Source organism: Setaria viridis, chromosome 7, assembly GCF_005286985.2.
Source record: "Setaria viridis chromosome 7, Setaria_viridis_v4.0, whole genome shotgun sequence".
Classification (NCBI taxonomy): domain Eukaryota; kingdom Viridiplantae; phylum Streptophyta; class Magnoliopsida; order Poales; family Poaceae; genus Setaria; species Setaria viridis.
The window spans coordinates 24,665,050-24,733,515 of record NC_048269.2 but is presented as its reverse complement, the minus strand read 5'-3'; the positions used below and the strand labels follow the sequence as shown (position 1 = coordinate 24,733,515).

At 46.7% G+C, this 68,466-nt stretch overlaps 9 protein-coding genes, 1 non-coding gene and 2 pseudogenes across 10 annotated transcripts; 7 read left to right on the top strand and 5 right to left on the bottom strand.

The window, feature by feature from the left end:
- The first annotated feature begins 3,293 nt into the window (after positions 1-3,293).
- LOC117863298 (uncharacterized) lies at positions 3,294-5,745 on the top strand. The gene has a single exon (XM_034746946.2). The coding sequence runs from the start codon at positions 3,676-3,678 to the stop codon at positions 5,035-5,037; it is 1,362 nt and encodes a 453-aa protein (XP_034602837.1). The 5' UTR covers positions 3,294-3,675; the 3' UTR covers positions 5,038-5,745.
- Positions 5,746-8,166: 2,421 nt separating this feature from the next.
- LOC117865995 (ferredoxin-thioredoxin reductase, variable chain) lies at positions 8,167-9,096 on the top strand. Its single transcript, XM_034750279.2, has one exon. It carries the CDS (start codon positions 8,309-8,311, stop codon positions 8,831-8,833), a length of 525 nt encoding a protein of 174 aa, XP_034606170.1. The 5' UTR covers positions 8,167-8,308; the 3' UTR covers positions 8,834-9,096.
- An 11,066-nt stretch (positions 9,097-20,162) lies between these two features.
- Positions 20,163-22,675, top strand: LOC117862544 (uncharacterized protein At1g65710). Its single transcript, XM_034746036.2, has 2 exons — positions 20,163-21,499; positions 21,592-22,675. The coding sequence occupies exons 1-2, from the start codon at positions 20,441-20,443 to the stop codon at positions 22,486-22,488; spliced, it is 1,956 nt and encodes a 651-aa protein (XP_034601927.1). The 5' UTR covers positions 20,163-20,440; the 3' UTR covers positions 22,489-22,675.
- A 2,366-nt stretch (positions 22,676-25,041) lies between these two features.
- TRNAT-AGU (transfer RNA threonine (anticodon AGU)) lies at positions 25,042-25,115 on the top strand. Its single transcript has one exon. It is a non-coding gene; the product is annotated as a tRNA-Thr (tRNA).
- Positions 25,116-25,504: 389 nt separating this feature from the next.
- Positions 25,505-28,006, top strand: LOC117863880 (uncharacterized). Its single transcript, XM_034747785.2, has 6 exons — positions 25,505-25,730; positions 25,834-26,315; positions 27,000-27,177; positions 27,276-27,358; positions 27,451-27,520; positions 27,603-28,006. Exons 1-6 carry the CDS (start codon positions 25,679-25,681, stop codon positions 27,716-27,718), a joined length of 981 nt encoding a protein of 326 aa, XP_034603676.1. The 5' UTR covers positions 25,505-25,678; the 3' UTR covers positions 27,719-28,006.
- Positions 28,007-34,234: 6,228 nt separating this feature from the next.
- Positions 34,235-38,976, bottom strand: LOC117863879 (ABC transporter G family member 11). Its single transcript, XM_034747784.2, has 10 exons — positions 38,387-38,976; positions 37,058-37,347; positions 36,801-36,972; positions 36,544-36,666; positions 36,311-36,439; positions 36,007-36,201; positions 35,794-35,880; positions 35,438-35,710; positions 34,865-34,972; positions 34,235-34,775 (listed from the first exon to the last, which is right to left on the bottom strand). Exons 1-10 carry the CDS (start codon positions 38,849-38,851, stop codon positions 34,443-34,445), a joined length of 2,175 nt encoding a protein of 724 aa, XP_034603675.1. The 5' UTR covers positions 38,852-38,976; the 3' UTR covers positions 34,235-34,442.
- Positions 38,977-43,040: 4,064 nt separating this feature from the next.
- On the bottom strand, positions 43,041-44,579 carry LOC117865080 (uncharacterized). Its single transcript, XM_034749163.2, has 2 exons — positions 43,823-44,579; positions 43,041-43,722 (listed from the first exon to the last, which is right to left on the bottom strand). Exon 2 carries the CDS (start codon positions 43,687-43,689, stop codon positions 43,249-43,251), a length of 441 nt encoding a protein of 146 aa, XP_034605054.1. The 5' UTR covers positions 43,690-43,722; positions 43,823-44,579; the 3' UTR covers positions 43,041-43,248.
- Positions 44,580-44,726: 147 nt separating this feature from the next.
- On the bottom strand, positions 44,727-49,115 carry LOC117865081 (UPF0426 protein At1g28150, chloroplastic). The gene is made up of 4 exons (XM_034749164.2): positions 48,956-49,115; positions 48,737-48,871; positions 47,905-48,088; positions 44,727-45,004 (listed from the first exon to the last, which is right to left on the bottom strand). Exons 1-3 carry the CDS (start codon positions 49,013-49,015, stop codon positions 47,906-47,908), a joined length of 378 nt encoding a protein of 125 aa, XP_034605055.1. The 5' UTR covers positions 49,016-49,115; the 3' UTR covers positions 44,727-45,004; position 47,905.
- Positions 49,116-50,585: 1,470 nt separating this feature from the next.
- On the top strand, positions 50,586-54,693 carry LOC117862380 (uncharacterized). Its single transcript, XM_072295327.1, has 6 exons — positions 50,586-50,735; positions 51,841-52,049; positions 52,180-52,354; positions 53,755-53,840; positions 53,953-54,038; positions 54,383-54,693. Exons 1-6 carry the CDS (start codon positions 50,586-50,588, stop codon positions 54,637-54,639), a joined length of 963 nt encoding a protein of 320 aa, XP_072151428.1. The 3' UTR covers positions 54,640-54,693.
- A 1,939-nt stretch (positions 54,694-56,632) lies between these two features.
- Positions 56,633-58,677, bottom strand: LOC117865906 (probable aquaporin TIP3-2; annotated as a pseudogene).
- An 868-nt stretch (positions 58,678-59,545) lies between these two features.
- LOC117865905 (uncharacterized) lies at positions 59,546-63,593 on the bottom strand. The gene is made up of 6 exons (XM_034750166.2): positions 63,071-63,593; positions 61,989-62,087; positions 61,130-61,307; positions 60,763-60,860; positions 60,029-60,090; positions 59,546-59,936 (listed from the first exon to the last, which is right to left on the bottom strand). Exons 1-6 carry the CDS (start codon positions 63,518-63,520, stop codon positions 59,822-59,824), a joined length of 1,002 nt encoding a protein of 333 aa, XP_034606057.1. The 5' UTR covers positions 63,521-63,593; the 3' UTR covers positions 59,546-59,821.
- LOC140223488 (uncharacterized) lies at positions 63,519-67,715 on the top strand (annotated as a pseudogene).
- Positions 67,716-68,466: the final 751 nt, after the last annotated feature.

Below are 68,466 nucleotides of genomic sequence, written 5' to 3'. Positions count from 1 at the left end.
CCGGCGTTGTCGTCAACATGTTCAAGGGGATCGAGCGCCGGAGCTCATCAAGATCCAGTGCGAGCTCTCACTCCCGGGCTTCGCGGTTGGGCCGCTACACCTTGGCGCCGGAGCAAACAACCCTGTGCGCGCCTGACGTGGAGGAGCAGCCGGGCTGGGGACGCGCCGGCGGCGAACGGAGGTGGCCCGACGGGAAAAAAACGAGCAGCCACGGGATGAGGTCGGGCGGGCGGATTGGGGAGGCTACGCGTCGCGAATATTTGCGGGATGACGGGGTATTTTTTCGCGTCGCTAAAAAATTAGGGAAGGTTTGGGAGGACTGTTAGAGTACTTTTTTTTTCAATTTTCCCCTAAAGAAGGTATTAGGGGTGAGATAGAGGTACTCTTGAAGTTGCTCTAATATGCTTACATCCACATGTATAACAACTGAACCAGCAGCCTGTGTGACCAACCGAAGCACATGTAAATAACAAGGGGATGATCACGACAAGGCAACGGGCATGCTCACACCTCACGGTTAGTTCCGAAAAGGAAACGGCAAAACCGAGCAGCGTGCGGCATGCCACCTCGAGCAATTCGTGGCGATCCCCAGGACAAATCACGTGGGGAGGGGGCCCTAAACTGCCCTAACAGCAAAGCAGGGCTTTAGGTTAGCACGCTAGTTTATTCGGCAAAGCCTACCACTAGCCTAACCAATTCGGGGGGATAAGCTATAATACAGTTTTTAACAAGGAAGATGATCTAGTTAATTCATTCTCCTTCTGGCAGTTCGTACGAACTTGCCAAGGGGGGAAGCACGCAGGGACGAAATCCGATTGGAGCCGTCTGGCGTGCGATTAAGAAAACTAATCTTTTCTCTATAGCAATTAAGAAAACTAATTGCTTCTGTAGGCTCTCTTACCTAATGCATTAGGGCGGACGTTAGTAAGGTACGATCGGCTAGCTATATATGATGATCCATGTCAGCATTAATTTGTCCCACTGATGAGAAAAAACTAGCAAATAGAAGACTGCATATACCTACATTATTGATTGACTACTAGTTAGCCTTTTTTTTTCTGTTAAAAAAAAAGAGAAGATTGCTAGCCGCTAACTAAGTAGTCAATAACATACTTCAAGGTTTATGTAGATTTAATACCCTATTAACGCGGATATATTAAATTGGAGTGTGCTATAGCTAGTCCTTAAATTTTTTTAGTTGTTATCTATTGTTGTACCTATAGATAACGGACAATATTTTCAGTGGACAGTTCACTACTGACGTGCATTTTGATTTAAGAAATGCTGAAAAACTTTACAAGTTTTGCGAAATTTCATAATCACGCTGATTTTAATTACACTATCTAAAGAAATTTTAGGATGATATTAATTGATAGCAACTGACAACATATACTGCAAAATAAATTAAGGCTAAAATCAACTCCCTCCGTTTGAAATTATAAGTCATTCCAACTTTCTTGGAGAGTCAAATAATTATTTTATGTTTGACCAAAATTATAGAGAAAATCACAAAAGTTTATGGCACCGAATAGATATACTATGAAAATATATTTAACGAAGAAATTAATGGTACCTATTTGATATCATGAATGTTAGCACTTTATTGTATAAATTTGGTGAAACTTGAGATGCTTTGACTTTCCAAAAAAGTTGGAATGACTTATAATTTGGAACGGAGGGAGTACTTTTGAATACTTTCTCTAATAAAACACTCCTTGGATTGATCTTTCGATGAAGAAGTTATAAGTTTCAGCCAATGCACTGACACCTCCAATGCACTGACACCTTGAATTGATGGAGTGATTGTATATCGTTAGAGGCACCTAATCATACATCATTACATCTTATTGTTAGGAGTATTTCAGTATGCCATCGTACCTAATCTGAATGGTAATACTGAGGGCTCGTTTGGTGGGGCTCCAGCTCCGGCTCCAATCGCGGCTTCTGCTAGAGCCCTACCAAAGGGTAGCATCACAAACGGCTCCGCGAGTGGAGCACCCACGGAGCCGGAGCCCTTTTTGTACTGCCGAGGAGGAACCAAAAATAGTGGCTCCTCCGGCTCCTCCTTCTCTTCCTTGTGGAGGGCCCACAGGAAGAGCCGTTTTGCTAAACGTTTTTTCAAAAGGAGGAGCCAGAGCCGGAGAAGCCACTCCACTAGAGGCGTCAGAGCCGGAGCCGTTTTCAGAGGAGCCGGAGCCCTACCAAACTGGCCCTAACAACTTTGCCAAACGGTCTACTGGAACTTGGAAGCATCATGGCAATTATTGCGGGCGTGATGGGATTGGTTTGAAACTGCCGAAACTCAAATTTATAATCGAGTCACGCTACTACCTTTCCGGGGAATATAAGCACCAAAGTGGCTGGGGAAGATTTGAGTACAAGGAAAGCAACCGAGGGGGGTCAATCTAGCACACGATCAGTGCCGTCCACGCCGCGGTGACAGCAACAGAAAACACCATGTCGCGATCCCGACCGTCGCGTCAAGATCCGTGCGGCCGTGACGTGTCGGCATCGGAGGGTCCGCGACAAGTCAACGTGAGGTGGAGCCCGACCACCGACCTTGAGATCATTTTCCTTCCTGGCTCGCGGCAAAGTCGGTTCTGGCCGAGGTGAGGGATGAATCCCCTCGACTAAGCCAAACGTCTCGCACCGTGTTTTTACTCTGGATATTTTTAACCCGAGATTAAAGAAGCTTTAGTCCCAAGTTTAAAAACCAGCTCTGACGGCTGGGGCTTCTAATTTCGGTCGGTAATATCAACCGGGACTGAAGACTAACGAGACTAAAGACTAAAGAGCCCCCTTTAATCCCGATTGTAATGGTTGGGAACAACGAGGAAATTTGGTGGGGCATTTAGTCCCGGTTAATAACAAACCACTCATTTAGTCTCAATTGGTGTTTCCAACCGGGACTAAAGATTTAGTCCTGGTTGAAACCAACAATCGGGACTATATCCACTCTTTTTTCACATGGCCCTCCCTCTCTCTCCACCTTATTTTCTTTCCTCTCCCTTTTTCCCTTGTCTCGCGCAGGTAGCGCTCTTTCTCTTCTTTCTTATCTTCTCTTCTCCTCCTCTCCCTTTCTTCCAGGCGGAGCGGCGGGGGGCACGAGCGGCGCGGGCCGGCCTCCGGCGGGCGAGCCGGCACGAGGAGACGGTGGTCGAGATGGAGCTGCAAGGGGTAGCGGCGGGAGTAGGCAAGACGGCATGGGTGGCCTATTTTTTTAATTATTTTTTGGAACCTTTTTAGTCCCGGTAAAGTAGGTCTTTAGTCTGGGTAAAATACCCGGACTAAAGAGGAGGGTCTATAGTCTTGAAAGATCAGTTTCGGTTGGATTTTCAAGATATATGTGTCTCTCCAACTGGGACTAATGCTCACTTTTCCGGTTGGTCACCACTCGTCTGGAACCTCCGGAACCAAACGCCACCGCGCACGCCAGCTCGCCAGCCCGCACCGGTCGGTCGCGCCACCCCGCGAAGTGATCATTTCACCGGGAGTTCGTTGGTCCGTCTGGGCCGCAAGTTGGTCTCAGGATCAGTTTGTTTACGAGGTTCTTGTCGTCTATATATCGCTGTAGCGCCGCCGGGGCGCGCTGCACTTGCTGGGGCTTTCGTTCGGTCGCGCGCGCACGTCTTCGCATCGGCGCGCTAGCTACCTGCTTCATCGAGGTCCCTCGGCATGGATGCGTCGAGCGCTAGCGGCGAGAGCGGCGGCGGCGGTGGCGCGGGGGGCGGTCGTGGGGGCAGGAGGTGGAAGGGCAAAGGCGGCGTCACGCCCATACAGCCGCGGCGGCAGCTGGCGCCGGTCATGGAGGACGCGTCGGCGGCGTCGCTGCGCCCGCACAAGAAGATCGGGCGGGCGCCGGACCGCTTCCAGCGGTCCGCGTCGTCGCTCTCGACGACGGCTTCGTCGTCGGCCCCGCCTTCCCCTCGCGCCAGCGCCGCCTCGCCGACGCCGGCGGAGTCGTCGCCGCCCTCCGCACGGCGCATCTTCCCGTTCGCGTACGAGCCCTCGGCGCCGCCGGTGGGCGGGGCCCCGCGGCTGCAGCTCCCGCCGTGGCAGCACTCCAGCGCGTCGCAACCGGCGTCGCCGCAGCAGGCGCCGTTGCAGCGTCAGCAGATGATATCGTTCGGCGCGCCGCCGCAGTTCCAGGCGCAGTTCTTTTTGCCGGATGGCTCGCCGCAGCACCAGCAGCAGCATCTGCTGCGGTACTGGAGCGAGGCGCTGAACCTGAGCCCGCGCGGCGGCCAGGCCGCGGCCGTGCTGCCGTCGCTGTACCAGCACCTGGTGCGGGCCCCGCCGCCGCCGCAGAAGCTGTACCGCGGCGTGCGGCAGCGGCACTGGGGGAAGTGGGTGGCCGAGATCCGGCTGCCGCGGAACCGCACGCGGCTCTGGCTCGGCACGTTCGACTCCGCCGAGGACGCCGCCATGGCGTACGACCGCGAGGCCTTCAAGCTCCGCGGCGAGAACGCGCGGCTCAACTTCCCGGACCGGTTCTTCGGCAAGGGCCACGCCGGGGGCAGCGGCCGCACCAGCGCCACCTCCGCAGCCGCCCCGACCACTGCCGCGGGGTCTGGCTCCTCCTCCTCGTCGTCGCCTCCACAGACTCCGGACGAGGCAAGCACACAACAAACGCCGCCGCCGCACGCAGAAGGATCGTCGGACAAGCAGCCACAGCCTCCGGTGGCGACATCGTGGCAGCAAGATGTCAGCTCTAAAACCATGCCAGTCTCGGGTGAAATGATTCACGCGCCGGTGGCTCATGGCAGCGAGTGGGGTCCGGCCGACGAGGCTTGGTTCAACGCGTGGGGGCCAGGAAGTTCCTTCTGGGACTACGACATGGACAGCAACCCAGGCCTCTTTCTCCATGGTCGCTTCGCCGGCGATGAGGCCACCATGGAGCACTCCACCGCACAAGAAACCACAGCGGCAGCGGCAGCCGGGACGGACATGTCATGCGATCACGTCCCGGTAACACCTGCTTCTTCTTCTTCCCCACTTCACTCGCAGTCTCCCCATTCTCCTTCCTTCATGGACTAAACAGCACACCCTGATATCTTGCTGATCCCATTGTTTCATCTGCACGGCAGTAATAACACTAGCTAGGATAGAGATGCACGCAGGTTCAGGTTTTAAAGACAACTTGCGGCATCACACAGATTCATTTCACAGCAGCATTCATGAACCATTCACCCATGCCTTTTCTTCCTCAAACACTTCTTCTGAAACCCACCAGGAAACCCTGCTCTAGGCTGCAATTTTTAGGTCAGCTGCTAGGGCTACCTGTCAATTTCTCTCTCCCATGATGTGCAACAGCATGCATCCTCTACAGATGACTCATGTGTTTTAGATATTTCTTAGACTCTTGGAAGTGTTCTTCAGTTTGTTTGCAACATTATGTTACTGTTTCATGCGAGATGGGTTCGGTCACTGATTCATCAGCTGCGGATTCTTAGTGTTAGTAAAAATGGGTTTAGCAGCTTAATATGTGTGTGTATGTTGTGCTCTGATTTATTTTCATGTACCTTGACCATGCATTGCTTTGGAAATGTCAGGCATCAAGTGTGTGCGTGCATGCACGTTTTGTGATTGCTGTAACGATGTTCATAGTTCTTAACCTTCTTACATGTAGAGGGGATATTCCGGCCTTCTTGAACTTAATTATCTCAATGCTCTTGTCCCATAAAGACGCGAATTATGATTGTAAAATTTTTATTAAGGCAATGTAAACGTCAAATTACCCTTTTATATGATCGAGCAGTTCGTTCCAGCATGAGCATGGACGCCTGTTTGACCTTTCTTCGGCCTCCACAGAACTCCATGAGACATCATAGCCGCGAAGCAAAAACTAGGGGGAAAGCTAAGTCTTGACCGGCATTTTTATCTCCCCTTCAGTGTCAGAATATTTTACCACACTCATTCTTTGTTGATTCATGCTTGGCTCTTCTTCTCCAACCCTGACGAAATCCTTGGCGGAAGGTCCGATGTGCGCAAGATTTTGGTTTAGGGTTCACCATTGTGTAACAGATAAATACTGAAGCTCGTGGCACTGGATCGACTTTCGGTGGTGAGGTGTGGTTTGATGATAACTCTTGATAAGCTAGACGAGCATGAATATAATTTTAGCGCATGCATAACATACAAGGCAAGGCATTTGGCAGCCCTTGCCGTTTTAACATCCAAAAGAAGCTTTTCTTTAGATCAAGCATCTTCAAACAATGGATATCTAGGCCAAAAGGCATCCACTTGGCCCTTTTCAATCTACCACATATTTTGGCTTCGAACAAACATGTGCAACCGTATTACAAGATCTAATAGTGGAAACGAATTTAAGCTCAGTGCTCAGCATCAGCAAACCTCCTGCATATTCTGGAGAGTCAAAAAGGGACATCAGAATCTCAGATTTTGTGAGAGAGAGAGAGAGAGGGAGAGGGAGAGAGAGAGAGAGAGAGAGAGAGAGAGACCTCAGTCGATGTTGTTTGTAGGCTAGGCGGCCCATTACGAATTTAAACTGGGTGTAGGCTTGACTGGAGACTGGAGTTCTTGCATCTCCCTGCCCGCCCGGCTGTGTGTGGCCGCTGGCGAGTTTGCCGAGTGAATCATGGGCTGTACCCAAACAAGTTTAAGATGGGAAGGACTGGGCTGTCAATAGATTCAGGCCCAAACAAATATCTGCTCCACAGGCCCTGTTTGGATTAGGAATTCATTTTCAAAAAGTAGGTTTTTTTAGTAGTCCATCATGTTTGGCTTGCGCTAAGCAAAAACAACATTCAGCTTATCCAATGTTTGGTTGAGCCAACATACAACGTTGTAACGTTGGCATCCGGCTTGTATAGTTTGCTAAGAAGAAGCCCCACGGAAAACTGATTTTTGTCAAAAGTCGAGTAGGAGCAGTTTTTCATAATACTCGTATTTTGACTATTAGCCGGTGTTCGCCTACACGATCGTGGTGCTGTTTGCACGCCGTGTAAACGTTACTCGATAGCCAACAGTGCAGTTTAGGACTTAATCGGTGATTACACAGTTCAACCGTTTACATGGTAAAAAAAAGTCATACACGTACACGAAACGGTGATTACACAGTTTTACACGGCGAGTAGACCATTTTAAACAACGTCTAGGCAATAGAAAAGTATGAACTACAACTAATTGTATATCAATATGGCATTTGTTGTTTGATTTTAGAACCGTCAATTAGTAACACCAACATATGATTAGATCTTTAGTCAATTTGACTTTTAAGCTTAGTAATTTTTTATATTTGGACGATGAAATATCAAAATTTCTAATTTTTATTTGGATAAGTATGAATTTTATTGCAATCTTAAAAGACGTGTAGCCTGTGTACACAACGCCCTACTCAAAGGGTGACCGAATGATTACCGTTTAGTGTTTAGGTGAATGTTGCTATTAGCAAAACTATTTTCTTGTTATGCTGGCTTTATCCTGTCGTAGACAAACAAGGATTTAGGTGTTAGGGTCTAAAACGTGTTTAGCGAATCCTGGTAGTGATAAAACGGTAGATCCAACCAAGTTTAAGAGAAAGACTGTGATGGTTTGTCTTGGGGGTTTAGTCTATCCCTAATAGCCTTAAGCCAACTATATTCGAACTAAACGTTTCTCAGATTTATATGGCACCCATTTGGAGATAGAACAGCCGGTCAAAGAGAAGAATGAAATTGCTCTTACTTCAAGAAATGATAATAAAAAAATGAAAAAAATCAGGTACTTGTGTTCTACTAAAATTCTCATTCGGTCATTTTGTTTACTGAAACAACAAAGAAGCTGAAATGCTCGAAGAAAATTTTATGGTCCATCAAGTTAAATTTAGCTATTAAAAGTTGTTGCCACAAAACATGTGTTTCAGTTTTCAATGGACTATCTCCGCTTTTAAATATATGACACTATTGGCTTTTTTTAGTTCATTTGGATTTTCATCTTTTTTTACAGATGATTATGCAAATAAATGGATCTACAAATTAAAATTAAAGCACTTTTGATGATATAGATGGTAATCATTTTAAATTATTTAACTAATTAATTAAATAAATATTATTAATCAAAATTTCAAAAGAAAAAGTCAACATGTCATGTATTTTAAGAAAGAGGAAGTACGTGATTGTGCATTGAAGGGAAAATATACGCAGACAGATCCCAAGTGCCAAAGTTGGCTGGTCTCGGCCCTTGGGATGCCCGTGGGTCGGCAGCCCTTCTTTCCGGGAGGAAACAGAAAGCCATTTCGCTGGGATTTCACGCCATTCGCTTTCCTCCCCCGCATCTCTGCTTCCATCACGTGCACACCGCCTGATCGATGAAATTCCCCACTCGCCTACCAACCTCCCCGTCCCCGATGCCAACCACGGCGGCCACCGCCAGCGCCGTGGCATCCCCCTCCACCTCCACATCGTCAGCTACCCTCCTCCCCCGCCGCCGCTTCCTCCCTCCGGCCTCCACGCCCGCCCGCTGCCGCCTCGTCCCCACGCCGCCGCGGTGGCGCGCGCGCCTCCACATCGCGCCCCGGGTGGCCGTCGGCAGCGACGTGTTCTCGTCGCCTGACGTGGCCGCCGAGCAGGCCGCGGCCGCGCCCAAGGTCGGGAAGCGCGTGCGCGTCACGGCGCCTGTCCGCGTCCACCACGTTGCCAAGGCGCCGGGACTGGACCTGCGCGGCATGGAGGGCGTAGTCAAGCAGTACGTCGGCGTGTGGAAGGGCAAGCGGGTCACGGCTAATCTCCCCTTCAAGGTGGAGTTCGAGCTCAATCTGGACGGCCAGGACAAGCCCGTACGGTTCATCGCCCACCTCCGCGAGCGAGAGTTCGAGATCGTCGGAGACGAGTAGAGCTCTTGGTTACAGAATAACGCGCTCCCAGCGGCGACTGAGGCATCTGTATACTATCTAGTCTTTGAGAGAGGAGGCCGTCGAGGGTGTAAGAGATTGCAACTTTACAAGTAAGTTGCTCTTTGTTTACTTGTATGCGGTGTGCTTCTCCCCTCTCCTCTACAGCATCGATTTTTTTTTCAGATGTGACGAATTGTTTGAATGTTGTACTTTGTGATCCAAAGTGATTAAAATGACATATCTGTTACTGATTGTGTTCAGAATTTTGTTCTATTGATGACTTTTAAGACAAAATGTTACTGCTAGGAGTGTGGTACTGTGGTATATGATGGAAAGTAGTTAAATCTGTTTGATGATCGAATAAGCTTGATCATGGCTCAGAGGGGCCTACTTTTTCAAAGTAAAGTAAGAAGCCAACATGTCTGCTGATAGTTATGCAAATTGAATAAGGATGGTCGAAAGTTATCAGCATAACAGCTCTGTTCTGAAATTTAGCTGCATCTACTTGTAAGTCTACTCTTCAGGTGTTTCTTGATTTCCTTCATTGCTGCTACGACATTGGTGGTGGGTATTCTTTCAAGATATACAACAACAGAAGGCAAGCCAGTAAATAAGAAAACTCTGCATATTTTTTATGTAACTGTTATTGGCATGCTGGTTTCTGTTAATTGGATAGGGGTCATTTATGTAATTGTCTTCTAAAATCATTTACTCAGCGCAGAGCAAAGTTGACATATCATGTCTTTATGATTTTACCTCTGTGTTTGCTATATGCCAAACTGATTATAGTTCTGTGCTATGGAGCTTCTAATGAACTGGTGGATACATCAACACTTATTATAGACGTTGGCAATTCCTCTTGGATTTATTTGCATGTGCTTCTTGATCCTTGGTCAGCCTATACGAGCATGGGTGTACTAGGCACATTAGATTGGTGAAGTTGGCACGGTTACTATTTTTGATATTAAATATCTTGGACCTATAACAATATTCTGTTCTAGATTGCAACTTTATCATGGAAGGCAAGGTTTTTCTTGATTTCTTATCTGACGCAAATGAATATTACATTATGTCGTGTCTCAAAATCTGCTCCTGTAGGCCATTCTTGGAATCATCTGAAAGTTCCTATGTACTTGATAATTACCAGCTAATTCCCTTATCATTTTCTAGCTCTGAGTTAGCTTATTGCTCTCTTCTATGATGTTGTGTTCTATTGGTCATTGAATATCTGGTATCTATGTGAAAGGGTCTCTAGCTGAATTAAGGCCCGGCCCAGGTCGTAGCTGTGGTTGGTTTGGGCCCTCCTACCTGGGGTAGTTGCAGTGATCGCCAGCCCAGTGGTAGTCTCACAAGGGTTACGGGCCCTTGTGTAAGGGTGGGGCAGAGGTTCGGGGGTTTTCTCGGCCTGCCTGAGAAGGCCTTCTTAGCAAAAAACCCAGGGGCTATCTTATCCCCCGCAGGTCGAGTTTTTTTTTATCTGGTATCTATTTATTTAGGTTTATATTGCACTGGAAGCTGCCAGCAATCAATTCTGTGATGCATAGTACTTGCCCAGATATGCTTTGGTTGATAGGTCGGAAATGAATTCATTTCTGAACCCTTTGGCTTTGCAAAAGGGAATTCCTGCTTGTGTAAAAATGACAAAATTCACTTGTTTCAATTATTCTAAAATATATTTAGGAACTTTTTGGTACCATGTGGTTGTGGTTTTTGAACCTTAGCATGGCGATCAGATTTGTTCTGTATTGTATGATGGATTCCATATCAATTTCATAGGTTTATCGGTCTCTGCTTATGTAACTGCTTAACACTCTAGTTGTAAGGCTGTGTTGGTGCCATCTATACTTTTAATTTCGGGTGCTCTTCTGTTATTCTGTATAGGCAACTTAACATGGATGATTGTGAGTATGACAGACAATGAGACAAATAGAGAACAAGGAATTATCTCTTTCTAAAAATTCTATTTGGTTCCTATGAGAACTAACTCAGGTGTCTAATCGTTTTCAGTCCTTCAACTGTGTCTGTCAGCAGCTTAAGACTTGTCCATGGATATGTGAACTTAACATGGTGTTTCACTCTATTCGAAGTGCATGCTGACATGATTACCATATTTATTTTCGGATGAGTTAAGTTAATCAGTCCAACTTGCACATTACTAGCCTATTGACATGGAGCCTGGTCATTTGTCAAATTCATTTCAGAATATCTGACCCAAACCTAGTTTTCTACTCTAATTTTACAGCGTGCTGCAAGCATCTATATGGCAACATTTGTTTTGCCCATTCTACTTTATAAGAACCATTCATATAATATGTCACGCTTTTGCTTTTTGTGGGTGGGTGGGTGTGGGCTGGGGGGCAAGGTAAAAAAAAAAAATTCTAACATGCAGGAGAGCTGCGTATCAATATATTAAGAAGGAAAAAGGTATAGAACCCAAGACAAACTTACACAGGTTTTAGAAAAAACCTGAAAGCTTTCAATCATTTGCCACAGATATTTCTGGGGGTAAATTCTTAATGTCATTGACATGGTGGTGGAGTCATGAACCATCCAGTGCTGGGAGTGAGAACAGATTGGTGACATGGTGATGAGGGTCTCAAATCAGCTTTGCTTTGTTTCTTTGATGGGAGAAGTACCAAGCCACGGTGAGGCTCTGCTGTGGCAGAACCATGAAGTATGAGTCATGCGGCCAGCTTTTGCTTTGTTTCTTTGATGAGAAAAGCAGTCCTTTTTTAGATGTGACGAATTAATTGAATGTTGGTACTCTATGATCCAAAGTAATTGAACTGACAAATCTATTACTGACTGTGTTCAGCATTTTTGTTATATTGATTGTTAAGAGAAAATGTTAATACTAGCAGGAGGGTGCTATACTGTGGTAAGTGGCATATAATGCTTTTATGATTTTACCTTTGTCTTTGCTGTATATCAAACTGATTTTAGTTTAGTGCTCTGGAGCTCCTAATGAACTGACGAATCGATCAACTCTTTTTTCTATAGATGTTGGTAGTTCCTCTTGGATTTGCTTTTGCTTCTTGATCCTTGCTCATGCTATACTGAGCATGAGTGTGCTAGGCACATTAGCTTGATGGAGAGGGTGTTCCAGTTGGCACAGTTGCTATGCTTGATATTACATGTTTAAGAGCTATAACAATTTCTTCTTGTAGATATTGCGCCATTGTCATGCGAGGCAAGAATTTTTCTAGATTTAGGATCCAATCACTAATGAATATTACATTACATAGTGTCTATAAGTCTTATTCGAGTATGTTTCAATCTGAATACTAAAATCTGCTCATGTAGGTTATTTTTTTTGGAATTATCTATAAATTCCTATGTACTTGATAATTACCATTGAATTCCTTTAGTATTTTCTATCTGTTTTATTGGTCAGAGGATCCCTGATTTATAAATTTAGGTTTATATTGCTCCGGAAAACTGCCAGTAAACAATTCTGCTTGTCCAGAATCCATATATGCTTTGGTTGATAGATCATGGAAATGAATTCTTTTCAGAACCCTTCAGCTTTGGTAAAGGAAATTTCAGTAAACAATTCTGCTTGTCCAGAATCCATATATGCTTTGGTTGATAGATCATGGAAATGAATTCTTTTCAGAACCCTTCAGCTTTGGTAAAGGAAATTTCTGCGTGTGTTGAAAATGTTGAAATTCACATGTTTCAGTCATTTCAAAATATTTAGGAACTTCTTGTTACCATGTGATTTTGATTTTTGAACCTTAGCATAACTATCAGATTCATTCTGTATCGTATACTGGATTCCCTTTGGAATGTTCGCTTATATAGACTGGTGAATACTCCTATAGTTGTAAGGTTGTGTTTGTGCCATCGATATTTTTTTTTATTTTGGGTGCTTTTCTGCTATTCTGTATAGACAACTTCACATGAATGACTGATTGTGACAGACAATGCGACAAATGGAGGACTAGGGAATTATTTCTTTCTAAAATTCTATTTGGTTCCTGTGAGAATTACCACATTCTTCTTCTCGGATGAATTTAGTTAACCAGTCCAACTTGTCCATTACTTGGCATGGAACCTGCTCATTTGTCTAAATCATGGAATTGTGTCAAGACCTTCCAAAGAATCTGATCCAAACATGGGGTTTTTACTATACTCAGCTTACTGCAAGTGTCTGTACAATACCATTTAATGTTGTTGACATGGTGGAGTCATGAACCATCCAGTGGTGGGAGTGCGAACAGATTAGTAAGGATGCGGGTTTCAGGTCCGCGGGTTCGGTTTTTGTTTCTAGTTTTCGTCCACGGATTTGCGGATTCGGATACCTGAAGCACTATGAAATACTATGGGTTTGGGGTGATTCTTAAACTCTCCCGTGAAGCTCCATCGGACCCCGAAACATTCAGCCCACTAGAAGTCCACCTAGGGTTATCCTAGGTATATAAGCCTGAAATCCTTCACTCCGTCGCGTCGTCCCGCACCTAGGCACCCCGCCCTCCCGCGACCAGCCGCACCCGCCTCCTGCTCCTCCGCCCCGTAGCCCACTCCTCCGCCGCTCGCTCCGCCCCACCGCCCGCTCCTCCGCCACCCGCTGCCCACCGGCTCCTCCGCCACTTCACCCGGCGCCTCCAGTTCGCAGGTTTCGGGGATCCGCGAGTTTCGGTTTCGGGATGGATTTTCACCCGAATCGGTATTTGGGGCGGATTCAGGTTTCGGTTTTGGGTGCCCAGACACTCCACCATTCCGAACCTACCCCATTGCCATCCTTCCATATTAGTGACATGGTGAGGGTCTCATATCAACTTTGCGTTTCTTTGATGAGAAAAAGAAGAGTGAATTCCCTCCGTGTTAAAAAATTAACGTCAATCCTCCCAGTGCCACAGATTTCTGCGAACTTCCCTCAGCGCCATTGAAATTTTGATGTATCCCCCATCTTTCTTCCCCATCCAGCCATGGTGAGCCATCTGCGCCATCCCCTCCCCCTTCCTCGCGTTTGAGCGCACCCCACTCTCGGCTCCCCGTGCGCCCCTGCCCGTCCCCGGCCCTGCCTCGTGCGCCTCGCGCGCTGCAGCGACGCGCCGCCCGGCCTCCTCCTCGCGGCCATGGCCGATCGGCCTAAACGCTACCGCCGCCTATCTGCCCAGCCCAACCCCGGCGACCACCCTTTCCCCCTTTCCCGCAGCTGTGCGAGCCCCTGCCTTCCTCCCCCAGCCGCCTACCTTGGCCGCCGGCCAGCACCCACACGCCCCACATCGAATCCCGGCCATTCTGGCCATGGCAACCGGCCCCTGGAGCTGCTCGACCTGCGGCCGCCCCCCCATCCTCTCCCCGGCCCCTCCCCTGAGCCGCACTCCGAACGCGCGCAGCAGCTCTCCCCCACCACCTGCGCCCTTTCCCCACGCCACAGCCCCGCCCTCCACCTGCCCGAGTGCCGGCCATGGCGCCCATGGCGGCGACCTGTCCCCGGCCGCCCGAGCCATCCCGGCCTGAGCGCCGTATTGCGCCCCGCCTTCCCGCCAGCCAAGCCGAGCCGAGCCAGGGGCGGACGATGGCGGCTTGCAGTGCGCGGCATGGGGGCGGCTGGCTGGCGTGGCGCGAGCGAATATGCCCGTGCAGGAGCGGTGTGGATGCAGCGGCCGGCGTAGCGGGGAGGCGGCTGCGGGCCGGGCGGAGTAGCTTCGAGGCGGCGCGACCTCAGGGGCGGGACGGAGGTGCCGGTGGTGAGGAGCTCCATGGCAGGCCGGAGGATGGAGCGGCGTGGAGGAGCACCGGGCAGAAGAGAAAGAGAAGAAAGACAGGATATTGAGAGGAGCACCGACAGGTGGGGCCTCACTTAGGAGGGGTAAGATCATCTTTTCCAATCACACTTAGCAGCATATGGATGGGAAGATAGACGGAATGATACTGAGTGCATAAATCAAAATTTCGATGGCACCGAAGAAAATTCGTAAAAATCTATGACACTGAAGGGATTGATGTTAATTTTTATGGCACCGAGGGAATTCACTCTCGAAAAAGAACTAGCCACGGCGAGGCCACCCCAGCAGAACCGTGAGGAGTTATGCAATCAGCTTTTGCTTTGTTTCTTTGATGAGAAAAAGCAGTCCATTTTTTTGTGTAACCCCTCCTTCGTTTTCCTCAGTTTTACTCAGCAGCATTCTGCTGATGCTTTTGAGAACCAGGGATTCCATTAGAACGCAAAGATTGAAAGATACCTATGATTCCTTTCTCAGTCTTTTCAATCCTCAGGAAATACTATTTGCAGCTATGTATCTCGAGCAGGGTTCCCAGTTCCCACACACAGCGCGCGACAATGTGACACTGGGTATGACTATGAGGAACGAAATCAAGCCCCAAATTTCTGGATCTGGCGCATGGAGCAGCGGCTGCGGCGGCCGCTGGCGCTGGCCGCCACCCTCACCGACAGGCTCGCTGTGCTGAGCATCTACTGGCTCCTGCCCGGTGGCGCGGTCTCCCGGTGCTGCGTTTGGAGGTTGCCGGCACCGGCGTCGTCGGTGGCGAGCGCGACGGGCGGCAGCGTTGGGCGGTGTCCGACGGCCCGCGCGCCCAGCTGCGGCGCCCCTGCGGGTACGGGGTCTTGGGGCCTCGGCGGCGGGGTACCGGGCCTGGGCGATTGCGGTGGTGTAATCACACGGCCGTCAGCGTCCGCAGTGGGCAGCGGCATACAGCGGCGGCAGCGTGGTCTGTGGCGGCGGCAACGTGGTCTGCGGCGGCCGCACGCCGGGGCGCTGCCAACGACAACAACGACCGTGAGGACGAGGACACCGTGCCGGCGTAGCTACAACGACGACACGCCGAAGACGCCGCAGCCGGGAATGACTACGCCAAGCTGACGCCAGTCTACTGCCCCCAGTCAGCCCAGGTCGCAAAGGTTGGCCCAGGTCGCAAAGGTCGCTCCTTTCTCCGATGGTCGCTCCTTGTCAACGATGTCACCTCCGCGTTGCTACTTCCCGGGCAAGGCGGCCTATGGTGGCGGCAGTGTCCACTTCGGGTGGCCTTACCCTCACCTTCGTTGCCTCCTGCTGTTGCCACCGCCACCTGCCTCTGGCCGCACGCGCTCCTCTCTCTTCTTCCCTTCCCTTCCCTCCTCCTCCCTCACCCCACCGTACCCAACCCCCAAGGTCGCCGTCCGAATCCGTCGCCCACTCTTAGTTGCCGATGGTGGTCGCTCGTGGGGCCATGCCTCTGCTAGCCGTCTTCTTCGTTGGTAGGGTTGGGAGAATGCATCTTTGTCCTCCCCATGTTCCTTCAGGGTGCCGCCGCCTCCCATGGCGGTCGTCCCGCTACGGGTCATCCTCGATCGTTGTCATCGAGTGTTGCTGGGTGGGGGAGGGCTTCATCTGCGCCTGCATGTGCTCTTCTATTAACGGCTTCGCGTTGGTCTGCCACCTTTGTCAGGCTGCCCTCTTCCCGAACCTTAGGTCTCCGAAGATGTGTTTTCGGTGCTTGGCTGTGGATGTCGCGAGCGAAAGCTCTGCTCGGTGTTATCCGGTGCCGGCAGTGGCTACATCCGTGGGTGTAGCTCACTCTGTTGGGGGCACTGTCGAGGTCATCCACAACACTTTGGTTACACCAAGTGAAAGCTTGGTCCATTTTTTCTTGAATGGACGGACGATGGTTACGTCTTTGACACCGTTCCCTCCCTGGAGGCGTCGTCTTGCATATCCCTCCTCTAAACTACTTCGACTTGGGTGACCTTGGTTTGGCAGTTCTGTAGGCAATGTTTCTTTGTAATCTTGCAGGTTGTCAGTTGTTTGGGTCGTAATTTTCAGTTGTTTTGGCCGCCCCATTAGTTAGGGATGTTGTTGTGGGGTGAGTGGGGTTCTCTGTTCTTCTGCTTGTGGTCGTCTGCCACGAATCTAGGTCGCCTTTTCTTGCTAGCGCCGCCCATCGCCTACTGGTCGTCTTTGGGTCGCCGCATGGTTGCTCCTTGGTCATCTTTGGCTGTGCCTGCGGATGATCCTCATCGTCGTCGCCATGGATTACTCGCTGCCATACCATCGCATTGGCTCTCATCCAGACCTTGGTTGTATGCTGTGTGGAATTGCCAGGTGAAAACTTGGTCTGCTCCTCTGTGGACAGACGGACGATGGCGGCGTTGGCGTCGCTCCCTTCTTGGAGGCATCATCTTCCATGACCTCCTCACTCGACCTCCGCTAGCTCCGAGTTGTTAGGTAATCGGTGATGTGCGTGTCCATCTCTCCTGTTGGCTTCAGTCGTCTTGGTCGTGTTCAGTGTCGTGGTGGTGAGGTGTTTTTTCTTTTCTGTTGTCGTGTTTGTATTGTTTGTCGCCGGTGATGTCTCTTGTAACTCTGCATTTGGGGTTTCTCCTGAAGTTGCGTCGTTGTACTTCTCTCTTTCTTAATGAAAAACATGCTATGCACATCTTTAAAAAATGTGATAGTTAATGATTGAAATTGAGCCTTGGGGAAGTTTGAGCGTGGAAATACCTCTTCCGCCTTAAGAAATGAGAAATGATTCACATACAACCGTTTTGTATTTATGAGCATCTGCTCTTTCTTAAGCCATATGGCGTATTTAGGGCTTGTTTGGATACCCCATGCTCAAATGGAGTGCTAAAGTTTAACATATTGGGGTGTTTGGATGGTGTGTTAAACTTTAACACCTTCGGTGAGAAATGACTCCATTGCTCCCTCATTTATGGCCGACGAAGAGAGAGGGAGGATAGAGAAGGGGGCAATGGGAAAAGTGGAGACGGGGACCACTTTTAACAAGTTTAACAACTTTTAACACCCCCTTGAGGTGTTTATGAAATTGGGGGTGTTAAACTTTAACACATCCCTTTTAACACATGTGTTTGGGAGATAATATGATAAAAATGTGTTAAAAGTAGGGTGTTCAATTTTAACACCCCCTATCCAAACAGGGCCTTATGAGCTTTAGATGTAGGTGATTTTTTTTTTGAAAAGATCTAGGTGATTTCAACTATTAGAGCCTGTTTGGCAAGGCTTCGGCTTTTCCAAAAACAGCTCCGGTTCTGGCTTCTTTGGTGGAGCAACTTCTCTAGTGGAGCTGAAGTCATTTTGAAAAACATTTGGCCTATGTTTTCATGAGTAGATGAAGAGATGAAATGTCGAATGTACCTTGCATATTTGACTTGGTTGTACAAATAGTAGCCCTCATTTTATAATGCAATTTCATATAAATTAAAAAAACATTGAATATAAATTCTAGATTAACAAATAATTGTTTAACAGGCTTTACACGGTAATTATGAGCTTTAAGCCCAAAAGACACACGGGTGACCCTTCTTTTTTCTCTTCTTTTCTCTCTCTTTTTTCTCTCCTTTCTTTTCTCCACCTTATCTGTTCCTGCTTCCTTATCTTCTCCATGAGTGAGGTCGCAACGCTGCCTTCTCCGCATGCCACCACGTCGCTCAATTCCGTCCCCACAGATTCCCTTCTTCCTGCATCATGGATGCAGCCACGGCATGCCAAAGATGCAATTGCTAGTCCTCCACCTCTCCTTCCTCTTCCTCCCGCCCATCCTCCTCTCCTCCGTAGGCTCGTGGCCCCATGGCATTGGTGGCATGGCAGGCGACCTTATGGACGGCAAATTGGTGGGAGACGACAGTTCCATGGCTGCAGCGGCTCCATGTCACTATTTCTCCACCCCGCCACAGGTGTTCCCTACTGGTAGGCCCCATATCACCCTTTCTTCGCCATTAGCTTCGCCGTTCCCCTTTTCTTTTGCGCCACCGCATCTCATTAGTTGTTCGTGCCAACCTGCCCTCTACCTTGCTCCCCGCCACTCCACGCCGAGGGTACCATCGGCCTTTAGTACTTGGGAGACAGGAGGAGCCACTATTTTTGGCTCCTCCCCGCCAGTACAAAAAGGGCCCCGACTCTGGGTGCTTCGCTCGTGGAGCCATTTCGTGCGCTGCCCTTTGGGAGGGCTCTAGCAGAAGTCGCGGCTGGAGCCGGAGTGGAGCCCTACCAAACTGGCCCTTAAAATCTCTAATGACTAATGAAATACTACTCCACAATCTCAATAGGGAAAGAGTGACTCTCATCTGTACTATGCAAGGTCCAAGATAGGATCACCATGACATCAATACCATCATCATTGGATGTGGTCCAAGCTTCCCTTCCCTCCTACGTTGACAAAGAAAGTGTTGCGTCAAAGAATCAAGGGTGTCACCTCTGCAAGGCTTGAACAAATCTTATCTGCTATCACGTGAATTCGTCAAAAAAGAAATTGGATACTGGATGCTCTTCATGTGGAGTAAACATGCGATGCTACAATAAATATGTGCTAATCATGAATTAAGGTCCTATTTGGGAAGGAGGTGTTAAAGTTTAACACCCCACTTTTAACACTTTTTAACACTTTCCTATCCAAACATTTGTGTTAAAAGTGGGGTGTTAAACTTTAACACCCCATTTTTCATAAACACATGAAGGAGGTGTTAAAACTTGCTAAAGGTGTTAAAAGTGGTCCCCCTCTCCACTTTTTCCCAGATTACCCCTTCTCTCTCCTCCCTCTCTCTCCGCCGGCCATAAATGAGGGGACAATGGAGTCATTTTCCACCAAAGGTGTTAAAGTTTAACATATCATCCAAACACCCCAATGTGTTAAACTTTAGCACTCTATTTGAGAGTGTTAAAACTTTAACACTTGTTAAATTTTAACGCAGGGTATCCAAACAGACCCTAATTAGGCTTAATGAATTCATCTCACGAATTAACCCTCATTTATGTAATTATTTTTATTATTTAATCTTGCTAATTAACCTCCAAACATGACCCGACCTCGAGCCAATGCAATAGGATGATGTGATGCGAGGTGTAGACAGATGCCAATCCTACGCTCAGCTCTGCTGACCCCTGCAACGGTCGGTTCTTTTGGGTTCAAAAAAATATAAACAATGCGAAAAGCTCAACAGTCCCTCTCCAGCTCTCCTGCACCTGCACTGCTCCTCCAATTTGAATCTAGCTATTAGTCCGTCCGTCTCCGTCTCCGTCTACCGTCTCTCCCAACCCAGAGTGCGTTACACGAACACGTGCCTGGGGTCATGTCAGCCAGTGATTGCAGCGGATGTCGAGCTGAATCTACAAGTGATAGTAGACACTAGACAGTGGTGACAGGAAAGTAGTGAAACCTTCTAAAAAGGATTTTGAATGTGTACATTTCTGATTAACAACGCAATAACAGATATTTTACCTTTTTTTCTTACAAAAAAGAGTTGAGATTTTACATCAGGCAGAAGCTGAGAAGCGTGGCAAGTGTGGTACGGCACACGTCTTCACTGTGCTCAGTGCTCACTCTCCCGTGCGCAGAGCTCAACGGCTTTATCCTGTGTGCGCGTCGTGCGGCGGCCGCTGTGGGCGCAGACCCCGATGAAACAGCAGGAAATTTGAAATCCCTCTCGCTCCCCCTCGCCGCCGCCCCTCTCCTGTCTCTGTTGAAACTGTTCTCCACTGCTCCGCGCACACCACAAAAACGCAAGACTCCAATCCACGCCTCCCAAGGCTCTGCCGTCTGCCCCTCCCAAACACCACCACCGCATCGGCTCACCGTCAGTCCTCACCCACCTCCCTCCCTACCTAGCTCCCGACTCCGTCCATTCCCCCCCGTCTGAATCCCATGGGGCTCTGTTTCAGCAAGAAGCAGCACGCGAAGCGGCGAGACGGGCAGCCGTGCAACGACGCCAAGAAGAGCGGCAGCCGGAAATCCGGCAGGGACGCCGCACCGGTCGTCGGTGCCAAGAAAGTGCCCCAGTCAAAGGCGCCGGCTTCGGCGACGGCCAAGAAGGCCGTAGCAAGGCCGGAGGAGCCGGCAGCCGACAAGAGGACGGTGTTCGTCGTCAAGGCAGCCGCGGCGGCGGCGGCCGCGGAGGTCGCTGCAGCCGCGAAGGCCGGGTCCGGGGAGGCGGCGGAGGTGAAGCGGGCGGCGCCGGAGGAGGAGGAGCCGAGGCCCGTCGCGGTGGTGCGGGCGCCGGTGCGCACGTCGAGCTGCACCAAGGAGGAGGTGGACGCGATCCTGATCCAGTGCGGCCGCCTCAGCCGGAGCTCGTCGGCGTCCGGGAAGGCGCCGTCGGGGGAGCACGGCGGCGGGCACCGGAGGTACGCCGGATCCAAGCGGAGCTACGACTTCGACCACGAGAGGAGGGGCGGGGGCGGTGCCGACGAGTGCGATTGGGGCAGGGAGGGGGCCGCGGTGTCCAGGCCCTCCCCGCGCCGCCGGACGCCGGACCGGAAGCGGTCCGCGAGCCACGACGGCCGCACTGGCGGCGGGAGCGGGAGCCGGAGCGGGAGGGTGAGCCGGTCGCCGGGGCGGCGCGCGGACGTCGCCCCCGCCGCGGGGAGCTCGGGGACCGGCGAGCGGGGCGCGCGGCAGCAGCCGGGGAAGATGGTGTCGGTCCCGGCTAGGGACAAGGGGCGCGCGCCGTCGCCGGTGAAGGCTGCGTCGTCTGGGAAGAGGTACCCATCGCCGACGCTGAGGTCGAACTCGCCTGCGAGGGCGGCCGCCGCAGGGAATGAGAACGCCCTGGTGCAGCCGACGCACGGGCCGTCCCTGAGCCGGAGCTCCTCGAGGAAGGCCGAGCAGTCGCCCTTCCGGCGCAACCCCATGGCGGAGCTCGACGAGAACGCTCTCGACAACAACCACCACCACAACAATGGCAACAACGGCAAGCTCCAAAAGGTACGGATGAACGAATGCTTCAAACTTTTCTTCATTTTAGCCGTCAGTGTTCCCCACCTAATAAATGGCTAAATTCTCGATATGATTTGCAGAAATCCGCCGATGCTGCTGTCGCATTGCCGCAGAAGACAGTGGAGCGGGCAAAGGATCAGATCCCCAGCAGCCGAGCTGTGAAGGAGAAGGAGATTGTGGACGAGGCCGTGGCGTCGGACACAAAGGCTTCGTCTGCAAGGATGAACGCGACCCACTCGGTGAGCATCGTGGCCGAGAACGTCACCAATCTGAAGCCGGGGAGCCGGTCGTCGAGGCGGTCCTCGCGCGACTTCGACCACAATGGCAACTCGTACGCGTCCCTGCTCCTCGAGGACATCCAAAACTACCACCAGCAGAGCACCAGCGCCGCCACTGCCACTGCCGCGCCGACCTTCGCTCTCCCGGCGTGCGTGTCGAAGGCCTGCTCGATCCTTGAAGCCGTCGCTGACCTCAACTCCTCTTCGTCCGAGAACAAGAGCTTCGAGCTGGAGAGGTCGGTCAACGACAAGGAGTCGGTCAACGGGAGGTACGGTGGCAAGGGTCCAGGCCCCAGCCTCGTGGTCGAGTCGGAGGTCGGCGTGAAGGACGACCTCATGGAGCCGAGCATGCACAAATACGTCTCGGTGCGTGACATCCGCGGGGTCGGGGAGACCGAGCCGCAGGAGTCCGCGGGGAGCAACAGCTTCGCCGGCAACGCCTGGACGTGCTCCTGGGAGCCCAATTCCGTCGACTCCACGGACCGGACCAGGACGGCCTCGCAGTCATGGCAGTACAATGGTGACGAGGTGGAGCAGGTCACGGAGCAGTCATGGCAGAGCAAGCAGAAGGCGGCGGCGTCGCAGGAGCCCAGCCGCCGTGGTTCAACTAGCAATGTTCACGTTCAACGCGTGCGTGGCAGTGCCGTCAGTGGCCGGTCCGATGGTCGCGGTGTTTCGGCGAGCTCTTCGGTTGTTTAACGATGCTACTGGGCAGTTTAGGAGTAATGCTCTAGGTGTTAATGGTAGTTTCTGGTTTGAAGTTCTGGCAAGATAGGTTGCTGTTTCAGAGTAGTCTTCCAGCGTTTTGGATTCTTTGCTAGTTTGGTGATACATTGTTCAGATGTAATCAGGCGGTGACATTGGCAATGTATATCTCTTTCTTTCACTCGTTGCTTATTGTTCGACTATTGATTGGAAGCAAGCCGCTCCAGTATTTGGCCGCATTATTGTGGGGCGTCAATTTCTTGAATATTTTTTTAAACTCTTTTTAAAGATATTTTTAAAAATAACTCCTCCCCAACTTTATTTGCACGCGTGATCCTTTTGGTTGCGCCTGCTCCGTGGCACAGTAGTTAGCCGCTGCCGTGCCACATGCAGTGGTGGGATAGCGCGGCGCTGACGTGGTGAGGCGTTGCCGCGTCACATGAATTGGCACGACAGCGCCTACATCCAGGCCAGCACGTGCCCTTCTCCTTTCCTCTCCCTCCTTTCTTTCGGCTGTTGTCCCTGCCCGAGCCGCTCCTTCTCCTCACCGCCGGCCGCCACACCCCCTGATTCCCCCCGAATCCTACGTTTTGGGGTGGGAAAAGTGGGGAATCGATCCCCGCGTTCTTGCCCACTTTTTTCCTTATTTTACCATTACATTTAGTAGATATTTGAACAACTAGGTTAGGCTAGGCTAGGGTTAGGGTAAGATGTTGAATTAATGCAAGTTCGTGTTGATAGATCAGACTCGCAGTACACTTGTAGGTATCGTTCTGCCTCTGGATTTGACGTTTAAAAAATGTAACATATGCTTGATTTGAGATCTTGATAATGATTTAGTTGGAGGCATGCAATGTAGATAAATAATATAGATGAATCAAAGACTTGTTATTGTGGTTAGATCTATTCATTGGCAACACCATGCTTATGTCCTTAGTATTGGAAACGAATGGGAGTTCAACGTGACAATCCTTTAACAACTGCAACTCATTAGGGGTGTAAAAATAACATTCGTTCACAAGATCAATGTCCTCTACATCATGTACATTTGTAGAGTTGACCTGCGGCCCATCCTCCTCAGATTCAGGCCCTTCCTTCTCAGATTGTGACTCCTCCTCACATTCGGATCCATCTCCGACTAGTACATCTTCATGTGCGTTAGCCTGAACATCTTCTATCCCATGCTCCTCCTCAAAGTTCCGAACCTAGAGATATATGTTAACATCATCTATGTTTGCTTCTTCCCGCTCAAAAGTATCATTAGGAAAACCATCATTTGCAATGGCCAAACCAAAATCAGATTGGGTTTCACCTGAACCATGGTGTAAAATTGTTGACTCTTGGGTACCATTCTCAACCACTAACCGGACTTGCAACTTTTGCTCTAGGCTTATGCAACAGTTGCATGCTCAACTACCTCCGCTTCCAATTAGACTCGGATGCCAAATTCATGAGAACATAATAAAGTCTAGCTTTCCCACAATCAAAATGGCATCTTAATGTCATCTCATCCACTCCACATCCATACTTTGTCATTGCACGGTCAACTAAATCTTTAAAACTTGGACGAGCATCGAACAATTCTACCACCTCAATCATATTCTCAAACTCCCTATTTTCTTTTACAATCCCACCATGAAACATACGAACTAAACGATCCATCTAAAAATACAAAGACTCTAACATACCAAATATAGCTCATTTACTACAAACAACAACAATAAACTACATTAATTCAACATATTAGACAAATAAACCTACACATACCGTGCACACTACGCAAATACATCAACAACTATATAAATCGATGCATGCAACTACTTCTACATGTTAAACTCGTGGGCAGAGAGTCGACTGCGTATAAACTAAGCATTCATTACTACATAACAAACTTGCAAATCATGAAAATTTCAAAATGAAATCCTAAACCTATTTCACCTAAACACCCTCCAATCTACTAAATGGAACGGTAAAAGACGAAAAAAAGTAGGGATACCTTCCAAACAACGCGGGGTCGATGCCCCCCACTTTCCCGGGGGGGGGGGGGGGGGGGGGGGGGGGGGGGGGGGGGGGGCGACCAAAGGGAGGGAACTCGGGTTGGGCTGGAGGAGGAAGAGCCGACGCGCCTAGGAAGTTAAGCCGCTACCGTGCCAGGCGGTCTGCGCGCGCCAATGCTGTGGCGCGACAACGCCTCCCCATCAGCGCCGCGCTGGCGCGGCAAGAGTTGACTACCGCGCCATGGAGCACGGCGCGACCAAAAGAATCACGCCGTACAAATAAAGTTGAGATCTTAAAAAAGTTTAAAAATAAAAAAGTTCCAATCTCTTCAATTGAATTCGTTTCTGTCGGTTCACTCTATCTATTCGTTTCCCGACCAATGCTACGAATTCTGTGCCGAGTTCTTTATGCGTAGATCAATACTACTCTCTAATTGAAAGAAAAACTTCAAGACGCATAAAAAGTTTTAAAAAGTCCATCAAAAAAATGAAAAAAGACGCCGGATACTGGTAATAAATTTAAGAATAAACTTTAAATTAAGTCCGTAAAGCTTTCGTAGCTCAGTTGGTTAGAGCACCCGTTTAGTAAGCGGGAGGTCTTGAGTTCGACTCTCAACGAAAGCAACTCCTTCCTGCTTCCTGAATTTTTGCGTTTTTAATAACCTAACTCAGTTTGAACTTTGACGAATGCTCCGTGACTGTGCTACGTTTCGTGTTCAATATATATGCAGCATGCACCAATACGAACCTACACATTTCGCAAGCCAATCTCTCCCGCCCTGCAAGAAAGACCAACAAATGTGTTTTACCAACACGCAGAACATCATTTTACTCAGTCCTAAAAAAATCATTTTATTCAAGTAAATGTGTTTTCGCTGATTTCTAGCTTCGAATTGGAAAATTGATTCTTGATTCAGCACACACAATTCCCGCCCATAATCACAATAGACCCGTATGAAATGATTGTTAAGCCCACGGCGCAAAAGCAACAAAGGGCCCAAGTGTGCCGAAGAAGGAACCCCACTGACCACCAGTCACGCCCGACGCCGCCGGCTCTTCTACGGGCGCGAAGCCTTTCCAAACCCGCGCCAAATTCCCCAGCGGCAAGCCCCCAGCACAGCGACTCCCTCGCCGCACAACGAGAAGACGAAGGCAGAGGCCGCCACCGCCGTCGCGGAGCGCAAGCCATGAAGTTCAAGGCCTTCTTCACCGATGATGGCATCTCCCTCCTCGACAAGCGTAAGCGCCATATTACACAAGCACAGCCTCCCCTCTCCCCCTCCCTCTCTCCCGCAATTCGTCGAGCACGTCTCATGCGTCCCCCGCGATTTTTGCCGCGCAGGGTTCCTACCTGCCATGGACAAGGTGGGGCGTGTCTGCCACGTCTTCCTCACGCCCACGCACGCCATGCTCCTCCACAACCTCCTCGGCGCCACGGCCGCGGGGCCCGACGGCGGCGGCCCGCAGTGCGTCGCGCAGTTCGCCAAGGATCTCCTCTTCCGGGAGTACAACCTGTCCTCGCGGAACGGGAACCAAATCGCCTTCTCCGTCGAGGTCGCGCTGCTCCACCGCGCGCTCCGCAGCGTGCTCGCAGTCCACGCGCAGCCGCCGGCCGCCGGGGACGCTGCCGGCGCCGCCGCGATACAGGTGAGGCTCGTCAACAAGCTGCCCGCAGGGTCACGATCCGCCACGCCGTTCCTCACCTTCGAGACCAAGGGCGCCCGCGCGGCCGTCGTGCAGGATGTGCCCATCTCGCGGCCTCTCTCACGCTCCGACGTCGAGCGGTTGCAGGCCGCCCTTGACGCCGCCAAGGATCTCCCTCAGGTGTGTAGCGTTCATCAGTTCATGTAGCATCTTATGGTTCCTAATCAATAATCATGTATTGAAACCAAAAGGTGGTCCTATGGTTCAGGTTCACCTGATTAATTAAGATCCAAATTTAACTATTCAAAGTTACAATTGAGCCTAATGGAAATGATTCTGACTATGCAATTTTTAGTGGGATTATATTCTTGTTGGATGGATGAACTAATACCGTGCTTTTGTTGGTATACATGTTCCTAGTTGAAAGACTGGTTCATGAAGTGAATGGATTCAACTCTGAACTCATTTCTCCTGTTGAAACATTGAAAGATATTTTGGTTCTTAGAATGGGGTTTGATCCAGGAATTTATTCTTAAAAAATATGTGAAAATGCACTTGCCTGCAGTACTGGACAAGAGCAACCTATAATAGAAATTGTCAATAAATTGCAGCAGAATTAAATGCTCTCTTTGTGCTGAAATTGAGTTACACTCTCTAATACATGTTCGGCAAACCAGTTTAAAGCTTTAAACAATCCAACTACACTTTCCTTTGGGGGAAGTGTTCTTGCAATTTGGAGGGGTCTGTATTTCTTCATTTTTATGTTATTATAAGTCCAAAGGCTTGTAGCACTAGTGTGACCTTTTTGCTTAGCTGACAGAAGCCCTAATGGGTGATGATACATGGCGGGTATCCTTTGTGCAGACTCTAGTCCAGGTTCCTGATCTGCCACAATTGCAAAGCTTAGTGGATCGTCTAAAAAATGTTGGTGATGTGCTAACAGTAGCTGTTACGCAATATGGCGATCTCCATCTTCAAGTTTCCACTTCTCTTGTTACGGTTGGCTCTGAATTCAGGAAGCTTCGGGTTATTGGCGATCGTGGTAAGATATGGCACTAGGTAGTTTCAATCAGCATTGATTTGCTCATGTTCCGGCCTCTTTTTTTGACTCCGTTGGCACCATACTGCTCTGCATTTCAGCAAATGCACCTGTTGGCGATCAAAATCTGACAGCTTCGACTCGTATGGATATGGCGGTTGAGAGAGGGGAAGCACTTTCAGTGGTATTGTTCCTGAGCTCCACTTATTTTACTCTCCCACTCTTCTCTTCGTGCCATCTATTTCATTGGTTTCTTTTCTTTCTATGTTCTTGCAGCAAGTGAATATGAAGCACCTTGTTAAGAGTCTACACTGTCACTTCGCCAAGCCAGACTATACCTTCTATGGTCTGTTTTCAGCTCTAATCTCAGTGACATGTTGTGTTCAACAGAGACTCTTTTCCTTACATTTTTCTCACTATTTGTATAGGCATTGCTCCTGGTGGTGCTTGCTTAACAGTGGTATTCCAGTACTTCATCCCGGGAACTAGATTGGCAGACAAGTCCATTAGCTTCTACTGCAGGCTTCCAGTCCTCGACCCTTGATCCAGTTAAATAATTTACTGTACATAACTAGCTTTATATATCAGCAAAGAATTTTAGGTGAGACTATTAGCTTAGTGCCTTAGCTGTTGCATATTTCTTCTTGCCTACCTCATGACTTGTTTGTGGCTGCAATATATTGACTTCACAGCTAGTGATCTGCTGCTTTATGTGAAAAATATTGAAAGTGCGTTGTAATGGCCATATTGCCATTTTGGCAATCTGCTGGCACTTTAATTGACATGTAAACATATGCTTGGATTTGTTAAGTTTCACTTACCTATTTGAGTCTCTGAATTGATTCTTTATAATTTGATTTGCTGTGCTGTGTGCTTTGTTGATGATATACCTATGAAGGTAGCCAGTGTAAAGCAGGCAAACCGTTTTCCCCCCCCTCAAATATTGGATCATTGCGAGTGTACCAAGTTACCTATAAAAAGGTTGCTGCCCCTGCAAAAAGCCATCCTCTTTCTTTCATTTCAATGCCCATTAACCAATTATCAAGCATGTAGTTAATAGATCTTGGATGTGTTAACCTAGTAGCTATATGTACAACTCTCCAATAGTTTTAGCATGTTGGCAATAAAAAACAAGTGTCAGACTATTTCTTTGCAATTACAGAAACAGCATTTCTACTCCTATCGGCAACTTGTTATGGCATTGGATCTTAACGATAGCATTACATCAGCGTAGTAGAGCCATGGCTGCCTTAGACTCATGACTGCTATTTTTTGGACAGCTTATATGCAAGGCTCACAAGTTTGAATCGTTCAATGCTATGGGATTCATTCTGACAATTTCTTCCTGCTTCAAAGCCCCCTTTCTTGCTACTGTTGACTTTTCTAATCTGTTCCTGCTGGTAAGTAAAACTTAGGTTTTTTTTGTGATTTTGCTCCTACTTTGAAGTGCAATTGTATTTTTACTCCTATTTTTTGAACTTTGTGATTTTGCCCTCACCTGCTCACAAGTCAATGCGATTTTGCCCTTGGTTTTTGTGCATTTGCCTCTATTTTGACTATTGACTAGGGGTAAAATCGTATTGACTTGTGAAAAGTTGAGGGTAAAATCACAAAGTTGAGAAAATGAAGGCAAAATCACAGTTATACTTCAAAGCAGGGTACAAACACAAATGCTCCTAACTTACTATAGATGGCCCGAGATGGCTCATGTATCCACAAAGCTCTAGCAGGCCGAAGCCCATCTCGTTGAAGAAGGTGGCCTGAAGTCCCTCTGGCGTCTAGCTGGCCAATCATCCGCCGGGGCATCCCCTAGCTCCAGCTCGCCGTAGAAGAGAGAGGCAGCCTTACCAATACGTCTAGTTTCTTTCTTCTTGTTGTTGTTGCTGGATCTCTCTTTAAACATCCGGTTTGAGTAGTGCACCTGTTTCTTTTCGTTTGGGTGGGTATTCAGAGTTCCTGTTCGCAGCAAAGTTTTTTTAAAAAAATTATTGACGAGCAAAGAATTCGCATTGTCACATTCGAGCAACCCCGGAAATTCCTCGGGTATGCCATTGCTCCACGGGAATCTGTTGCCGCCGACGTCGAAGCTGTTGAGACCGTAGTGAGCAACACGTTCCCGGACAAGGCCGGGCAGCTCGATTTCACTTGAATCTCGGTCGGAAAACCAGGCAATGCAAGCTCGCGCGTCTTGGTGGCCGCGCGCGGCAACCGATGGATGATCCACGCACAGCTTCGTTCAATACATTGATCCTCTTGTCCTCAGCATCAAGCCAGTGCATGTATCAATCGAGCCAAGACCTTGAAGGTTGGATCGGCTGTCGGCGATGCCCTGCGGCGGCGCGCTCACAACGCCCCAGACCGTCCTCGCCGCAGATCGACAAGGCTCGGCGCAAGACGGCGACGACACTGCGGCACGCAGGCTGCCGGCGACCTCGAGCAGCGGTCGTAGGGGCGCCAGCGCCACCCGACCTCCGGCCTCCGCCATGTGGCTCCCGAGATCGGAAACGACCGAGTCAGGCTCCGACCGCGACCGCGCCGCATCCGGGCCGCGCGTGTGCGATCGAACGGCCCGCAGTGACTCGAGGGGTGGACGGTAAATGAAATACCGTCCACCCCCGAGCACCCGACGTGGGTACAAGCGCTTCCTCTGCTTGGTGCCCCGGCTCGCCAGAGCGCGGCCGCGTTCCAGCAGCTACCCGCCTTCGTATCCTTGCTCCCAGCTGTCAGAAAACCATGGTGTGGGCCCACTTGCACCCCTGATTCGGCTCGGCTTCCGTCCGGCGCTGTCCGTCGCCGCTGGCCGCTGCCGTCATTCCCGCCCTTGGTCCCGGCGGAGATCGTGAGGCCAATCCCTGGCTGAGCTAGCACCAGCAGTATCTCTGCTCCCGCAGCTACGACCGGACGCCGGAGGCGGGCACCGCTCGCCGTGTCCGGGCCACGCCGCGGTTGTGCCCGCGCCGGCTGGGCATGCGCACCTCGGATCGACTGATTGTCTACACCTGCAGGATGTGACATGGTTCGTCAGTGCGCCTGCTTCAGTGGTCCGAAGAACTCATCCTGCTTCTATTGCTCCGGATGTGTGCATAATTAACCAGGTTCAATTCCTTGTGCAGGTAAACCGTGCAAAAAATGCCTAGTCCAGTTCAAAATGTGTTAAACCCTGGATGCTCTGTTTGGTTCATGAATGGAGCAAATCAAGTAGCACCTTGAGACAGGCAGAAAAGTTACTCCTAAGATTCTGGCTGCAGTGTAAAGAGCCAACAGGGAATACGAAGAAATGCATACAAACTTGGAACGTTCACTTGCAGTGCGTGCGCCATGGTGGCCTTCGCGGCAATACGTTGACTCTCTTCGTCCTTGTCCTCCGCACAGGCATCGATCGAGCCACAACAATCGCTGTCGACGATGCGCTAGCATGGCTCGCCGCAGACATGGCGGTCCAAAGTCCTGGGAACGCGTTCGTCGGCAAGGCTCGGCCCAAGGCGGCGGCACGCAGGAGTCAAGGCGTTGCTCGGCCCGGCCATTTCGTTTCCCGCATAGCACCACGGATGCACTGCCGGAGCGAGCAGCTCCTGAGCTTGACCTCCGGCGCTAAGCAGCGGCGGGACTCCGGCGTCCTCGAAGCATCTGGCTCGGCCAAGTCAGACTGCGTCTGATCCGCATCCGGGCTCCATATGTCATCCATCCTCCAGCATTTTGAAGAGTACAAGGGTGTCCGGATCTTTAGTCCGGACTAAAATTCATATCACATCGAATATTCAGAGACTAATTAGGAGGATTAAATATGAACTAATTATACAGATGGAGGCTAATTCCCGAGACGAATCTATTAAGCCTAATTAATCCATCATTAGCACATGTTTACTGTAGCACCACATTATCATATCATGAACTAATTAGGCTCAATAGATTCGTCTCGCAAAGGTTTGCATGCTGTATGGTATTATTCTTTTGAGATCGGTAATAGGCAAAAACAAGTTTTGGAAGGGAATCTGGATTAATCAAAGTCTCCTGAAGATTTGTTTTCATAGATTGTTTATGATCTGCTATCAACAAACTGCCACAGGGAATTGCAGGGAGGTGAGATCTATTCAGAGTTTACGAAAACTTACGATTATTTCTGATGCTCAATTTAGCTTTGAGCCTAGAACGTTGTGAAAAAAAAGAAACTGAGCAAAATCCAAAAGAGAAAACGCTTTCCCAAAAATGGATCCGAGGGTTGATGCTCCGAATCTTTCTTGAAGATTTCTGTAGAGCCCATGCGCTCGACAGTGTCCCCCCATCCTACTGCGTTTTTATCTGAACAAGCGTCTGCCTGCATACCATATGATATCTGACTATCTGTACGGCGCCTCTCTATCTGGTGCTATTTATAGTTGCTTTCTGCATCTACCATGGCATTTAAGAAGGCCAAAGCACATATCAATCTGACCGACACCTCCATTCAGATCCCAGGTTTTCTCTACGACTCTACTCGTGTTTTTAGTAAATCTTACTCTATTTTTACGGCACCAAGAAATACAAACATGTTAGATTCAGCCCTGATTATTTTCTTCTCCTATTAGCAACATTCCAAAATACTAGTGTTGGTTGCATTGTAGAACACAGGAAAAATTAGGGAGAATTGTTAGTGCTTGGAACATGGAAAATGGGATATAGGCTTTGAAGTTGAAGTGTTGAACCCATGTCCTGTGCCTGGCACAAGGGGACCAAACTGAATCATTCTGTACTATCGTCTTTCTTTTACATAATAACTGTACTAGGGTTCTTGATCTGGCTTGAAACATATACTTAGCTCCTGTTGCTACTGGCGGCTGCACCAATTAAGGTCGATCAGTAACTATAACATGGTCATGTAGAAATTGTGTCGGTCATTACCATTACAAACACAACTTGAATGAATCCATGTGAAATGTTTGAAACTTGTCAACCTACTTTTAATCACAAATAGTACCACATTGATCTTGTTAGATTCAAATGGGGCATTTACAATTCCTTTAGTATGTAGTACTACCACTTTGTGTAACGCTCAAGCCAGCAAAATCAATGTGACTATACAGTGTAGCCATGTGAGCCGTACTCTTGAGCCTTTAGGGCATGCTCAATGTATCTGGTCCACCATAACCTTAAGAGTGGGCCCATAAACGGTTGATCTTTGTTTCAGCCATACTCACAATGCTATTGTCTAAATTGGACCACAAAATGAGGTCCACACAAGATAAAAAAATCCTGCATTCCAACTCCCCATCCGTCAATCTCTCCGCCCCATGTTTAAACATGCCATGAAAGAGAAAGGAGGGAGAGGAGAGAGAAGAAATTAAGCCTTTTTTCCTTGAGGTGCATCCCCATAATATTTAATGCTATCTTTTTCAGAGTAATGATTGGCTTAAGGCTACTTTTTTCGTGGTTGCCCTTGGACCAATCTCAGTGCACAGTTTGATTGCACTGTTATCAAGACTGCCACGTCAGCTTTTCAATGAAATAAAACTCTCTCAATGTAGAGTTTCGTTGCACAATTTCATAGAAAGACTGCAGCATTTAATTCTTATAAGATGTTGTGATCAAATGTGCCATGAGAACTTTGTAGCCTCTACAATTGTATCTAAATTAAGTATTAGCATAGTACTATGCTGACATATATAGAGTTACTCGGTGTAGCAGTTTCACATTCAGATACGAAGAAGTTCCACATTCAGATATGCAGCAGTTTAACATTCAGATATGGATTAGTTTTACCTTCAGACTAGAGTGCTCGCTGCCACCCAAATTAAAGCGATAAATGACCAAAATATGGAATCTGGCAAACTTAAAAACCCCACTGCCACTCAAATTTTCATCTTCTTATTTCCTACATAGTGCCTCCCATCTTCTGAAGCCTTCCATCATCCTATTTACTGGCACCTTGTCTCCTGAAAATGGACGGCAATATTTAATAATATGTTCACAAGTAAAATTTTCAAGAGCCAGATTTAACTGACATATATATAGCAGCACAAGCAGATATGTCTCACACTTCAGAACCAATGCATATAATTACCAATTGGACAAAAACAGGGAGTGAAAATGGCAAAATAATATTTACTGAATAAAACATCGGAATGGTGAAATAGGAAGATGATACCTACTGATAATTATTGACGGTCTAGCATCTACAACAGGCTAGCATCTACACCAGATGATAGCTAGTGCCAAATTTATCTGCACTGCTTCATGAATAAAAAGAAACATAGGTTTTTCAGTTTAATCAATCTGACTAACCTTACATTTGTGAACCGGATCTACTTGACCCTATACCCGGCCAGCCCATAAATCTGACGAGCAGGGCATCTCAGCTATCCAATTAAGCAATCAAGCAACCCAAACAACTTTTTTTTGTCAAAAAAAAGCAACCCGAACAACACCTTGATTGGGATTTGTTTTCTACTGATGCACAAACTGAACGAGAGGGAAATTACCTAGGATTTGTGGAAGAGGATTGACCTCCGTGGCTGCCAACATGCTGCACTTGGCGGAGGCTGTCATGGTGAAGATTCCAGGTTCACGAATCCCTGATGTGGTGACGCGTAAGTTAGACCTCTCGGTGAAGAAGCCGTTGCAGGGGCCGCCATTCTTCTCTAGGCCCGCCATCGAATGGCACTGCTGCGCGGCCTACGCCGGCAACGCCGCAGAGATCTACCATAGCCATCGGCCACTCGATGAGATTGGAAGGGAGAAGTGAGGCGAGATATGGATTGGAGATTGGCGGGAAGCCCGGCGGGAAAGCTTGCGCCACGCAGGAGATCGACATAATCACAGGAGGAGCTCCGCGCTTCGCACGGGATCCCTGCCGCCGCGTCTAGATGAAACGAAGCCCCTCAATGCAGTGTCGTCCGGTTTCCAACATCTGGGTAACTGGGGCTTGCTCGTTTCATCACCGTGAAACGATTGTTTTCTCTTTCTTCGTATGGTTCCATGTCATCATAATCATCTACGTAGCACCTTATTTATTTTCATGAAACTACCACTGAGACTGGCGTTGTTGGCGCCAACCATTTCTTCATCTGTTTTCAAAAGGAGCCAATAAATCCTGAACAATCAGTTATGTGTCACTCTGCATTTTTCCGATGCCACTTTGCTCACATTACATGTATGTATACCTGTACCCAAATTAGCTTCAGTTCCAAAACGTACGATACCAGTTCCTCATCTTAAATACGTACAATATAACACCAAGAGCTGGGGGAGAAATGCCCTATTCCTGCTACCACCCAAAACAACAGCTTTATCCTCTAGCCCTCATTGGAGCCAAGCTCTGGATCAACAACATAGCCTCGTAGGGAGGGTGTCTTGCCGAAGGTGGCGCTTGGGCCTTTGTTCTGCATCCTTTTCCTGGCGACGTGGCCACGGATCCATGGCAGCACGTCCTCGTTGATCTTGATCATGAGGAAGAACAGGATGCGGTAGATGAAGATCATGCTGAATATAACCGACAGATCAATCCACTTGGACCGATCCACATTGATCTGGAAGATGTACTTCAGGATGAAGTCACCAGGGATTTTGGGTTGATCCGGGTACTGGTTGTCAAATACGAGGCCTTTCATGTCATTCTGGCATTGGCCCTGTAAGATGTATAGAGTTTGATGTCAAGTTTCAGGTTGGAGTGTAGTGTGCATTGTATTTATCTGCTACTGTGTGGAACCGAATTTACCTGCAGTGCCCAGTAATGGAAGCTGATGTACTGCATGGGGTATCTCCAAAATGGCTTTGGGATGTCATACGGAAGTCTGAAGTATCCCGAGACCAGCATAAATATTCCCTGTCCAAGGAAAATTGTGAGAATTTCTTCTTGTTAAGCCCCAGAGCTGGAGCTTTCTATGGAAAGTAAATTGATGTTTGTTTTGTGGTGGCATGAAACTGTTCAACATAACTGAAACATTGGACTACTGTTAAATATCTTCTGCAGTAATAGCTAAAGCAAGCCAAATATTTTTGCCACAGATAGTAAATACAAGTTCAATGGTAAATTGCTGAACTTGTACTGGAATATGTAGTAAAGCTCCAAATAATACTGGTCAGGAGTGGTTATATGACAAGCTGGATGCCTTTACTGGATCAGCACAAGGTAAAGTCCTTCGTATTGTGGTCCCAGAAAACCTTACCAAGTTTAGGGGCTCTATAATTCATGATTTCATCTTAAATGTCACATGGTCGTTTATGTCAACTTATGCCATATTGTAGGGGCATGGAAAATGACATGAAAAAGGGGGTGAAAATGCCATACCTGAATTCCAGCTCCTATGATGATACCCATGAGAAAATTGGGAATGACACTGGCAATTGCCATCATTAAGCTTTCCACCACGGTGACACTGGCGTAGAGGTTCAACACGAAAAAGATATAGTGTTCAAAACCAGGATGAAGGCGCACCATAAAGTAACATATGGTTCCCGACAAGAAGCATATTAGAATCAGGAACGGCGTTGCTGAGATAGTGTTGCTGATGACAAACGATGCAACACCATAGTGCCCATTGAGCCGTTCCCGCTGGAAAACCTATATAAATGAAGCAAACAAAAGGTGAGGACAGTTCATAGCATTTCTATCTTGCAGGTGAAATATCACAGCCTGAAGTCCACCTTCATTTCTTCGACAAATGAAGGGAACCCTCCAATGGACATGAATGTGACGAACCCAAAGACGAACGCAGAACAGGCAGCCCTGGCCTGCAGAGACAAGGTAGTGAATGCATTAATCATTCATATGTTTCATGACATTGCTCATGTGACTGCATTATTGTGCATTCATATCAGTCCAGCCCAGAAGTTCATATTTCTTTTCTTCATGCTTACCAGGATGGATGTGTATTTGGTGCCGACGTCCAGGTATATTGTGCCGATGCAAACGGTCACAAGGAGATAGATCAGGAGCCTGAGCCAGTAATACCCAAAGTCCCGTGACATGTTGATGAATGAACGCTTGGTCAGGGTGCAAGCCTGCATCAGGAAGCTGGCCTGGCTGCCGCCTGAATCCAGCACCGTTCCTTTCTGCAACGAACAAGATGGTTATTTCCTGCCCCCAGATATGATATTAATTATGGACACCAAAAGCAGGTACAACATATCAATGTTGCTTTTGATGACTCAGAGCACGTACTATTCGCGAGATATCATTGACTTTCTCCCTTGCGGCGTAGTAATACTGGGACCTGCTGTATGATGCAATCAACTTCCTGATGGCTTCTGATGTGGTCATCCTATCCAGGGGGTCGTCAGACCTCTCAATCTTTTCATGAACACGAAATGTTAGATCATTTATTTACAGCAGAGAACAAGCATCAAAATTTGCAAATTTTATTGTATTTGTCTATTGACCAGTTAGCTGCTTACCCTTGCTTTCATTGATCCTTTGAGGGTGGCCTTCACCTTGTCGAAGTCAGAGTTGACGCACCTCAGGAAATGGTCAGACGGATTCCTCAGAGGCGGGCAAGGGAAACCGGCTGAAGCAAAGAACTGCAGGTGAGCAAGGAGTCAGTCGACTGATCATGCTATGCTGTGTGTAATTACAGTTACGGTGATGTGGAGGCATGCGTTCCGGCTGCCAACTGCTAACAGTGAGGGAGATGGGGCAAGGAAGTAATAACTACCTCACATGCTTGGGATGCTTGGCCGAAGTAGACGGTTTTGCCACTGGACAGCAGGAAGAGCATGTCGAACAACTCGAACACCTCACTGCTGGGCTGGTGGATGGAGGCAATCACTGTCCTGCCATCCCTGGCCAGGCCCCTCAGCGTCTGCGTGACAAAGAACGCAGACGAGCTGCACAAATACACAACCGTCGCACGGTTAGTTTACTCGGTAACATTTACTAGCAACCTGTCCTCTTATCCGATGACCAAGGTACCTGTCGAGGCCGCTGGTGGGCTCGTCGAGGAAGAGGAGGCGCGGGCGCATGAGGAGCTCGAGCGCGATGCTGACGCGGCGCTTCTCGCCGCCGCTGACCCCGCGGAGGTGCCAGTTGCCGATGACGGTGTCGGCGCAGTCCTGGAGGCCCATCTCGATGATGGTGCCCTCCACGAGCGCGCGCTTGTCCTCCCGCGGCATCTTGTCCGGCAGCCGCAGCAGCGCCGAGTAGCCGATCGTCTCCCGCACCGTCAGCGTCCCGATCAGGTTGTCGTCCTGCGTCACGTACGCCTGCATAAACACAAAAATTAATCCATCCAGTTTCTCTAACTAAAAAACTCGGCGCTAATTAACCGAGCAAGCCAACTGCTTTTGCGTCTGCAGAGACGCGTTCTCCGTGTAACGCCATAAATTCAGAGCAGGATCAGAGAGCAAGCCCAGCTGTCAGAATTTATGCTGTGTAGGTGGCTTCAGCCGTTCAGGCTCGCTCTCACAGCAGCCATATTGACAGCCGATCTCTCCCTCCTTTTCACCTCACGAAATTAACACGAGATGGCAGTACGAAATTTTCGGCATCGAGAGTGGTGTGGCGCCATCGAGCCACCGGGGCGAATTAAATCCACGCACCTACCTGCATTACACGCCGGACCGGACCAGAGCTCGACGCGTAGCCGTGCTCTCGCCATCTGGGACGGATGCGAGAATAAACGGCCAGAATCGATTGGATTGGAAGTGTATCCGTCGCTAATTACTACCGAGCCGGCTAGCCGATCTCTCGCTTCTCTCTTGCACGACATGAAATAAACCGTTTGTTCTGGTATCTCTCGTAGCACTGGTATGTAGCCATCTAGGTCTAAAAGGAAAGTAGCAGTCCTAGTGAAGTGACTGTATGTATAACTACACATATTCATTTTTGGGGAAACCTATATATGACCACACTGCACAAATACGATTATAGCAAATATAGCAAGATGATTTTTTTAAAAGTTGCCCACTGCACTGTGTTTAAGCACACCATGCATGCAGATTACCAGATCCTGGCCCTTTCAAATACGATTTGCATGCTGCCAGGTGCCAGTTATGGGCGGTAGATTCGAACTTGGACAGATCCTATCAAGAAACCCCTAATGGAACTGCTACCTTGCTATATTTGTATGATCTGAACTGAAGTGGTAGTACGGAACGCTTGATGCTCAGAAATAGAACGGTGGATTTTTTTTTATTTCTTTTCAGATGAGAGTAGTGAATCAAAGCTTATAGCTCATGCGATGAAGCGAGAAGCAGGTGCATGCAAAAATGGTTGGACACAAGTCATACAACACGTACGTACCGCGGCGCCGAAGGAGAGCTTGGCCTTGCGGCCGTTGAGGAGCACGTTGCCGGAGAGGAAGGCGTTGGCGGCGAGGCGGCCGGCGAGGGCGTCGAGGAGCGTGGATTTGCCGGAGCCCGAGGGCCCCATGAGCGCGGTGAGCGAGCCGGGCTCGGCGTACCCGGTGAGCTCGTCCAGCACCGTCTGCGTCTTGCCGGGGCCCAGCGCCACGGTGACGCAGAGGTCCTTCCAGGTGAGCCTTGCTGACACGTCGCCGATGAGCGCGGCGGGGCCGGCGCCGGGGGGCAGCGCCTTGCTGTCCCGCCACAGCGTCTCGCTGAGCGGGCTGAGCCCCACCACCATGGCGCCGCCCGCCGCCGCCGCCGACGCGTTGGCCTGCAGCTCCACCATGGCCCGACCGGCCGCCGCGGACCGCGGCGTCGTGCCGTCGCCGCCGCCCTGCTGGTCTCCGCCGCCCGGTCTCATGGCTGGATCGAGCGCGAGGATTCGAGGGCTGGGAAGTCAGGAAGGAAGAGGGCTAGTGGTGGGGCGACCGGGAGCCAGAGGCGCGTCTGGAGAGAGCGGCCGGTTTCGATGCAGTGGAGAGGGCAGCTAGCGCGGGCAGGAGTTATAAAGGAGGAAAGCATGCATGCACAATAAAGAGGGGGGAGGAGTTAATGGATGGACGGAGCAATCAGAGAGCAGCGAGGCGAGCAATGGAGCTGTGAGAGAGCGAGTCACTGCACTGAGGCCACCACTTAATAAACTGCCAACCAAATTGTCTCCGTCATTTGGGTTCCTTCCATCGCCTCATCACCTCATCATGCATCCTCTCTACAGTTCTTATTAAGTAGGAGTACTGTACTGCCACTATTTTGATTGTGTAGTTGTGGTTTTCTATAACAGTCTCAAAATACAATGAAACCAAATAAGGTTTATCACATCACATTCACACCAAGCGTGCGATGGACGGAAAATTGATGTTTTTTAAGACTTCCAAGATTTTTTTTTATATAAAGAAGGCTAGGCTTCCAACCCTTGTGATGGCCTTGGAGGCACACTGCCAATTCACGAACTGTATCGTACTTAACGTCGTCAACTGCACAAACCCGTGCAACAGCAGTATCGCCGCAAGGTTACAGCAAAACACGACTAGTATAAAAACGACGTTGACGATCGAACTGGAGCGGATCGTCGGAGTCCGGCGAGGGAACACGGAAGTCAAGAGGGCTGGGGCCGGGCCAGAGCGAGCAGGCCACGACGGCAACACGTTACGGCCCCGACGCCGTCCACAGGCACTGCACACATGGCCGCACACGCCACATGATGAAGGCGAGAGGAGAGGAGACGGGTGAGAGATCAGATCGATGGATCCAGCCAGCTGCAGGCCGCATTTATAGCGGGTACTGGTGGACGTTGGCGTTGTACTTTCCTTCATCGCCATACCTTCCGGCTCGATGGCTCATCGCCGCCCCCTTTTTATCCCCATAATTCTCGGTTCTTGTGCGAGCATTCAATCGCGCCCCGCCGGCCCGTCTCCCTTTTCTTTTCTCTCATTGAGAGTCGTTTCGCAGCGGATTCAGATCGCCAGCACCCGGAACGGATGCAGACGACAGCGAGCGATGGCGTGCAGTTCGACTGATCGAGATAGCATATGGCATGACAGATACTAATAACCATGAGTAGGTCATGAAAAGGGCGTATGGGTTGTGCCAATATGGCGTGACAATCCTGGGATAAACCTGTGATTGAGTATATCGTTTCAGTGCAAGACAATCATTCGGAGAGCGTGAATACAATACCAGAGTGTTAGGTTTCTACCTGTAATTAAGGTAGCAAACCTCACATCGCATGATGGTTACCCAGTTCTTGGTGAACGATGGAAGAAACTAAGTTCATGTTTTGATGTAGTATAGCTGATGGACTAAACCTGATATTGTCAGAAGAAAATTATTGGTGCCAGTACGAGTACATAGTGGTGGTACTCGACGTTCGAATTGATGGACCGCGAGAGGACACAGAAAATGGTGCGATGTGTCAACCTCCGTTGATCATTAAGCTCCGGTCCGAGAGAGCCGCTCCCAGAATCATTAAGCTCAGATCCGGCACCAGCAGCTGCTGGCTGGTGACCAAAAAAAAAAGTTGACAACAGCAAATCGCCTCCAACTTCCGAGACCCCACGCGTCCTTGGCCGCTTGCTGCGGGCTGCTCGATCGGTTCCCGTCCTCGCAGTCGCAGCCAACGTACCGTACGACTCACCTCTCACCTCACCCCTGGGCGGTTGGCACAAACAAGAAAGTTTCGCGTCGGCACACAGGCAAGCCATGCGTGACACGGCTGGCTGGCAAACCCGCCGGCTGATGGAATGCCGGCATGCTGCCTCCAAAACTCCGTTCAAAACTCTCACGCGGCGGCCGGACCGACACGTACGGTTGGCTGTTGCTGCGGCCGGCCGGCCGCCGGCCTATGACTGAAGCCTCCATGCTGACCAGCGGAGGAGACCGAGTTCAGAACTCGGACTCCAGGCAGAGCTACTAGCTGAGATCTCCTCAACTGCCATCCTCCCAACAAGACGAGTGGTAGACGAGACCGCGCCAGGGGTTTGACCACGCTACTGACTGCTAGTCCTGATCCTGCTAGCTAGCTGCACATACAGAGCACCGGTGCTACTGGCTACCGGGCCGGGGAATCCATTAATGACATCGTTAGCCGAGGCGCGCGCGGGCGAGAGAATCAGAGAACGAAAACCCCGTGCCGCGGGCAAAGACCGATGGGAACGGGTCCTGCCTGCCGCCCTGCCGTCCTGGAGGGAGGAAACCTCGCCGCGGCCGCGACCGCTGGACGGGGGCAGCCGGGCGGGCACCGCGTGGTCGCGCTCACGCAGGTGGCGTTGTCCGTTGCATTGGGGGTGCCGTGCCGTGCCGTGTAGTTGCACGTCCATCTCGCGGCGCCGGGCAAGTAATGAGAGCCCTGGCCTAGCTAGCCCTCCGTCCGGCCTCCGGGGGCTGCGCGCTCCAACTCCAACCGCTCGCGCACGTCACGTCCACCGATCCGCGACGGCTGCACGCATCTATCTATCCATCCCTTCGCTCCTTCCCCGCCCCGCCGGGTTTACGACGGAACGGCGATGCGCAACCGCGCGATGGCGATGCGCGTCGCGGATCGGAAGCCGCGGCAGCGAGGGTGCCACGCGTGCGAAACGAGCGCGCTCGGCCTGACTCAGCTGCGCGCGGTTCTAGCGTAGCAGTGGGCATCGCGCTGTTCGGTTCCTGGCGGCTTGCGCGGCGGCACCTGTTCCCCGGCCGCTTGGATCCCTGCTAGCTGGGCCCTGGACCCTCTCGCCGCATGGGCACATGCTACATGTTTTCAGTCTCAAATCATGTCCTCCATTCAAAATTATTATTTTTTAAATATAAAGATTTAGACGGAGGAGGCAGTAATGAAAGACCACTTCCCCCTCGGTTTTTGTCCTCTCCAAAAGGTGTCTTCGATGTTTCGGTGGCCGGAGCCAGCGTGGTACATGAAAATTGAAAACGGATGGAGTGATAGTGATGGATAAGCCTACAAATCGATTTATGTCAGGACAAATTGATTTATTTTGGATTAATCGTGACATAACGTGTTGTACTAGTACTACTAGGACTCGTCTAAATCCATCTACAGTGCTGTCCAAAATTCGCGTTCTCCCAGCATCATACGGTCACCGCGACGTGCGCCGCTTTCACTTCCGTAAGTAGAAAAATTGGCATGACCAGCGGTTACCGATCGACGTGACAACACCGCAGCATGGGACGATCCACCGTTGAACCAATTCGTGATGGCAAGATGAGCTTTCTCCCGGCCAAGGCCGAGCATGCAAGTAGGCTACAAGATGGCGTGTCCGCGCACGGTAGGTTCGAATCGGTCATGACGCATGAGTCATGCCGCGGCCTGAAACAGACAGGGGTTTTCCCTGTACTGTACGGCTCGCGCAGGTTTTTGGCTGTCCGAAATCTTCGTAGCACTCGAGAAACCGGGGTGTTATTAGGCAGGCAGAGGCAGCAACCAACAGCCAGGACTCTCAACCGCAAACCACACAGAGTAATAGCGAGGTCTCTTTCGTTTCTTGGTCAATCGTGTTAGGTGAGATGGCGGGGGATTCGGCGAATGAGCTCGCGCGAGCTAGCCACCCCAAATTTCAACTTTGATACTATGTAAAAAAAAGATTTCTCTTCACATCAAACTTGCGGTACATGCATGGAATACTGAATATAGACGAAATCAAAAACTAATTGCACAATTTTGTTGTACTTTGCGAGACGAATCTTTTGAGCCTAATTAGTCAATATTTGGATAATAATTTACAAATACAAACGAAACGCTACAGTTACGCTACAGTAATTTTGGTTGTCCAAAGTTGGACAACTAAACAAGCCCTAGTATTCCCCGGGCAATGATCAATCGTGCCCATCTGACACCGTCCTTGGCACGCGTCTCCTTGATTAAAAGTGCAGACGGTTAGCAGTTCGTTCAGCTTTCCCGTCAGTCGTCAGGAAGCTCAACCCTGAAAGCCCACACGCACCTCCCATACCCCCACAACTGCTGGCTTCTACACTTTCCTCCCAAAAAAAAAAACAAAACAAATGGCCGCTACAGAAGTTGCCAGTGTACCATACAGTACTGTACTACTACCATGGAAGTGAGCGTAACAACTGATATTCAAGTGGAAAAATCCGAATCCAAATTCCAAAACGTGCTGACGGGGTACAGTATAGAAATCACAATATTCACTACGACCTACTACCGCACGGAACAGGGTTCTGCATCTTTATTCCACCGAGCCTACGACGACAAGAAGTAGCAACTCCGGCGACGCGAGTACGCGACGCGGCGCGATGCGCGATCTAGCAGGTGGGCACGCACTTCCTGCACTTGACGACGCATCGGGAGGGGACGTGGGTCAGGCTGGCGGCGCGCAAGGCGCGGTAGCACCTCTTGGCGCAGATCACGCGCCTCTTCCGGCACGCCGCGGCGCTGACGCAGCCCGCGGACTTCCTGGCGGGCCGCCGCCTCCGGGACGCCGCCACGGCACGCAGGTTCTTCGCCTCGGCGTCGGCGTCGGCGTCGGCGGTGGCGTTCGTGGCCGCGGCGCGCCAGCCGTCAGCCCCCGACGACCGGAACATGTTGCCGGCCCTGGCGATGAACTCCCGCAGCTCGCGGCCCAGGATGGCGGGAATGCTGGCGCCGCTCTCGTGAGTGGCGGCGGCGGTGGCAGCGAGCGAGAGCCTGCAGCTCGCCATGGCGATGGCCAGCAGGAGCACTAGCACGACGCCGGAGCTCTTCATGCTTGCTGGCGTGTCGGCCACCTTGACCGTGATCTGTCCAGCAGATCAACTCACGCTAATCAATACTGTTAAAACTCTACTCTTATATAGGAGAAAGTCCTCAGGATGGCATGGAAACATCTGCATGAGCTACCTAATTCGAGCGAACGTCAAATGCGTGGTGACGAGCAGGCGGGGCGTGAAGCGTGAGCCGCCCGGGTTGGATGTTGGATCGAAGTAGATAAACCGGCCGGTAAAACGCAAGATGGCATGGAATGGAAATCTCCCCTGCTGCTTTTCCCTCGTAAAATTCCTGGCAAACTCGATGAGGTCATTTGAGCTGATTGCAGGCCCTTTGTCTAGTCACTTGCATGCATGACTGTACAATTCCTGTCCACGTGCCAGGAATATATGTGTATCGAAATGGACTTGTAAACAGAAAAGAAAAGGAAAGAAAGTGACATGTCAGGTGACAGGGCACCAATCGCCATATTTTATACTAGCAAAAAGAACAAATTATTTCGTTCATGATTATTAGCCAGGTGTCTGTTCTATGACCTGCTGAACAATGTAAATCAGCACACAACAGTGATGTATCATGTGTCGCAGCGCTTCCAATCATACCATTCTTACAACGACATGACAGGATGTATAATTGAAATGTCAGTATGCTAGCGCGAAAGATTGTTATCTTATCTGTACATGCTCCTGGTACCCTTTGTCTTCACAAATAGTAATGTGATGTGCAATGAATTTAAGTTGCCTTGCTTCATGGATGCTCTATCCATGCTTCTCTCCCCCATTTTCAAATAGTAGCAAATAAAAATCTGTGTTGAGCACACTATCCTAATGCTAGTTTCACTTATTTTCATCACTTCAGTATCTACTAATATCATATTCCAAATTATTAAGTGACAAAATTTACGAAACTTTTCCCATGTTACGGGAAATGTTCTGAACTTGAGTTCATGGCGTTTCTTCATCAGCATTAAAGGGCAATCCCTTTCCACTGAGAAGCATAAAAGGTCTAGCGGAAATATGTTCCAGTCATCATCAAGTGAGAACCAAAAACATTCTAGCAGAAATATGTTCCAGTCATCATCACGTAGTTAGTGGTTGCATTGGTATATCACTGAGTTCACGTCAGTGGCTTGAGATCAAATCAACAATAACGACTTCTGGTTCTAGAGTGCCAACCATACTTATGCCATAACAGCTCGCCTCGCAAGTTGGAGCTGGAGACTTACAGGCGAAGGATATTCTGATAGCCATTCCTGTTTGATCCACGCCCACCATTGGATTAGTTGGAAAGCACCGCCCAACAGTCTGATTTGCCCTGCACGGTTGAGAGGAAGGAAAGAAGAGACCAAATTGCAATGAGTAATAAATTATGCAGGTAGAAGAAAAATACCCGGATCAGAATTAGTCAAAGTTCAAACTCAAGTGTGGACTTATATAGAGACCTTCTAAAATGGAAAAGAACGAAAATCCACTGACAAGATAAATTAGTTTTTTATCAGTCAGTCTCATGTGGGGTACAGTGCATTAAAAGAAATCTGCCTAACCTTCATATATCACCTGTCGCTAGGCATGGCACAATAATCTCCCAACATACAAACAATAGAACAGAACAGAGTCCATCCATTTTAATTTGGAACCACAAATGACCAATCTCCCAACAAACACCGAACAAACTCCACTGTAGCATACCTCACTAGTCTTGCCAGTGCATATGGTGTTTACACCTACCCTCTCCGAACACACAAGAGTGGTAATATAACGGATCAAAATTTATAAATATGATTATCAATGTATTACCAACCATTTAGTAGACTGAACACATAAAAATGATGTATGCAGATTTATCTTGAAAAGTACCTTCAATTTTATACCATAACCAAAGTCTTGCCAAAATGCCAAAGGCATGTTTTGGGAACCATACACGTAACTGTACGTAGTAACTTACAGTACCAAATATAACTATATAAATGTGCAAAACCATTGATGTATTTCTAAATGAATCAGTAATGAGAGAAGCCAAACAACTGGGAAATATCATCACCTAACTTCTTGTCCTGATGTATACACAGGAATATGAGGAAGAGAAGAATATGGGGATACTTATCACAGTGCGAAAACCGGATGAAAAGAGTGTCCCACAAACAGGAAAGCGGGAGGCAAGAGAAGATCCACCAAGCTCACAAGGAATGGTACCTTTCTTGCTCAAGAAAACAAGAGAAAAGAGGACTGATTAACAAATATATTCAGTTTTCTCAATAATCTTATCCTCCCGGAACCTAAAATGTTCTAAAATAGTGATCTTTCATTCAATTGGACAATGAGAATGACACCTTCCTTAAGTGATAATATTTTGAATCAGATACTGACTGTCTCACTCTTAGGTTTCTCAGCATTAACTATGTCAGGGAGCCATCAGACATGACACGAACATTGTTCCTGTTGAAGCACAGAAGTAGCTCCAATATGTAGCATCATTCTAGACAAATTAAACAGTTACTAGCATTCAAAAGGAAAATTATCACCAAGTATACCTCATGAATATGCAATACATCAGAGAGACGAAATGATCTTTTTCTTGGACCCTTTATTATATTCCAAAGAAATCTGGTTCTTTTTGTCAACAAGAACACGTGCCCTTTTCAACCCACAGCAATCTGTCTAGGACACGTTGTTTACTTGAAATTTTTTTGGCTATATTGTTCACAAAATCCATCTAAACCATGTAATGGAGATGCCAGGATCTTTAAATTTTATTTATATTCGATATTTGCAAAGCAAATTATTTATATCTTATTTCCTTGTAGTATGCAAACTAAAACTATGTATAAGCAGCAGTGCATGTGGAGTTCAGTAACGTGCCGGCTGTCATTGAGAGTGTGTTTGGCGGGCACGCCTCGAATACGCTTAATGCGTGACCCTTTGTTTGATCTGTGCCTTTTTGTTGAAATAAAGCTGGAAGACCTTGTTTCTTACAAAAATAAGCAGCAGTGCTCCATAGAAGTAATTTATATGGAGCAAAACAAGAAAAAAAGAACATGATGTTTTTTCAAGGGTAGTTAGTATAGCAGACTGGTCCATTTGAATACACAACTAAGTCCTCTATAAATCGTTGTCCAAGACTTATGAGTTCATGGATCAAAAGACTGCATTTTCAGTAAGACATACATATTCAAACTCCAATTCAGATGTGCAAATCCTATTCACCAAAAAACCTCTGCAAGATCCTTTCTCCATGTGAACTGATGGTTAGTAACCTGGTCGTAGTCTCTTATGCATTCAAATATTCAACTGATGTCCACATAAAACTTCACTTGAAGCCAATGAATACATGATGCTGACACTATACTGTTCTGATATCAGGAATAGAACAAAAGGGACAAAAGTATCCTATTTTTCCAATGAAACTGAAGGTGCTTACCAGTAAGTATAAAAAGGAGACATGATGTTTGATTATCCAAATACTCCCTAATACATGTATCAGTAAAATTCATTTTATTGTTGGTCATCAACTGCCTCCATTTAACAATATAGGCCCCAAAACATCATGAGAGTCAAAGTTTGCAACATTTGAGAAATCAATTGGTGCAATCATCTTTAGAGTTAGTCGCCAAAAAAAAAAATACAACCATCATATTTGCATTTGGTTCACTTTTATAACCTTTCATGTACTTGTAATACATTCCGTAGCTGTACTAATGGCCAAAGTTCAGTTTTGAAGGAACACATCTTAAGGACTGACACATCATATTGAGCTTTGTTACAATGCTTTTAAAGTACCAGTGGTACTTGCAGGTACTTTCCTTTCTTATCCTTCTTACCAAAAAAGAATTAAATAGATTTACACATAATTAAAAGGGCATCATAGTAATTTCTCACTATTTTTGGTACTTGGTCCCACCAAATTGGTACTTCTTGGTACTTCTCTTTTAGTACTTCATGGTACTTTCTTTGTTTCCACCGTTTGATTTCACCAGATGGACGGCTCTCATTTTTTTAAGCACTCTAAAATTTCTCATATTATGATTTATGAAATAGGAGTGGGAGAACAAAACCAGGGCCCAGTGTTTTATATTATCAATGTTGATCCAATGTTTGACTTAAAAACAATATAAGCACATAAAAGTTTTTGCAAGAATGTCATGACTCAGGTATTACAGATATTCAGGATAAGTTACAGGGAAAATATGTTAAGCAGGCAAAAGGTAGCCAGTGCACCTCACTCAATTTCAATTTGTTGAGGTGCATCATTTTGATCTGCCTCACTTGATTCTTCAGAGCTGTTTTCCTCAGCTATTCCAGAAGCCTCCACTGTCCGAGTGATCCATTCCTTGAGAGGATCCTCATTCAGGTCAAGCCTCAAGAGGCCAGCAAACACACCACCCATGAATGCTACTGGCTCCTACAGACAGGATAGATAAAATATCATCATCTGGTCTTGCTTCAACAGGAAAAAGAAGTCAGTTCCAGACTAAAGAGCGTATAATTATTATTGTTTGATGAATGTCACTAACAGTATAGCTACTCTTCCTGAATTATCTGCAACTTTCCATTTCCAGAATGCATTTTGATTACCAAAATTGATGACATTGGAACCTAAAATAACAGGGAAGTATGAAACAATACGCCTACATATCAAGTTGAGGGTCAATTTTGCTAGTTTTGCCTATATCGATGATGGCATGGGAACCATAACAGTTCAGAACGCACTGAAAAGTTTAATGAAGAGTTAGCTCCATAGATCAATATGAAGTTTCTCCAACATCATGAACATCGAAACAAATCTGAATTATGACTGCGGCATAAACTGTCCCATCTTCCAGGAAAAAACTTTACAAGCGTACAAAAGACCACAAGCATTGATGAAGCTGAGACTACAGCTACCAGCTATATAGGTGTAAGAGTCGGATTGAACGGTCTATTTCACATTTCCCACCACTAGAAGCTACCTAAAGCCTCAAATCAACCACAATACAATCAACCAAACTAGAACTATCCCCAATCATAGATTATAAGAAGAAAAAAACTGAAAAGGACCCAAGAAATTTACCTTGATGGCTTCTCGGAGGATGCGCTCGTCCCCGAGAGGGTTGAAGCAAGCTCGCACGACCCCCGCCGCTCCCCTTCTCCTCCTCGTCGTCCGCCCAGCAACCGCACGGGGAGACCACCTCTCCGACAACTGCAACTGCAAGCGACAAAGACGAAGCTGTACTCAGTTAAACTCGTGCGAAAGGACGCGAGGATTCCATTTCCCAGCGTAGGGCTTTACCGCTGCGGGAACTCCCGGGCAGGGGCGGAGCAGAGCAGCAGCAGCAGTAGAAGTCGCCATGGATGGCAAGCAAACGCTTCCACCAGTGTTCGACCGTTCGGGAGTCTTCCTCACCCGGAGCCGGAGGCGACGAAGGATATTTTTCTTGCAGCCGCGGAATTAAGGACGGTGAATGGACCAACGCGGGCCGTGGTTTGCGAAGGTTCGGCCCGAGCGAGACCGAGCTGTTGAGGGGCCCGGCGGGGTGTTCCGCTAGCTGGACCGTACGAATGGGCCGGGCATGGCCGGTTTGTTGATATTTGAGAAGGAAGGAAGCATAGTTTTTTTAAAAAAATAAAGCATAGTTTTTTTAAAAAAATAAAGCATCGGTTTGATTTATAGATATAGCATCGATTTTTTCTTATTTATTAAAAAATTAAAAATAATGCATCGGGTGACCGACCGGCTCTGACCTTCTGAACGCTGCCTGTTTCGGTTTCTTGCGCATCAGCCGCCTGCGGATGCGGGAGGAACGTCCGGAGACAACAGTTTCCATTCTTGAAGGAAAAAGGAGATGGGAATTCCTTTGCTTCAGCGGGTTCTACGGGTCCACTTGCTCACGCATCGTGCATGAGCATGACGCAATTTTCAATCCTCAGGGGCTTCAGGGCTGCAACTGCAAGATGATGTGTAAAGTTGACTTTGCCACCAACATACTCCATGGCCCATGGCATAATAATTCCACCACGTATTTCTTTACACGTAGAAGAGTGCAAGTTTTCATTTCTACTATGGTTCAGAGCACCATTTTTATTGATCTGAAGTTAACGAGGAACAAACCACCTGGAGACCTTGGAAAAGCAACGGGTTAGTGCACAAAAAGTTTCAGAAAAGCAGGAAAAGCAAGTGATTACCCTTAAAAACAGAAAAAGCAAGGCCATAAGCGGCGATTAGACGGCTCCATCCTGCCTTGGATGCGTATACGCACATGCATTTTACTTTCTGTCCTATACAAGCCCAGGCATATCACAAACATGAAACACACAAGTCACGCGAACAAAACCAAGCCGTACACGTACTGATCCGGTGTCATAGTCCTTACCCATGGCTACCTCAAAGAGAAAAAAAGTCCTTACCCATGGCGACCTTCTTTTCTCCTTCGAAAATGGATACCTTTTTTTCTTCCAAAATGGAGGCTTATCGCCTTAACTCCAGTGGAACAAACGTTTTTGGAGTTACTGCGCATTTCAGGCATGCATGTCTGCAAGGCACAATGGCCATCATGCCTCCTCGCAGCAGAAAATGACGAAAAACAAAAACTAAATTTGGAAGAAAGGCCAAAAAAGCCACTCCAGCAATATCCTAGACTAACATGGCCAGCCAAGGATAATCAATTGGGAATGCTATATATCAAGTTGGCAGGTTATTAAGAGCTAGCATATCCTTAGAGGGGGTGGAGGCTGGAGATAGATTTTTTTTTTTAGAAAGCATTGATGGCAGATATGCAAATATTCCCAGTCCGAGGCTCCTCCTCCTCCCCTGCAAAAACCTGAGCACACACCTCCATTCGGTGTAACAGAGCGCTCTAAGCATAGGCTTTGGTTTGCCATTGCTCTCTCAGCTTAGAGGATTTTGAGGGGCGAGTAGAGACATGGAGGGTGCTAGTGCTATCGTTCAAGAGGAAGCTAATGCTGTTTTTGATGGGGCGGTCGGGAGCCATTCCAATCTGAGGTGTTTTCTTGACAGTGTGACGCCAGTTGTTAAGGCATATAGGGTTCATAAGGCACCCTATCTTCCACTGGTAAGCATTTCTTGAACGAACTTTTATAAATTTTTGGTTGCACAATTCCCCTCCTCCTTATGTTGTGAACTCATGCTTTTGTCGAATTTCTTACTCCCATTCTCCCTACTATCTTTGATCTGGATATATTGCCTCTTTTATTTGGTCTCGCATATGATTTACAAGGATATGTGGATAAAACTAGATATGTGAGCTTATGGATTGCAAGTGTCCATGTTTCCCACTTTAAGATCATGCTCTACTCATGCTCCATGTTGCTTTTATATATACTTATGGGTTTGTTGATGTTCCCTCTGATCAGTATGTAAAGTTTAGATTCAAAATGTTTTAGGCGCGAAACATAGTCGTAGATAGTATCCGTTACGCCTTTATGAGGATGTCGTGTCGTGGAGGTATTGTTTGAGCATTCATTGCTCAATCATTTGAATTAGAGGTTACGATGAGGTTTTTACCCCGAGGTTAATCCACGACAATTCCTTTTTGCATTTAATGCTTTTGATTTTTTTTCATCTAGAATTAACCTTTTTTCCATACCATTAGTAACACTTGGTTAGATTGTACAATAGATAGATCCAAATAGGACCCACTTGACACATCATTATCCCTTTCATTCTTAAGTTACATGTTCACGTTATCATGCATCATATCCCTTGATACAAGGTATGTGCTAATTGATTCACAAGATATGCATTTATTCAATATGAACCCAAGTGACAGCAAGTAATCATCATTGCATCAGGATCTCTTCTAGATTTGACTATACATGCATTGCATTCCTTTTCTTGCTGACATAATTAATAGGAACCTTCCAAAAGAGATCATCCAAAATGGATTCACCCAAAACAAAAATCTATACTGGTCATGGACAAAGTAACAAATCACTCCATTGCATGGAACAACTAATTAGCTTACTTGTGTTCACATGGTCTCATCTATATTGATGCACTCGAGCTATGAGAATCCCATGATTATTTTTTTATGGAGACAATGTATTCAAAACCAGATGGGTCGGGGTATATTTATGCATGTTTTATTACTTGTATGCACTATTTTGTATCTAAAGGAAAGATAGCTAAACAATTTACTCTCTTATCGATGAATGCAGTCAAACGACTATTGTGGAAAGATTGCAGATAATGGAGTCAAGTGTTTCTACCTTGGAGATCTTTGGAATTTGTTCTATCAGTGGAGCGCATGTGGTGTTGGTACTTCAGTGTGCATCGCTCCGGGTGAGACATTAGAGCAATTCTTTGTGCCATATCTTTCAGCCATTGAACTGTACACCTACAAGACAGATGTTCCTACTTCACAAAGGTAAGAACATAGTATGTGTATATAGATGTGTTTTTGTATATGATTGAAATTAAATTAAAGGAAAGAAAATAGTACCAATGTTGGTTACAATAATCATTTCTAAAAGTTCTAGTTGGCATACTGACTGCAGCATGCTATATGATAAAAGGTTCATTGAGTACAGCCAACACAGTACGATAGATTGGACTCATGGATGTCAAACACCATCACCCGTCTCCAAGGTTGAAGTTGAAAGCAAGGAGGAGTTATTCTTCAAGTATTTCGAATCTGACTCCCCTTATGAAAGGGTACCTTTCGTAGACAAGGTATGTAGTCCCAATAGCTTCAAATCTAACTTTCTCTCTACTACTCGCTTTTTTTTTTCAATTTTCTCCTTAACATATATGCACCTCACCTAAGTTACCTTGTTCGGTGCCTGTTCATAAGTTGAGTCAGGTTCTAAATACTCGAAGGATAAATCCCTTGCACATTATGTAGTTCCAACATTGTATAGCGTCAGATCTAGCTGCCTCTCTGTCATCCACATGTTTGAAACTTTTGCACCCCCTGCATATATCATCAAATGGAAAGAAATAAATTCATTAGCATGCTTAATTTGATGAATCAATGTACAAATGCTAAACTAAGATGTTTCTATTTATTACCGCAAGATCTATTTTCAAAAACCAGAATAGGTCTAAATATCTCGCTAATGGATTAGGCTTTGGGATCAGATCTCCCATAAGGATGTTGATTTGTGCTTATATAAGGTCCAATAATGTTGTTGCTAGCTTGGATTTTGGGAAGTATATGGATAGAAAAGGGTGGTGGGGAAGCAAGAGATTGGATCAAGGTCGGGCATCACCAACAAAGATGTTGGTAGATTGGATCTTGGGGAGTGCAAAGAAAAAAAGGTAGGGTGATTGCGTAAACGGGAGAGTGAATCAAGGTGGCGCATCTTTAGCAGTGATGTTAGTATCTTTGGATCTATACTAAAGTAGAGTCAATAGAGAGTTGTGGGGGAAATTGGGACTTAAATCAAGGTTGAGCATCATTGATCACGATGTTACTAACCTGCATCCAAGTGAGTGCAGAGGAAACAAAGGATGGTGGCGTAAATAAGAGTTTGAATCAAGGTGGACGTCATCAAAAGATATGTTGATAGCTTGTATTTGATGATGCAAAGAGAAATTAATAAGTGAGGGGAGACAAGAGGTTGAGCCTAGGTGTGCATCTATGCGATTATGTGAATTTGATAAGGATAATGGTTATTGATACAGAAGACTCACCGGAGCAAGTGAAGAAGGCGATAGTCATCGTGGGATGCGGCGGCAAGGGGGAGAGGGGCGGGGGGATGTTGACACCATCATACCAACGATGGCCATCAATCGATCTTGTTTGTGCCGAGGCGAGTTTGGGAACACAACATGTAGGTGGGGTGGAGGCGGCGATAGAGTGGGTATAGGGTTGGTGGTAGGGATGGTGGGAGAGGAGACTATTTATAGAGAATGATCAAAGGAAGAGTCCGTCGGATCTTAATCCTACGGGCACTAAATACACCTATTTTTTAAGAGAAAAAGTCACATATTTGTTATCTTTTTTTTTTAAATCCTAAAAATAAAGGACCTCTAAATTAATAATTAGTGAGTTAGATTTAAGTATAAATTTGTCTATGGTCCACTACAATTATATGATCTTCCTTATTTTCTTTCTTTTTTATGTTTAGGTGTATGAGTTGTACCATAACTGTCCTGGTCTAATATCTCTAAGCAGTGCAGAGCTCTCACCGTCAAGTTGGTTGTCAGTTTTTTGGTAACTTTTTATAATCACTTACTTTTATCTTGAAATGCAAATATACCAGTACATATATGTTCACGTAAGGTAAACAATGATAATGATTTTACTTCCTCCTCTTATCCTATAGGTATCCATCAGGTCATGTCCCTGCAAAAAATCGGAAAGATTTGAATACTTGTTTTTTGACTTACCATAGCCTCTCAACATCTGAAGGTATGCAACAATGAATAGGTGGTAGTAAGGAAGTTTTATTTCATTTCATTTCATTTCTATGTATTTTTTAGGTGTGTTTGTGTGTCTATTAGTCAATCACACATATTTTTCTTCTTTATTACCAATGTACAAACTAAGGCATAAAAGTTCCTCTAATAATTGTTTTTTGTTTCCCTTATTTTTGTTCCCAAAAAGCAACGCATATCATATATTTATCTATACATTTTCATTTTTTTCACTAATATCTCATACAACAGTAAAAATACTTGTTTTGAAATGCCTATGTGGAATTGAAAGTATTAATTAATCCTTTCTATTTTAGCAGCATAATAAATTATAATAATTTCTTTTGATTAAACATAACATGGTGATTATTCTTGTAGCTGTGTCTTTAGACAATGTGAATGCCTCTGATCATGTGGCACTTGCTCCATTCGGCCTCGCAACATACAAGCTAGACACCAAAGTGTGGGCTAGTCCAAACTCCGATGACGAAGAGTATATTTCTTCTCTATTTGATGCAGCACGGTCATGGCTCAAGAAGCACAACATTCACCACAACGACTTCAATCACTTCTCTTATAGATGCTCCTTCACATGAATAACATGAACATGACCATTCAACAATTAAGTTCTTAGTCATTGATGACTCAAGTGTGCCGCGTGCTGTTTTTAGCGCATCTTTGCATGCAATGAAAGGTTGTAGTAGTAGCTAATTGTCTTCATTTTCTTTTTTTATTTATTTTGTTTACTTGTGAAGTTGTAGCTTTATGTAACTCTTTCAACCATGATGTTATAGAATTGTATTCATGTGTCCAGATAGCACACATCACAACATTTTACTTTTTGCTTAGTATATGATGTGCACCAGCAAGTTATGTTCAGTTTAGTGTGGTTAATCATTCCTTTTCTTGATGGAACACTACTAAAGACCATCCAGATTTATAGGCAACAAACAACTAAAACAAGAATATAATCTAAAGATATTACCTAAAAAGTTGCTAAAATGATTCTCCACTAGATTAGCAGTCATTCATTTCCAATTAGTGATGACTTGAATAACTTATGAGATTGCTCAGCATCTCTATTATTATCTTCATGATGTGATGCATCCTATGGTATACAATATGCAATAATTGTTTCTATGTATAGTCGACATATTTTTTTTATCGAACATGAAACATTTAATTGTTAGAAATTTAGATAGATAGTAGATAGATAGATGATAGATAGATAGATAGATAGAGAGATAGATAGGTAGGTAGGTAGATAGATAAAAATATAATTGTTGGGAATTTAGATAGATACAGTACACTAAATTTGTATTATTTTTATGATACAACTAATAAACACCCTAAAGATATGGCGAACAATCAACTAAAAAATATATTAAAAAATCATCTAAAATATATACTATAACGATTTTATTTGAGAATTACATAGAAATCCGTTGAAGTTAGATTTTTTTGAATTGATTTTATTTATGGTCAAGTAATAACATTGTTCTAAAATCTGGTAAGAGATCAACTTAAAACATCTAAATCGATTCCCTAAAATCATGTGAAACTGCTCTTTTGACTGGTAGGAGTTATCATTCCTCCTCTTGATGGAAGTCAATAGAAAACCCCCAAATGTATCACCAGCAATGAATTGAAGCAAAAGGTTAAACACATCCACTTAAAATGTACTAAAAATGGCGCCTAACATGCACAAAATTTGTAATCGATGTTCCTCAAGTGTCTATCGTACGCTATCGTGTCCTCATGGTTCTCAAATTAAGACTTCATTACAAACTAAATTAGGCAGGAATAGTTCGCTACAAGCTCACTATCGAGGTGCCATAGCTCATGCACATATTTAACATTATATTGTGGTAAACACCAAATGTATAGGAAAAGTGACTAAGCTAGGGTCATTGTTCAGCGAGTTGATGATATTGACGCAGGTAGGCAAGCGGCAAGCAGGTTGAGCAGGAATGGTGCACGATGGCTACATGAAAGAAGGTACTAACGCCGCACGCCCGTGCAAGGCAGTAGCGCCGCTAGTCATTGTTCATGTAGGTGGATTTTCCATGATATATAATAACTTCACAATTCAGTATAAAATATTTAATGTTTCTTGGAACTATACATGGCTATGTCTGTATGCCATCTTATGTTGTGTTATGACTTAATTCATGCATAAGTACTTGTGGAAAACCTAATGCCAGATATGGGACATATGCATAAATTTTGACGATTTACACTACAAGACGTGAATCACATCACCCCTCCTTTGATTAGTTCCTGGTTCTGCTTCACGGAGTCATCGTCCCAAATCGAGGAATGGGATCGATACGGTTCGTTTGCCGGGGTCGATGCCAGGGACGTCAGGTCCCTATGGCCATCGGAACATCAAGAGGTTAAAGCAGTGGAGAGCAGACAACACAGAGCAGTCAGAGCTTGCATCCATGCTGGTCTTCAGTGGACTCGTCGACAGGCAGCTCCGCGTCCGGCGTCCGGCGTCCGGCTGACTGGGTAGCGCCTGATGGCAGCCTGCAACGTGCTAACGCTGTAACGCATAACTGGCGAGTCCCTGATGATCTTCCGCCGTGAGCTACGGCGGACGCGAGGAAAAAAGCTAGGCAGCGACGGCGCAGTGCCGATGACTACTCGTCCGGTCCTCCGACTCGTCACGTACTGAATAATTTCCCACTGTTCTTTCCCTCACACAGCAAAATTATCCTAGTAAGTATATTCACGTATATACAGGTGTATGACAGTATGAGCAACACCTGCACCGTAATGTTCCTGCTCAAGCATTTTTTTTAGCAGCGTAGAACGAACGCGCTCACCATCAATCTGGTGACTGGTGTTGGGGGTTTTAATATTGCCTTCTGATAACTTCAAAAATAACTTCCCTAGCTTTTAGTACTCTGATGAGCCTCTGAAGCAGCTCGGTCCTAGTAGATAGATACACAAGCAAGTCACGTACAACAAATATACAAACGCTGGAAACAAATCATTAATCCTCAGCCGCGGCCACGAGCATCCGAGGACCTGCAGCAGCTGCCGGCGCCTCAGACGGCGGCTGCTCAACCATGACGAACTCGTACAGCGCACCAGCCAGCCCGGCGCCGATCAGCGGCCCGACACAGTAGACCCTATGGTGGCGCCAGCTCCATCCGACGAGCGCCGGCCCGAACGCCCGCGCCGGGTTCATCGCCGCGCCGTCGAACGGGCCGCCGGCGAGGATGTTCGCCCCCAGGACGAAGCCGACGCGGCTCCGGTGGTCCACCGCGGTAGCGTACACGGCGTACACGAGGCCGAACGTCATGACGGCCTCGAGCAGGAGCGCGTGCCGCTCGTGGACGCCCTGGCCGAGCCCGAAGCCCACGGGGCGCTGCAGGACAAGGCATGCGAAAATGGAGTGAGACGTGGCGGGCATGTCGCGTACGCGTGTTAATTTGCAAACGTAGCGTACGCCAAAGGCAAAATACATAGTACGCGCGCAGGCGCAACCATTTCTGACTTTGTTTGTTGCTAGTAGCATGAAAGAAACAAAAGGTGTGACCTGGATATTGACGTGCAGTTCTGGTGTGGTGTGGCACTATGGCAGTTCTAGTAAGATACCCACCGCTTTATGTTTGTTACGTTGTTTAAAGGTTATATCTTTTTTTTAATTTTCTAAGAGTAGGCAACACTAAAGGCTATCAGCAGGGAAGGGGAAAAACAACAAAGGCTCTGTTCTGCAACCTGAATGCATGATGCTTCTGAACTTAGTCTTACAACGTTGGCACGGTACAACAAACAAACCTGGAGCTGTCCCACAGTTCTGAGCTTTCCAGTGAGGTTGGTTTTCAGAGCTATTAATAGGAAGTTTAATCAAAGTGTAAAAGAATCTGACACGGTGAAACGTATTACCGTGCCTCCGGAGACGAGCATGAGAAGGAACGCGGCGGCCACGGCGCCGAGCAGCTTCGCGGCCCAGTAGTAGACGACGGCGCGCCCGAAAGAGATGCGGCGGCCCACGAGCACGCCGAACGTGACGGCCGGGTTGACGTGCCCGCCCGACGCGTTGCTCGCCACCGCCACCGCGGCGGCCAGCGCCAGCGCGTGCGCGATTGCCACCGCGACCAGAGGCCGCCCGGCGTCCCCGTGTCCTTGTACAGCTTCCCTGCAAAATCCGGCAACGCAAAAAATCTTCAAGCCTCGCGCTTGAGATCAACACCAACTGCAAGCTGAAGCCTCGTGCACGTGACAGGAATTTGAAATTTGGCATAATAAAAAGAGCAAGAATTTTAAATAGGCAGGGTGCATTCATGTAAAGCTTGCTTGTATGTATGTGTGTTCTTGAGCTTGGCGTACAGAGGCCGTAGACGGAGCCCTCGGCGGCGAACACGAAAATGCCCGTGGCGACGAACTCCGCCACCGCCGCGCGGGGGGCGGCCGGCAGGAGGGGTCCCGTGCCGGCGGCGTCGGCACGGTACTGCCTTTTTCCGCAGGTTCTTATGGCTCTGGTTTCTGCAGCTTCGATCTGCCTTCCGTGGCGCCGGAAGCGTTCGCTGGGGAGCTCTTTGCAGGGCGAGGCCGCAGCTCCGGACATGACAGGTGGTCACGGGCAAAAGGACACGTGTGGTAGGGATGGCGTTTGGGGATCGACGGCCCTGAGAAGCCTCAAGATCAGCGACAATGACTAGCAAGCCAAGTTTTGTATACTGGAGTAAAGCAAGAGACCGTCCGGCCTCGGGGCCCAACATGCACTTATGCTATTTTTAATGGAAATTTCATTCTCATATTAAATAGAGTGTCATGTAATATTTTATATGATGTGGCAAAGAGTTAATGAAAAAAGAGATGAAATAAGTTTTATGGTGATGAATCATGTGTACACTATTTCCAACACAGTTTGTGTCTTGCATGTAGCTTAGGAAACAACAATAAATGAAATAATGCATTGTATGAAACTATTTCAACTACAAATTGAATGTTCTCTTGCTTATATGGCATTTTGGAAATATAAATATGAAATGAGAATGGCCCGGGCTCCATGAATGCCTATCAAAAGAGAATTGATGGAGTACATATCAGAGGTAATAGCATGGTGAACGAAGAATCATTCTATCATCATTATTACACATGACAGCACTATGGCCAAACATATTTTGGAATGCCACGCACTCAAATGCTAAATTTGCCATCCTTCGTCAGTACTCCCTACATCCCAAATTAGAAGTCATCCTAAGAATCTTGAAGAGTCAAAATATCTCAAGTTTGATCAAATTTATATAATAATATAATAACATTTATGATGTCAACTAAGTATCATTAGATTCTTCATCAATTATATTTTCATAGTATACCCATTTGATGTAATAAATCTTTATAATTTTCTCTATAATTTTGGTCAAACTTGAGATGCTTTTACTCTCCAAGATTCTCGGAATGTGGAGGGAGTAGATAATTTATAACCGCAGATATATGTTTACTTGTTTAGTGACACGATAGAACAAAAAAAACAAAATGGAGTAAATTTCAATAACATTCCCGCTTTCTATAAACTCATTGCTACAATTCAACTTTCTTGTTTCCTCAAAGTCATGGGCAGGTCTGAGACACAGCCAGACGTTACTGGCCTAATCGCAAGGCAATTTACAAAACTTCCAGCCAAGTACCCTGTCCTCTGCTCAACTCCTACTTCAACGGCTGAAAACAATCTAGACGAAAAAGGCCGGAGAAACTCACATCACGCTAAAGTTGCAATACTATCAACGAAGGTGTTCAGCATTATTCCATCACCATCATTCAAGCTGATGACGAGGGACCCTGTCCAATGTCTAGATCATCGACCATCTTTTGTATAGATTCGATATCACCGGTTGCAGAGAGGGTGTGAATTCGAATACTGTCTGCATCCTCACTACACACAAGAAATTACAAAACAATAATTACCAAAAGGCTATGGAGGTAAAAGGAAAGCAAGAATTCCCCATATAGTAAATTTAGCCATACTCTGTAACTCCAAAGATTTCTTTGACAACAAGTGAGCTGTCCCGTGAACAGAACTCCGGAAGCTGGATAGAGATTCAAAAACAATTTCCATTAAGATCTGAGCCATCATGATAACTTGTGCACAGGCTAATCAGTAACAAACCATGATAAGAATAAACTTGAAACTTGCACCAGATGAAAGATAAATCAATTTGAATGAAAGCAATAATATGGGGATGACTATCTTATGGAAAGCAACATTTCAAACTGAATGGAAAGACAAATGTTCCTACAAAGCACAGACTAGTAATCAATTATCTGCATCTTCAGAGATTAGACACAATAACACAGCAGAGACAGCAGTGAGCAGAGGTAAATAAGAAGAGGCACATGCATTTATGGGGTTTTCTGCATGAGGAATGAAATGGTGAATGGACCGTACGATCCTAGTTGGACCTAAACAACTGATTTGTTCTGAGAAATGGAATGGACTGCTTTAAAATCATATTGCACATTTACATCATAAAAACAGGGAATGATGCCATCCCATCATTACCATGAATGGTCCCCATGACGATCTAAACCCGTCTAGAATAAGCTGGTTTGTCAAACCGAACATTCATTATAGACTTCCACAGCAAGTAGTGAGCCATGAAACCTTTCTATTTTTTCATTACAGCTCAAATCAAGATTTGTCTTAAAACAGATATGGAATTATAAAATCAGTAAAAAAAAATGGAGGATCGACAAGTTACCTCCGATAAGTAAAGGATTTTTCCAAACAAAGCTTGTACAGCAAGCTTCCGCTTAAAACCTTGTTCTGTAAACCCAGATAAGTCCATAACTACTGGCCCTGCAAGATTGTAAATACAAAAGCATATTGAGTAAGAATGACATAACAAAACCAGTCCTGGAGTAAGAATGACATAACAAAAGCATATTGAGTAAGAATGGATATTAGTAGCTTCGCAAAGAAAGTTAAGCATAAAGGCGCACAAACTTCAGCAGAAGGAAAGTAGGAAAAGGAATTATATCTTGATTCGCAAAGGTAAATCTGCCAGAGCATGTGACTGGAAATATTTTGAGCTCTTTCGAAAAACTAGAATAAGCAGCAACAGATACCTTTTTCTCGAACAATTCGTCTTGAGATCTCATTCAAAATTTCAGCAACTTCTGCATCTTCAAGCATTGATGCCTTCCTAAGATGTATAAGATCCACGACCACATCAGGATTGAAGGGTTTTTCATTCAGTGTGTACCGGATGTACTTTCTTACTACATCGTCCATGTCAAATCCTGTCTGCATACACATAGAAGCAGCATATTTAGCCCTTGTTTACTTCCCTCCAAACTCCCAACTTTGACACTATGCAAAAAGAAGATTCCCCATCACATCAAACTTGCGGTACATGCATGGAGTACTAAATGTAGACGAAATCAAAAACTAATTGCACAGTTTTGTTGTACTTTGCGAGACGAATCTTTTGAGCCTAATTAGTCAATATTTGGACAATAATTCACAAATACAAACGAAACGCTACAGTGTCGCATTTATGGCAAAATGCCAATTTTGCAACTCCCAACTTGGGAAGTAAACAATTTCATGAGCTTGCTGTTTTCTATGGAAAGAAATATTTTTTTGAAAGATAAAGAAATATTTTCCAGTAGCAATGTACTCAGTAAATTAGTCATCAAATTGCAATAGATATAGACTCGTCTGTGTAGAGAACTAACAGTTTGCTAAGAACATTATTATTCTACCATACAGCAAAATTTCCAATCTAGGTTTCAGCACCAGTTAACATAGCATCAATTCACTAACTCCAGTGTCAGAATAAGATAGCTAACGAAGTAAAGTCTTCTCGAATAGAATAAGCAAAAAAGAAAATAAGCAAAGTATGTTCTACCTGCCATCATTCCCATATCACTCCACTAATTTAGTTTCTCAAGAATTATATAGATGGTTGGTTACGGCACACACCTTCTGCATGAGATCTTGGAGAGAAGGATAATCTACTGCCTCCCTGCCCTTCTGGAACAGCTCATCTAGTGACTTCAACAAGAATATATTCTTACCCACCTGTAGAGAAACACTGGTTTACTATTAGGCCCCGTTTGGATCCTTGGAATTGAATTCCATTCTAATAATCATAATTTAGACACAAATTAACTAAGCTAATATAATTGTATGTGGAAAATATTTGTATATTATTGTTGGCCATATGGGAGAGATACTTATGTGCTGCACTTCTGCTATAGGGAAGCGAGTCGAAGAGCGTGCTATAAGTTGCACATTAGAAACATAGCATGAGGATCTATAGAATCAATTTCCATCTCCCACCCCTATGAATTTAAGATAGGGTTATATCTGAACTTTGGAAAGTTGTGGAATGTCACATTCCAAGATAATTAGCCTACTCCATTAAGTAGATTCCAATTCCTTCAAAATGAAGGGATCCAAACGGGGCCTTAAGTGAAACCAAAAATAAAAAATTAACAGGAGTTACAGTATTCTGAAGACATGCAAAGATAAAAAATGACAAATTGTAGGCTGACATCAAGATTGCAACCAGCTCACAAAACATTAACCTTGCAATCAACAATGAAAGCAAGCTCAAATTTGTTTTAGCACCTCCAATCTAAGTATTTACAACAGTATCTAGTTGATTTAGAGGAACAAACTTATAACAGTTCTATAACTGAAATTGCAAACTCATTATACTTTGAATTTAAGAACGCTGTAAAATGATTTTTAGTGTGATTCCAAGATGCTATACAGCGATGCAGTCAGCACAGATAGATAATTTTGCAAAATAGAATTAGCTGCTGAAAGAAGGGGCGAAATTTATCATTTCCCATCGCCTTGACAGAGCAAACCTCTCTATAGAGCACAATTTGTGGGGCTAGATTGATCCCTACAAACCTATGTTCCAAAATGTACCTAGTTCACAGGGCTAGTGCAGCGGCGAAGGTGAAGGAAAATTTACACCGACTTTAAGTACCCAGCACGAGATCAAATTTCGTTCATGGAACCACGGAAAATTTTATAACGCGAACATTTACCCTTCGCTTCTTCTTAGAGCGCGGGGAGGTGAACCTGCGCACGGTGCGGACGACCGCGAGCACGAACGAGACGCCGACGTAGGCGAGCGGCACGGCGAGGAGCCACGGCACGGGGCTTGAGCCGACGCGGGGCCCCGGGATGGCCTGCGTGACGGTGCCCGTGAACTCCACGAGGTCCAGCGCCTTGTCCTGGATCCACGGCATCTCCTCCTCGACCTCCTCGACCTCCTCCTCGGCATCCCGCTTTGGTACCGCGCTGGGGTTCACGGGCTGCCGCGAGGCGGCGGCGGGGGGCCGGCTGCCGGCGCGCTTGGCGCGGACGACGAGGAGCGGCGCCGGCCGCCGGGGCGCCGTGCGGGCGGGAACGGGTAGGGAGAGCGGGCAGCGACGGATGCGAGCGCCGCCGCCGGCAATCGGGGTGGCGAGCGGATGGAAGGAGGTGGTCGCCATGGAGGTGGTGGTGGCTAACTGGCGGGCGATTAGGGCTTATCGTGGTGGAAGAGTTGTTGCGACTCCGGAGTTCGGAAAGGTTTGGAGGAAGACGACGAGTAAGGAATATGGGCCGGTCGGCCCAGTAAGGAACAGCCTTTTGGGGGGCGTTCACGGGGCCAAATCATATCAAATCTTGGCCTGTTTGGACGCGAGTTCATAAACTTTAGGACATGTCACATCGGATGTTTAGATACTGATTACAAGTATTAAATATAATCTAATTACAAAACTAATTACATAGATAGAGTCTAATTTGCGAGACGAATCTATTAAGTCTAATTAGTCCATGATTTGACAATGTGGTGCTACAGTAACCATTTGCTAATGATGGATTAATTAGGCTTAATAGATTCGTCTCGCGAATTAGTATAGGGGTTCTGCAGTTAGTTTTATAATTAGCTCATGTTTAGTCCTCCTAATTAGCGTCCGAACATCCGATGTGACCCCTCCTAAAATTTAGTACCTTGTATCCAAACACCCCCTTAGTTTTTGAGAACACTTTCTCTGCTACAGTACCATAGCTTCATACGAGCCGTTGGATACCGCATCTGACGGCCCCTACCGATGCTACTGTACGACAGTTCCTACAACAGTTCCCGTCCAGTTCAGTCCATCCGATCCCCACCGAACCGTATCCGTGCGGTCCACGTACCGGGCTCCTCCAGAGGGATATTTAATTAATTGCCACCGTTAGAAACGGCGCACCTTTGAAAACCACTCTTACAATTTCATCTACATTTTACCACCGGAGAGAAGATTTTATTACACATTCACCATTTTTGCATCCATGTAGCGCCATGTCACGCATACACGCTGGACGGGGTACGCGAAAAGACCCGACTGCCCCTGACCTTATCCTTTAGACCGCTTGTCCCCATCCCGACCGAGCCAGACCATCCATTCCCCACCTGCTCAAACCATAGCTGGACCCTGACGGCACCGGCGACGCCAGCGTCGGCTTCAACAGTGACGGTGACGGATTGAAAGTAATTGCTCCACGCTTGCTCCAAGAATGGTATTCTCCTAGATGTAGCTTCTGGATTCCCTTGAGCTCCCCTGATTTGCTTTATTTCATCGTTGTAGGGAGGTATTTTAGTAGATGTGAGGTTCCTGCATTGATTGAACATGGAGCCTAGCGAATGCCCTCCATGGTAAGCGCGCTTGAAGTCACTATACCGCATATGCATGTCTCTAGGGTTGGGCATTTCTAACTTTCAAATTATTTCATTGTTTATGATTTATGTCATGATTGATCCTAGCAATGCTTTTAGAATAGTGGTTAAATGTGAAAATTTTAAATCAATTCAGGAGTACTTTGGTGCTTTAGATATGGCTGAGCAATGGCATGATCTGTGAATTGATAGATGTAATGGGTACAATCTTGATTCATTTGTTACTGAAATGGTGAGTAAGATCATTTGGGGTCCTAGTTAGATACTTGTTGTGTGGGCTGTTGATAGTGACAGTGGTTCTCAATGGAAGATTAGAAAGAATGAGTATTTTGAGAAGATGATTAGGTCAAGGTTTCATGACAGGTTGGCTAATGTGTTAGTGCAAGTAGTTCATAAGGGCTATCAGCAGGAGGAACAAGATTGTGAAACTAGAGGTGGATCTATGGCCAGTTCAGGTATCAACAGCCAAGCACAACCAGTACCTAATGTTCCTGAAGGTTTAGGTGAGACATTTAGTTCTAATGTAGAGGCAGATCAGACAGGTCATAAAAATTTGGCACCTGAGATTATGGATTGGGACTCTCTGGTTATCCTCCCTGAACCTGATCAAGATGGTGAAGCAACTGTACTGGCTGATGAAGATAGAGTGTTTGAGGCTATGAGTTTCAAAGATGCAGATGAGAGAGCAGAACAGGCAGCAAGAACAGAAATTCCCATTCCAGAAGAAATGGAAGAGGACACGAGAGATGCAGGTTGTACTGTGGATGACAGTGATCCTATTGAACCTGTTATGGATTGGGATAGGGATAATCCAGAAATATTTGTTGGCACAATGTATCCTTCTATGGTTGAATTCAGACTAGCAATTAAGCAGTGTGCCATTGTGAATGAATTTGAGCTAGACACTGAGAAGTCTAACAAGTCCAGGTTCAGGGGTTTTTGCAAGGTTACCGCATGCCCCTGGATTATTAGGGCTAAGACATAATTGGATGGTTGTGTCAGGGTACACCTATGTTATATTTATGCAATTTATTACAGTTAGGCAATTATATCTTAGCTTCATGTTAGACTAACTATTGTAATGTTTGTTTGCATTACTGCAGGTTCAAATAAACAAGTATCTTCATCAGTGTGCTTCAACAAGTAGAGTGTTGGGAAGAATGGCAAACCAGGCTTGGGGTGCTAAGAGAGCCATCCCTTTACTGAAGAGGAAGCGTGGGCTGGATGCTAAAGAACTAAAGGGGGAACTGGAGGACAAGTATAAGATTCAGATTCAGTATCAAACTGTATGGTATGGTAGACAGAGGGCAACAGATAAACTTTTTGGGAAATGGGATGACAGTTTTGACTGGTTGTACAGGTTCAAGGCTGAGGTTGAAATGAGAAGTCCTGGCAGTGTTGTTGAGATAGATTATGTAAAAATTGGTGAGAATAAGCATTTCAGCAGATTTTTTTGTGCTTTCAAGGGTAGCATAGATGGTTTCTTAGGTGGCTACAAACCTTACATTAGCATTGACTCCACCACACTAAATGAAATGTGGAATGGGCACATGCCTGCAGCCTTAGCTCTTGATGGTCATAATTGGATATTTCCATTATTATTTGGTTTGTTTGATTTAGAAACCAAAGAGAATTGGATTTGGTTCGTGGAGCAACTAAGGAAAGCTATTGGTGTTCTTCTAAGGTTAGCAGTATGCACATATGCCTGCAAAGGATTAGAAGTTGCAGTCAAAATTGTATTTCCATGAGCAGAACAGAGGGAATGCTTCAGGCATATTATGGAGAACATGAAGAAGAAGTTCACAGGAGAAGTTTATGCATCAAACATGTGGCCTGCAGCTAGAGCATACTCACCAGAAAAACATAAGTATTTCCTAGACAATATTCTTGCAACTAGCCCTAATGTAGAGAAATGGCTTCAAGACCATCACAACCTTCTATGGGCTAGATCAAAGTTCTCACCAGATATAAAGTGTGACTACATCAACAACAACTTGGCTGAGTCATGGAATGCATGGATAAAGGAGTTCAAGGACCTACCACTGCATTATATGGTTGATGCTATCAGGGAGAAGGGTGTGGTCTTGTTTGAAAAAAGGATAAGGATATCTAGAGCTTTGCATGGAGTCATACTGCCAGCTGTGATTCATCGGCTAAATGCAGTCAAAAGGGGTTAGGACACCTTAAAGTCACTAAGGGCAAACTTGAACAAGCTGAGGTAACAGAGATTTACAAGGATGAGGAGGTTAGAAAACATGTGGTCTATCTCGATGAGAATAATTGCACGTGTAGACAGTGGCAAGTCATAGAAAAGCCTTGCCCACATGCTTTGGCTGTCATCACTACAGAGAGGCAACCAATGTGGGACAAATATGTGGACATGGCTTATTCAGTGCAAAGGTTCAGACAGGCATATGACATGGGATGGCCTAACATAACAGATAGGAGTCAGTGGCCACAAGTTGACGAGGGCTTCAAGCTATATCCACCAGATGCTAAGAAAAGAGGTCCGGGAAGGAAGATAAAGAACAGGATACCTTCTTACTTGGAGAGGTCAGGAAAAGCTACAAGGCAAACAAAATGTGATGGTTGTGGTCAACTTGGTCACACGAAGGTGAGTTGGAGGTGTGAACTGACAAGGATCAAGAAAAGGAAGAGATCCAAGAAGATAAAGACTAAGGTTGAGAGAAAGAAATCAAAGACAACTGAGACAGTGCAGGCTATAACACCAAGGACAAGAGCAGCAGTAGGAAGGGAAGTAGCAGCAAGGGAAGCGGTAGTAAGGGAAGCAGCAGCAAATGAGGAAGCAGCAACAAGCCAAGCATCAGGTATGGAAGCAGCAAGCCAAGAAGCAGCAAGTGAAGTAACAAGTCCAGCAGGTACAACTGAAGCAAGTGAAGCAACAAAATCAGCACCTGAAGCTCCACCCAAGAGGTATGATCCCCATTTTACAGTGTTTCTTATGTGAACAAATAAGTAACATCACTCTGAATTTGTATAGGAGGCTTGATTTTGAAGGACCATTGGAATTGGTGCCCATAACTGATTTGGAGCCTTTAGAGACAATGACAACACCTTTAGAGACAATTCCAGCAAACAAGATGACTCCAAAGAAGAAGCTGGCATCTAAGTCTTGAAACCTTCTGTAGCAAAGAAAATTAGTCCAAGAAAGAGAGGGACAACTAAGAAGTGATGTGTGTCAGTTAGAACTATGTGTTGTGGTTGAACTATGTCTGTCCAGTTTAAACTATGTGTGTCAGTTTGAACTATGTGTGTTAACTATGTCTGTCAGTTTGAACTATGTTGTGGTTGAACTATGTCTGTCAAGTTGAACTATGTTGTGGTTGAACTATGTCTATCAAGTTGAACTATGTCGCTATTGAAAAAAATTATGTCAGTTTGAACTCATTCAGTCATCACACAAATATGCATTGTTCATTCATCAAATACTATCATTAATTCATCAAATTTGTTCCTTGGCCAATGTACTACAACACATATCTTCTACTTCAACACATGGCCAAGGAACATGCCAACAATGGCTACAAATAGCATACACAATACAAACACAAACTTCATTAATTTGTCAAACTTTGCTTCTAGATCTTGCTTCTGCACTTTGCCACGAACCCGTTCTTGCGCCAACAACCCAGGTTGGAAGTCCACAGATTGTATTTCTTCTTCGATTTCATGCTCATGTTCATGATAAAACACCTTAACTACTTTGGCATC

Excerpts from the sequence above, each read along its gene's own strand:
- LOC117862544 (XM_034746036.2), top strand. The coding sequence starts at position 20,441 with ATGGGGCTCTGTTTCAGCAAGAAGCAGCACGCGAAGCGGCGAGACGGG. Across the intron at positions 21,500-21,591 it reads ACAACGGCAAGCTCCAAAAG|AAATCCGCCGATGCTGCTGT; the intron begins GTACGGATGAAC and ends TATGATTTGCAG.
- LOC117863298 (XM_034746946.2), top strand. The coding sequence starts at position 3,676 with ATGGATGCGTCGAGCGCTAGCGGCGAGAGCGGCGGCGGCGGTGGCGCG.
- LOC117862380 (XM_072295327.1), top strand. The coding sequence starts at position 50,586 with ATGGAGGGTGCTAGTGCTATCGTTCAAGAGGAAGCTAATGCTGTTTTT. Across the intron at positions 52,050-52,179 it reads GATGTTCCTACTTCACAAAG|CATGCTATATGATAAAAGGT; the intron begins GTAAGAACATAG and ends TACTGACTGCAG. Across the intron at positions 54,039-54,382 it reads TAGCCTCTCAACATCTGAAG|TTCTTTTGATTAAACATAAC; the intron begins GTATGCAACAAT and ends AATTATAATAAT.
- LOC117865905 (XM_034750166.2), bottom strand. The coding sequence starts at position 63,520 with ATGGCGACCACCTCCTTCCATCCGCTCGCCACCCCGATTGCCGGCGGC. Across the intron at positions 61,308-61,988 it reads TCCAAGATCTCATGCAGAAG|ACAGGATTTGACATGGACGA; the intron begins GTGTGTGCCGTA and ends ATGTGTATGCAG. Across the intron at positions 59,937-60,028 it reads GAAATCTTTGGAGTTACAGA|TGAGGATGCAGACAGTATTC; the intron begins GTATGGCTAAAT and ends TCTTGTGTGTAG.
- LOC117865080 (XM_034749163.2), bottom strand. The coding sequence starts at position 43,689 with ATGAAGAGCTCCGGCGTCGTGCTAGTGCTCCTGCTGGCCATCGCCATG.
- LOC117865081 (XM_034749164.2), bottom strand. The coding sequence starts at position 49,015 with ATGGCGACTTCTACTGCTGCTGCTGCTCTGCTCCGCCCCTGCCCGGGA. Across the intron at positions 48,872-48,955 it reads GCCCGGGAGTTCCCGCAGCG|TTGCAGTTGTCGGAGAGGTG; the intron begins GTAAAGCCCTAC and ends TGTCGCTTGCAG. Across the intron at positions 48,089-48,736 it reads TCCTCCGAGAAGCCATCAAG|GAGCCAGTAGCATTCATGGG; the intron begins GTAAATTTCTTG and ends TCCTGTCTGTAG.
- LOC117865995 (XM_034750279.2), top strand. The coding sequence starts at position 8,309 with ATGAAATTCCCCACTCGCCTACCAACCTCCCCGTCCCCGATGCCAACC.
- LOC117863879 (XM_034747784.2), bottom strand. The coding sequence starts at position 38,851 with ATGAGACCGGGCGGCGGAGACCAGCAGGGCGGCGGCGACGGCACGACG. Across the intron at positions 35,711-35,793 it reads CATTTGTCGAAGAAATGAAG|GTTTTCCAGCGGGAACGGCT; the intron begins GTGGACTTCAGG and ends TCATTTATATAG. Across the intron at positions 34,776-34,864 it reads TCCATTACTGGGCACTGCAG|GGCCAATGCCAGAATGACAT; the intron begins GTAAATTCGGTT and ends TACATCTTACAG.
- LOC117863880 (XM_034747785.2), top strand. The coding sequence starts at position 25,679 with ATGAAGTTCAAGGCCTTCTTCACCGATGATGGCATCTCCCTCCTCGAC. Across the intron at positions 25,731-25,833 it reads CATCTCCCTCCTCGACAAGC|GGTTCCTACCTGCCATGGAC; the intron begins GTAAGCGCCATA and ends TTTGCCGCGCAG. Across the intron at positions 26,316-26,999 it reads CCGCCAAGGATCTCCCTCAG|ACTCTAGTCCAGGTTCCTGA; the intron begins GTGTGTAGCGTT and ends TCCTTTGTGCAG.